The sequence below is a fragment of the Ailuropoda melanoleuca genome, chromosome 7 (assembly GCF_002007445.2).
Source record: "Ailuropoda melanoleuca isolate Jingjing chromosome 7, ASM200744v2, whole genome shotgun sequence".
NCBI classification, from domain to species: domain Eukaryota; kingdom Metazoa; phylum Chordata; class Mammalia; order Carnivora; family Ursidae; genus Ailuropoda; species Ailuropoda melanoleuca.
The window spans coordinates 61,086,308-61,155,297 of NC_048224.1; the positions used below are offsets into that span (position 1 = coordinate 61,086,308).

The 68,990-nt window shown below is 42.1% G+C and overlaps 1 protein-coding gene across 1 annotated transcript; it reads left to right on the forward strand.

Moving 5' to 3' along the window:
- The first annotated feature begins 27,099 nt into the window (after positions 1-27,099).
- Positions 27,100-53,933, forward strand: ATP12A (ATPase H+/K+ transporting non-gastric alpha2 subunit). Its single transcript, XM_034664929.1, has 23 exons — positions 27,100-27,244; positions 27,934-28,089; positions 31,320-31,379; positions 34,217-34,420; positions 35,197-35,310; positions 36,484-36,618; positions 36,750-36,867; positions 37,122-37,390; positions 38,038-38,236; positions 38,395-38,504; positions 40,065-40,199; positions 43,321-43,513; positions 45,437-45,612; positions 46,290-46,426; positions 48,937-49,087; positions 49,645-49,813; positions 49,901-50,055; positions 51,592-51,715; positions 51,906-52,051; positions 52,533-52,666; positions 52,822-52,923; positions 53,350-53,441; positions 53,527-53,933. The coding sequence occupies exons 1-23, from the start codon at positions 27,236-27,238 to the stop codon at positions 53,553-53,555; spliced, it is 3,117 nt and encodes a 1,038-aa protein (XP_034520820.1). The 5' UTR covers positions 27,100-27,235; the 3' UTR covers positions 53,556-53,933.
- The last annotated feature ends 15,057 nt before the right edge of the window (positions 53,934-68,990 follow it).

Consider the following 68,990-nt stretch of genomic DNA (forward strand, 5'->3'; position numbering starts at 1 on the left):
CACCATTATGTTTATTGCAGCCTTATTTACAATAGTAAAGATATGGAAGCACCCCAAGTGCCCATATATCCGTTCCATAGCTCCCCTGAAACTGGCTTAGCCAAGTTGGAGGCAGGCCAAACTTCACAGTATATAGCACCAAATAAGCCAGTAGCGCAACCTTGTACTCCCCAGATACCTCCCCACTAAGCCCCTAATGCCTAACATTTCATAGTTAGGGTTTCCTGTCTCCCACATCAAACCAATAGCAGTTTTGTCCCTCTAGGAGACAGAAAACTCCAGGGACAGAAGGGTCTCTCCCCAAACACCTTGAACTACATAAGCCCTCTGTCCCACACAGACTCAACACTTGGGACAGCTGGGGTGACCTCCATTATAGCAATACTGACTACATACCAGCTGGCAAATGGATTTTGAAATAGAAATTAAACTCAGTTATAGAAAAGCAAAGTTCTATTTCTCGCACTCCCAAATTTGTGATCTGAGTCTCATTCCCTCTACATGAACATTATTGATGCTCAAAAATTTTTAGGTGTCGTGATTCAACCTAAGTCACATGCGTTGCAGTTTGGGTGATCTCAGTAAGTGACAGAAACTCTTCCCCAGCAAGCTGCTAAGGTAATGATTCCTGAGAGCAAAGATGGAGGGAAGGCAGCGCAGAGGCTTTCATGTTTGCATTATACAGTGCTACATTACTTTTGTAATCAAAAAATAATTTTAAGCAGAACTTCTTATCAATTATATCTCAATTTTAAGAAAGGAAAAAATGAAATATGTTTATAGTGTACCTCGCACATAGTAAGCTCTCAATAAATGATAGCTACCAATGAGATCAAGGTAAAACAATTCTTGGGAGACAACTGTCCACAAGTCATGAGACTATGTCCTTTCACATGAGGCTTTGTCCTTATCACTGTTGATTCTGTTCAGTCTTTATTTTTTTTTTAAGATTTTTATTTATTTGAGAGCGAGCATGATCACAAGCAGGAAGAGGGTCAGAGGCAGAGGGAGAAACAAACTCACTGCTGAGCGGGGAGCCGGCTGGAGGCTCGATCCCAGGACCCTGGAATCATGACTTGAGCTGAAGGCAGACACTTAACAGCTGAGCCACCCAGGAGCCCCACTGCCCAATCTTTAAATAGGATATTTTGACTCACTGATCAAGCATTTAACCAATTGAATTACTGTAAATATAAAAAAATTCGAAACAACAGAACATACCACATAAATTCAAGTAAAATTTGATATTTAAACAGGTATTGCCAAAAATTACACATGTGTGTCTTACTTTATGGAAAAATTAATTTTTAATAATGTGATCTCTAAAATTATTCCCTTACTTACTCCCCACTGTTTTCTATTTTAAAGGGGGAGGAGTAGGTGAAATAATATTTCAGTCTGAAATTTTTTGTCTAAGGCCATCAGAATGCTGATAGTCATTGAAATCAAACAATTGAATGCTAACTGATGATTCTGGTCACCTGTTAGTTCACAGTTCCCGTACAGCAGCAACCTGAGCCTTTTTTGTCTGCTGTCGGCTACCCATTTCCTTCTGAGCCACAGAATTTCCCATAATCCCCAGTTTTATACCCACTGCTTCTATTGTCATGATTTTGCCTTCCTTTGTTGACTTATAAGGCTGGACAGTACTTTCACTTCTCCAGTCTAACACATGGCGTTTTAGTTTTGAGGATGGAGAAGACATAAAATGAGTTATTTCCCTGTTTTATTATGCTTGGCACATTGTATGCTGTGTTTACTTAAAAAGAGGATTACTCACACTATGTATAACATCTGAAGATGTCATATAAAGGCCTTTATTAGATTCATAAAGCTTTCCTTATATAGCCAGGATCATCATAAGGTGTATTTGTGAAGTGTAAATGGAAGAACATTTCCCATATCTAGTCAGTGCTGTTCTCAATCTCTGTCAGGCTTTAAAAAAAAATCTGCATTAAATACACATCGATATTCCTGCTTAGCAAATAATTGTTTGTTCATCAGTGATTGATACTACCAAAATGACTAGTTAGGAGCCATGGAGTTTTTTCAGCTTTTACATTTTAGTGAATGCATGAGATAGCTTAACTCAAAAGGTTATCTCACTAGCTACCTGAGTCCCCAAAAGTTATGAAAATAGGCCAGATTCAATCACCTTCATATACTTGCCAAGATAAAGAGCAATGCTCACCCGAAAACTAAATTCTTCCTTTTAAAGAGAGAATGATGATGCTCGTCACCAAATTACAAAACTAACTGAAGTAGTTTGAAATTATCTAAATAGGTCCTCCAAGACCATTTAGAAAAGGAACACTACTTAAACAGTTGTTCAGTTGTGTTATACTTAAAAGTTACATCATAGGCTTTATATATTGGCTTACACAGGATTCCTTTCTATTCTCAATAAAACAAAAGCAACTCAGCTTCTGCTGCTGCTATAATTGGTACTTCAAAAAATAAAGAAAAGAAAAGAATATCTACACTTCCATCCTTCCTGGTTCCTTGCTCCCCACATGAGGGAAAACTTGAGGAAACTGAATCCTTTGCACCACTCACACATCTGGCCTTGAAGATGTAATTTCCAACCTACATTAGGATCTATATTTACACAGACTTTATGAGAACATGAATGAGAATTCTATTTTTAGAAACAATGAACTCATAAGGAAACTACAAAGTTTATTCCAAGTAAATACATTTGGGGAGTGTTCTCTCTCTATTTAAGCACAGAAGATTTTTCTAGTTTGGGAGGAGCTATCCTCTGCCCTGAAGGATGAATTTTGTAACTCATTACATGCAAACTCATTTTTCCTAGAAGGAATTTTTTAAAGACTTCCTTGTGTATCTCCCTGTCTCCTGAGTAAATGAATTTTTCAGGTTTCTAAGGGAAAAAAATGCTATGTATTGTCTGTGAGAAAGTATTCCACACTCCTCCCTGCCCTTGTCCTTGGGTCTGCTGGTTGCCATCTTCAATCCAATGAAGTACTTAGACTGTGGGTACCAAAATTCCTGTGTGCGCATGAGATGGGAAGTGAGTTCACTCAGCCATAAAGTTTGGGTCACCTTAGAATCCCTTTTTGCCACCCCTTCTTGAAACACTGCCTGCCAAGTCCCCATAACCCCTCAGGGAGGCTACATGTGCCTGCTTTCAGCACTTTGAAGGTAAGCAGCAGAAAAATGGATCCATGTCTCAGGAAGTTCTAGAAGAGCCTGTGCTATTCTTAGAGTGTGAAGAAGGGAGGGCTGGCCAAATAGTTCCTCGCATTTCAAAGGAAGGCTTCCTGCTTCTATCAATTCTCATAAAACTTTCTGTGGAACTTTACAGAGAATGTTCAATAAATTCTCCCTTCCCTTTTGCCCAGAGTCAGAAAATGAAGAGGCTACATAGCAGAAATAACTCCAGGTTGCAGTGCTGGATCTGGTCCTTGTGTTGTTCCTCACTTGCTCTGTGATATTGCTAAAGCCACTTACCCCAAGGAATTTCTAACTGCCTACCTACAAAGTACTTGTAGCAACTGTATCAGTCTGAGTTCCACCAGAGAAACAAAACATGTAGGAGATATTGTGAGAAACTGATAACAAAGAATTGGCTTACACAATTCTCGGGGCTAGTGAGGCAGGTGTGAAGGCTATCGGGAAGTGGGGCCAGACCTCTGGATGAAAGCTGAGGCTTCTGGAATTTCATGTTCAGGGAAACCTCAGCTCTGCTCTTAAGGCCTTCACCTTTTCGGATCGTGCCTGTGCAGATTCTAGCACAATCTCCCTTGCTTAAAGTCAACTGATAAGAAACTTGAGTCCATCTTCAAAACATTCCACAATACCTAGATGAGAATTTGATTGAGTAACTGGGGACTGTAGCCTCACCAAGTGGACACATCAAAATGATCTTCACATGAATGTTTGTTCTTGCCAAGCCCCAGGCCTGTGAAACAATGACCCACACTTCACATACCTGGGAGATTTTAACTTGCTTTCTCTCTTTTTAAATTTAATTTAATTTTATTTAAATTCAATTAACAGATAGTGTATTATTAGTTACATTAGTGTATTATTATTATTAGAGGTGGAGTTCAGGGATTCATCAGTTGCATATAACACCCAGGGCTCATCACATAACATGCCATCCTTAATGCCCAAACCCCCTACCTATCTCCCCTCCAGCAACCTTCAGTTTGTTTCCTATAATTAAGAGTCTCTTATGGTTTGTCTCCCTCTCTGATTTCATCTTATTTTTCCCTCCCTTCCCCTATGATCCTCTGTTTTGTTTCTTAAATTCTACATTTGAGTGAGATCATATGATAATTCTTTCTCTGATTGACTTATTTCATTTAGCATGTACCTTCTAGTTCTATCTATGTCATTGCAAATGTCAAGATTTCATTTTTTGATGGCTGACTAATATTCCATTATATATATATACCACATCTTCTTTATCCATTCATCTGTTGATAGACATCTGGGTTCTTTTCATAGTTTGGCTATTGTGGACGTTGCTATAAACATCTGAAGAGGTGCAGGTACCCCTTCAGATTGCTACATTTGTATCTTTTGGGTAAATACCTAGTACTGCAATTGCTGGGTCATAGGATAGTTCTATTTTTAACTTTTTCAGGAACCTCCATACTGTTTTCCAGAGTGACTGTACCAGCTTGCATTCCCTCGGCAGTGTACAAGGATTCCCCTTTCTCTATATCCTCCCCAACATTTGTTGTTTCCTGACTTGTTAATTTTAGCCATTCTGACTAGTGTGAGGTGGTATCTCATTGTGGTTTTGATTTGTATTTCCCTGATGCCAAGTGATGTTGAGCACTTTTTCATGTGTCTGTTGGCCATTTGGATGTCTTCTTTGCAGAAATGTCTGTTCATGTCTTCTGCCCATTTCTTGACTGTATTATTTGACCTTTGGGTGTTGAGTTTGATAAGTTCTTTTAGATTTTGGATACTAGCCCTTTATCTGATAAGACATCTGCAAATATCTTCTTCCATTCTGTCAGTTGTCTTTTGGTTTTGTCAACCGTTTCCTTTGCTCTGCAAAAGCTTTTTATCTTGTTGACGTCCCAATAGTTCATTTTTGCTTTTGTTCTCTTGCCTTTGGAGACCTGTCCAGCAAGAAATTGCTGTGGCTGAGGTCAAGGAGGTTGCTGCCTGTGTTCTCCTTAAGGATTTTGATGGATTCCTGTCTCACATTTAGGTCTTTCATCCATTTTGAATTTATTTTTGTGTGTGATGTAAGAAAATGGTCTAGTTTCATTCTTCTGGAAGGGGGTATCCAATTTTTTCAACACCATTTGTTGAAGAGACTGTCTTTTTTCCGTTGGATAGTCTTTCTTGTGTTGTTGAAAATTAGTTGACCATAGAGTCGAGGGTTATTTCTGGATTCTCTATTCCGTTCCATTGATGTATGGAACAATCTGTTTTTGTGCCAGTACCATAGTGTCTTGATGATTACACCTTTGTAATATAGCTTGAAGTCTGGCATTGTGATGCCTCCAGCTTTGCTTTTCTTTTTTAACATTCTTCTGGCTATTTGGAGTCTTTTCTGGTTCCATACAAATTTTAAGATTATTTGTTTTAGCTCTGTGAAAAATATTGATGGTATTTTGATAAGGATTGCATTGAATGTGTAGATTGCTCCGGGTAGCATAGACACTGTAACAATATTTGTTCTTCCAGTCCATGAGCATGGAATGTTTTTCCATTTCTTTGTGTCTTCCTTATTTTCTTTAATAAGTATTCTGTCATTTTTAGAGTACAGATCCTTTACCTCTTTGGTTAGGTTTATTCCTAGGTATCTTATGGTTTTTTGGTGCAATAGTAAATTTGTCAATTCCTTGATTTCTCTTTCTTCAGTCACAGTGTTTGTGTATAGAAATGCAACTGATTTCTGTGCACTGATTTTATATGCTGCCATTTTGCTGAATTCCTGCATGAGAGCTAGCAATTTCAGGGTAGAGTCTTTTGGGGTTTCCATTTACAGTATCATGTCATCTGCAAAGAGTGAGGGTTTGACTTCTTCTTTGCCAGTTGGACGCTTTTTTTGTTGTTGTTGTCTGATTACTGAGGCTAGAACTTCTACTACTATGTTGAACAGTGGTGGTGAGTGTGGACATCCCTGTCATGTTCGTGACCTTAAGGGAAAAGCTCTGTTTTTCCTCATTGGGAATGATATTCACTGTGGGCTTTTCATAGATGGTTTTTATGATTTTGAGGTATGTTCACTCTATCCCTACACTGTGGAGGGTCTTCATCAAGAAAGGATGCTGTATTTTGTCAAATGCTTTTCTGCATCTACTCACAGGATCCTATGGTACTTGTCCTTTCTTTTATTAATGTAGTGTATCACATTGATTGATTTGTGGATGTTTGACCACCCTTGCAGCCGAGGAATAAATCCCACTTGGTCATGGTGAATAACTCTTTTAATGTACTGTTGGATCCTATTGGCTAGTATCTTGGTGAGAATTTTGGCATCCATGTTCATCAGGGCTATTGGTCTGTAATTCTCCTTTTTGGTGGGGTCTTTGTCTGGTATTGGGATCAAGGTAATGCTGGCCTCATAGAATAATTTTGGAAGTTTTCCTTCCATTTCTATTTTTTGAAACAGCTTCAGAAGAATAGGTACTAGTTTTTCTTTAAATGTTTGGTAGAATTCCCCTGGGAAGCCATCCAGACCTGGACTCTTATTTGTTGGGCCATTTTTTATTACTGCTTCCATTTCCTTGTTGGTTATGGGTCTGTTCAGGTTTTCTATTTCTTCCTGTTTCACTTTTTGTAGTTTTTATGTTTCTAGGAATGTATCCATTTCTTCCAGATTGCCTAATTTGTTGGCATATAGTTGCTCATAATATGTTCTTAAAATTGTTTGTATTTCCTTGGTTTTGGTTGTGATCTGTCCTCTTGTGTTCATGATTTTATTTATTTGGGTCCTTTCTGTTTCCTTTTTGATAATTTTTCCTAGGGGTTTATTGATCTTATTAATTCTTTCAAGGAACCAGCTCCTAGTTTTGTTGATTGGTTCTACGATTCTTTTGGTTGCTGTTTCATTAATTTCTGCTCTCATCTTTATTATTTCTCTTCTCCTGTTGGATTTAGGCTTTATTTGCTGTTCTTTCTCCAGGTTGTGTATTTGAGACTTTTCTTGTTTCTTGAGAAAGGACTTTATTGTTGTATGCTTACCTCTTAGGACTACCTTTGCTGCATCCCAAAGGTTTTGAACAGTTGTGTTTCATTTTCAATTGTTTCTATGTATTTTTTTAATTCTTCTTTAATTTCCTCATTAACCCATTCATTCTTTAGCAGGATGTTCTTTAGCCTCCATATATTTGTGTTCCTTCCAAATTTTCTCTTGTGATTGAGTTCAAGTTTTAAAGCATTGTGGTCTGAGAATATGCAGGGAATAATCCCAATCTTTTGGTACCACTTGAGATTTGATTTGTGACCCAGTATGTGATCTATTCTGGAGAATGTACCATGTGCACTCGAGAAGAATATGTATTCTGTTGCTTTAGGATGAAATGCACTGAATATACCTGTGAAGTCTATCTAGTCCAGTGTGTCATTCAAAGCCCTGTTTCCTTGTTGATCTTCTGCTTAGATGATTTGTCCATTGCAGTGAGTGGGGTGTTAAAGTCCCCTACTATTATTGTATTGTTATTCATGTGTTTCTTTAATTTTGTTATTAATTGGCTTATATAATTGGCTGCTCCCAAGTTAGGAGCATAAATATTTACAATTGTTAGATCTTCTTGTTGGATAGACCCTTTAAACGTGATACAGTATCCTTCATCTCTTATTACAGTCTTTGGTTTAAAATCTAATTTGTCTGTTATAAGGATTGCTACACCAGCTTTCTTTTGATGTCCATTAGCATGATAAATGGTTCTCCACCCCCTCACTTTCAATCTGCAGGTGTCTTTGGTCTAAAATGAGTCTGTTGTAGACAGCATATCAATGGGTCTTGTTTTTTTATTTTTTAAAATTTTTTATAATAGTTTTTTATTATGTTATGTTAGTCACCATACATTAATCCAATCTGATACCTTATGTCTTTTGATTGGAGCATTTAGCCCATTTACATTCAGAGTAACTATTGAAAGATATGAATTTAGTGCCATTGTATTACCTGCAAAGTCAGTGTTTCTGTATATTGACTCCATTCCTTTCTGGTCTATGTTACTTTTGGTCTCTCTCTTAGCTTAAAGGATCCCCTTTAATATTTCTTGCAGGGCTGGTTTAGTGATCACATATTCTTTTAATTTCTGTTTCTCTTGGAAGCTTTTTATCTCCCCTACTATTCTGAATGCCAGCTTTGCTGGTTAAAGTATTCTGGGCTGCATATTTTTCTCATTTAGCACCCTGAATATATCATACCAGTCCTTTCTAGCCTGCCACGTCTCTGTGGATAGGTCTGCTGCCAGTCTTATGTTTCTACCCTTGTAGGGTAAGGACCTCTTGTCCCAAGCTGCTTTCAGGATTTTCTCTTTGTCTCTGAAATTTGCAAGCCTCACTATTCTATGTCGAGGTGTTGTCCTATTTTTATATATTCTGAGGGGGTTGTCTGTGCCTCCCTGACTTGAATGCCTGTTTCCTTCCCCAGATTAGGGAAGTTCTCAGCTATAATTTGCTCAAATAAACTTTTTGCCCCCCCTCTCTCTTTCTTCTTCCTCTGGGACCCCAATTATTCTAATATTGTTTTTGCTTTATGGTATCACTGATCTCTCAAATCCTCCCCTCATAATCCAGTAGTTGTTTATCTCTCTTTTTCTCAGTTTCTTTATTCTCCACCATTTTGTCTTCTGTATCACTGCCTCTCTCTTCTGTGTTGTTTATCCTATCAGTTAGAGCCTCCGTATTTTATTACATCTCAGTAATAGCCTTTTTGATTTTGACCTGATTAGATTTTAGTTCTTTCATTTCTCCAGTAAGGGATTCTCTAGTGTCTTCTATGTTTCTTTCAAGCCCAGCTACTATGTTTATTTCACTTAATGCAATACATTTTAGGTCCATCCATCTTGTCACAAATGGCAAGATCTCATTCTTTTTTTTATGCCACATAACATTCCATTGTGTATATATACTACATCTTTCTTACCCATTCATCAGTCAATGGACATTTGGCTTGCTTCCATATCTTGGCTCTTGTAAATAATGCTGCAATAAACATAGGGGTGCATATATCTTTTTAAATTAGAGTTGTCATTTTCTTTGGGGAAATACCCAGTAATGGAATTACTGGATCCTGGATAGTTCTATTTTTAATTTTTTGAGTACTCTCCACACCATTTTCACAGTGGCTGTACCAGTTTGCCTTCCCACCAACAGTGCAAAAGGTTTCCTTTTTCTCCACATCCTAGGCAGTACTTGTTATTTCTTGCCTTTTTTTTTTCCATTCTAACAGGTATGAGGTGATATCTCATTGTGGCTTTGATTTTCATTTCCCTTAAGATGAGTAATGTTGAGACTCTTTTCATGTGTCTATTAACCATCTGTATGTCTTCTTTGGAAATATGTCTATATTAAGTAAACTTGCTCTTTTAGAAATGTGAGCAGTTGTATGAAAAAGAACCCAATGAATATTAAATTCTAAATTACTAACCTCATTCAAATTCTCCCATATTTGCTAATGTACCTACATATAATTCCACTTAGTTATAACCAGTGTATATGTAACTTATTTTCTGGTATTTTCACCTAACTTTATTTCATTTAGGCATGTCCTGGTATTGACATTTTCTACATATTTGTCATTTTTTCCAATTAAGTTTTAGCATTCATTCATGTTACTATGCTATCGTTTTAAGTCATAGCCCCTTTTTGGCCATGTGCATAGTTCCAAGTGTTTGCCATTTAAAAAGCACTACTAGAACATATTTATACAAATAATTTTTTTAAATTTTTGAATAAAAAAACATTCTTACTATTTCTTTTGTAGATGCTGCAATTACACAATTCCTGCTTATCACCTGGCACAGGTGAAAGGAAGAATCTCGCCTCTACTTCCATGCATGTATGTAGTACCAGGTCTCCCAAAGAACTCCTCTGGCAGACTGGATCTAAGAAGGGGCTGGCAGGCTTGGAAATTGGAAGAAAGGAAGCATTTTCATTATGAAAGTTTAGATTCTGCATATGGTAATGGTGTACTTACTACTGCTAGCTGTACTTAGACTAATTATGCTTTCCTTCTGACTTAGCAGGGATTTATAAAATCAGTGATCTTTTAGAGCAAGTTTTCTGTTCCAGCAAATGCCCCTCTGTTGTCTCACCAACCTCTCAGGGGCTTCCCCAGGTGTATTCTGAAACTGGCCCCTTGTATATGGAGGGCAGAGAGAGACCAAAGAAAGAGGAGGCAACTCCAGGTTGGTAGGTGGTAGTTTTAACAAGCAAAGGGAACTTACATACAAGGCTTGTCTTGGGTGGAAGCAAGATGAGTGGATTCCCGTCTCTGCCTGCCAAATCTTATAAAGTTTATAAAGAGGCCCTAACTAGGTTTAGTCATGTATACCATGCAGGTGTTCTCAATATCACACCACAATCTCAAGACTAGGTCCTTGGAGTGGCCTCTGGGAATGGGAAAGGAAAGTGAAACCCACATTCCAAGGAGGGGGTTGGTGAGGAGCCTCTGAGTATCCAGTTCGAGCTCACAGGTCAATTGGTAGTTATGTCTTTTTGATGACCTTCCCCAACATTCCACTCCTCATGACTGGCTCTTTACAATCTCACACACACACACCTCTTTCACAATGGGCCCTGAGCAGTCAGCAAGGGGTTTCACTAGCATGGGAGTGGCCCCTTTGGTGGCTCTCTGGCTGCTTTGGAGGCAGATGCCACACCAACACAGGCACATGTAAGAGAAAATACAGATTAAGATAATAATTCCAAAATCACTGATAATTTTCCATAAGAGCCCATGATCCAAACCACTGATTCATCAAGTCCACCAAGCTAGGAGTCAAATCACTCAGGAAGTTCACTGTGTCCTCATGTGATTTAATAAACATGATACATTAGTATATTCATCAAAGTGTAAACACACAACATTCTGTTTGGATAATGACACAGGTGCCTCCTTGTAAGGCAGTAATAAGGTCTAAAGCCATTCTATTTTGGAGGATAGCTTTTCTCATCAGAGACATTTCAGTGATCAGTAAAGACAGGATTTGTTGACTATCACTTAAGAGTTGCTGGGTGAATTTAGTAAGGACTTCTTTGTGTGCTATAACATCCTCCAGGCCAATGGAGGGAACAAGGATGGTGGCCAAATGATCAAACCAGTGGGAAACAGAATGCACCTATCTGGCCTAGAGCAGAGGGAGGTTGGGAGGTTTAGAAACGTGGCCTGGTCATATATACCAAGCATGTTGGCGAGAGGAAGCAGCATTGTTAGACATGAGGAAATGGACTAAGAGAAGGATATGCCAGACCAGGACCCCCATCTCCTCCCCTTTTGGTGGTACACATTCCATTCCAGGTATAGTGCCTTTTAACAGGTCCAGCTTGGAGCAGGATTATAGGATCCTGGTGGAAATTAAGTAGCTCTCCCTCACCAAGGAATACAAAGGAACTATCCCAGCAGGAGGTCCCATTGAAATTTCTGGTATATAATTCCTTTCTCAGGTGTGATGGGGCTTGGCGTTCTCAACAGGATAGCACTGATCCACAGTGAGAGCTGTGACAATGGCTGGTTCCCACAACTTCTTCATGGTATTGGGTGTTTCAGCAGGGGTCCCCATAGGCCCTACTGGATGATCATTAAAATTTATTAAAGCCTGGGACAATACTTTAGTCCATCAGGCAAGGTGGTTTTACTTGTTAACAATTTAATTTGCTGCTTTGATATTCCATTTTTTCTTTCTACCAACCCTGCTGCCTATAAGTTATAGGGAAAATGGAACCTCCATTCAATGTTGTGTTCCTTTGCCCACCCTTGCATGTCATGACTTTTGAAATGTGACCCCCAATGACCATCTAGTCAAGGAGGGTATCCATTGGTACTTAGCTTCTCTAATCCCTAATGGTGGCAGCCTGATTTGCATAGCAATAGCGGAAAACTTTGGGTCAGGCCAGAGGTAGTATCCACACAAACTAAGACATATTTAGAACCTCACTCAGAGGGAGGGAGCCAACATAATCAATTTGCCAATCCATCATTGGTAGGGAACTTCAGTGAATGGCCCCAGATTCTTTTGACATCTTCCTTCGGCATTGTTTAAAATACACAGGACGTGCTGTTATTGCATTAACCAAGTCACTGTACCTACCTCAAAGGCAATCCAGCATCCTTGGCAATATGCCATCCTACTCAGGCATTGTGATGGCCACTCTTTCTATGCACCCAACCTACTATATCTACTAAAGAGTTGGTAATAGGGCTTGTACCTGAGCTAGGACATCGGCTTCCTGATTGCCAAGGGATACAAGTGCCTTATGAGCTGGAGCATGAAAAACAGTGAGGGCTACCTTAGGCTCTTGCAGGTGTACCCAAATATTTTTCCACATATTCTGCTCCCACAAGAGGTATTTGTGATCATCTATTCCTTAGGTTTCCATTGTCCTAGCCATAAGGGTTAATCCTTTTAGAACAAACTAACTGTCGGTGCAAAGGGTTAATGGCCAGAGTTCATGACTCATCACCAGCCAGACCACTCCGCATCCTTCCCACTGGCTGTTGCACCGGCTGCTATGTGGGAGGTTTACCTGGAGGAACACTGTGTACACTGCCAGGAGCTGGTGCTCTGTGAGGGTATATTGGGTTTCTGCCCGCTAGGGGCATTCTCCCATTTTGTTGTCACTGCTACAGTATTTGACACATACCTTCCAGGGTAGTATTTTTGCCTTCTCAAAGGCAACTTGCAGCTTTGATCACCAGTCCACACATGCCCTTTCCTTACCAGGTGGCATAAGGGATGGAGGCACTGCACCGGGTAAGGAATTAAAGTCCTCCAAACTCCCAAAATCCCTACAAGGGCTTGTACCTTATTAATCACAGCTTACCAGGCCAAATAACTCCCAAAACAACCTTACAGCAGTGTCTGGGCGTTGAACTTTCTGTGGGTTCATTGCCCATCCTCCCCCCTCATAGGTGTTCCAGAAAAGGCTGTAGGGTCTCCTGCAGCAAAGACAAATCTTTACAGGTTAACATGATATCATCAATGCAATGGGCCCATTATACTGATGTGGGGAAGAATAGGGACAGGTCTCAGGAAACCATCCAATGATATACTGCGGGGTTATGATGGTAGCCTTGGGGAGGCACTTGAAAGGTTTATTATCATCTCTCCCACATGAAGGCAAATCAATGTTAGTTATCAGAAACCTGTACTTGTCAAAAATCTTTTCCGTGAATTTCCTTGAAGTGAAGCACTTTTGTAGGGACACTTTTTGCCAAAGCATCAGAGCAAAATAACTATCTGTGAATGACAAAAAGACTTAAAAATGGCCATGGTTAAAGATCTGATGAGAAGTTATTATTTATGACAGTTGATAAGGGAACTACTACAGCAGTCCATATTTTAAAAAGCCTCCCTTCTCTCCTTTTTTTCCTGCAGTGTACCCGGGCAATGTTTCGGTTGTCCTCTAGAGTGTTTACATTTCAAAGACATGGTAAGATTTCCAACTTTCACAGGACAGAGAAAGAATCCCTCCTACATTGTTGGTGGGAATGCAAGTTGGTACAGCTACTCTGGAAAACAGCGTGGAGGTCCCTTAAAAAGTTAAAAATTGAGCTACCTTATGACCCAGCCATTGCACTACAGGGTGTTTACCCCAAAGATGCAGACGTAGTGAAGAGAAGGGCCATTTGCACCCCAATGTTCATAGCAGCATTGTCCACAATAGCTAAATCGTGAAAGGAGCCGAGATGCCCTTCAACAGATGACTGGATTAAGAAGCTGTGGTCCATATATACAATGGAATATTACTCAGCCATCAAAAAGAATGATTTCTCAACATTGCTGCAACATGGATGGAACTGGAGGAGAAAATGCTAAGTGAAATAAGTCAAGCAGAGATAGACAATTATCATATGATTTCTCTCATCTATGGAACATAAGAACTAGGAATCGGTAGGGGAAGAAAGGGATAAAGAAAGGGGGGTAATCAGAAGGGGGAATGAAGCATGAGAGACTATGGACTATAAGAAACAAACTGAGGGCTTCGGGGGGGGGTGGGGGAATGGGATAGACCGGTGATGGGTAGTAAGGAGGGCACATATTGCATGGTGCACTGGGTGTTATACGCAACTAATGAATCATCGAACTTTACATCGGAAACCGGGGATGTACTGTATGGTGACTAACATAATATAATAAAAAAACATTAAAAAAAAAGAATGCAAGTTTTCTCCTAGGAGTTTTGAGGTAATTGCCATTTAAAATTTTCTTTGTAATAGGGGCCAGAAGACATGGGACATTTTATCTGTTTTCTCATCAATTACTATAACATCTTCCTCTTCATTTTCATCACTTTGTCAGATTCTACCTCATAGCATCCCAACTTTGTCAAAGATACCCAGATCTTCATCTGAGGAATCCTAGGCCCTCCTAATTTTGGAGAACACATGCCAAGGCCTCTAGCTTCTTATCCTGCTCTCCCACCTGTCTGCCAGCCATGAAGCTAGCAGAGTATTAGACACTTACATATCCGTCGCTAATCTCAGCTGTTCTAATTTTCTTTCTTTCTTTATTTTTATCTTTATTTATTTAGAGAGATAAAGTGCACGCAAGCAGGGGTAAGGGGAGGGGCAGAGGGAGAGAGAGAATCTTAAAGCAGGCTCCACACTCAGCATGGAGCCCACCCCGGGCTTGATCTCACAACTCTGAGATCATGACCTGAGCCAAAATCAAGAGTCGGGTGCTTAACCAACTGAGCCACCCAGGCACCCCTCAGTTGTTCTAATTTTCTACTTCAAGCTCCAGCCTCTAGCTGGACATCAGTGGCCACCAAAGTGCCCACAGTAGAAACAAGCCCACCATAACATCTATGTGCTTCTTATCTCTTCTGGATTTTCCAGGTGTCCCCATACTTACACAGCGGTCCACAAGCATCTGACATATAGGCCACCCATCTCCACATAGAGACCTATATCCAACTTGGGATTTTCCCAAAGATGCCTCACTGCCAAGGCTCATTTCTTCCATCTTCTGGCTGGTTAACCACTTGTTGGGTCACAACCAACTCAGAGCTATCTCTGTATAATATGAAATTCAACCCCATATGGAGAGGGCAAGGAGAGACCAAAGAAAGAGAAGGCCACTCCAGATTGGTAGGTGGCAGTTTTAATAAGCAAAGGGAACTTACATATGAGGCTTATCTTGGGCGACATCAAGATGAATGGATCCCTACCTCTGCATGCCAAATTTTAAAAGTTTACTAAGAGGCCCTAACTAATGAACCTAGATGTCCATTGACAGATGAACGGATAAAGAAGATGTCACACACACACACACATACACACACGCACGCACACACACAATGGAATATTACTCAGCCATCAAAAAGAATGAAATCTTGCCACTTGCAATGACATGGCTGGAACTCTATAGAGGGTATTATGCTAAACAAAATAAGTCAGTCAGAAAAAGACAAATAACATATGATGTCAGTCATATGTAGAGTTTAAGAAACAAAACAGATGAACATAGGGGAAGGGAAGGAAAAATAAGATAAAAACCAAGAGGGAGGCAAACCATAAGAGACTCAACTCTAAGAAACAAACTGAGGGTTGCTGGAGGGGTGGTGAGTAGGGGAATGAGGTAACTGGGTGATGGGCATTAAGGAGGGCATGTGATGGAATGAGCATTGGGGGCTATATGCAACTGATGAATCATGAAATTTTACCCCTGAAACTAATAGTACAGTATATTTTAACTAAATTGAATTTAAATTAAAAAATTAAAAAAAAAGAGGCCCTAACTGGGTTCAGTCATGTATACAAGGTAGGTATTCTCAGCACCACATCACATCTCAGTGCTTTGTCCTTGGAGAAGCCTCTGGGATCAAGAAAGGCAGGTGGAACCCACATTCCAAGGACAGAGGAGGGGATTAGGAGTCTCTGAGTGCCCAGATTCAGCTCACAGGTGAACCAGCAGCCACTTCTTTTGAATGACTTTCTCTACCACCCTCTGAGGGAGGTTAGTGGGGTCTTAGTACCTTCTGAATGCTAATAGCATGGCGACTCTCCAAAGATGAGAAGATCTTAGTATAAAACATTTTTGAATGTATTTGTCCTTATGATCATGTTGCACAACTAAGACTCCATGGCACATGTTTGGGGAACTACAAATAAGATAAATAGAATCCTCAAGAAATCACCTTTTTGTGTTCCCCCTTCTCGTACATTAATAATCACAGCTAAATAATCTGATTCTGTGTGGCTAACACCAAAGAAGCCAAGAAAACAAGGGTATTTAGGCAACTGTTTGGATCTTTCCAGTTCCCAAACCCCCAAATCTCCAACCTGCAGACTTGATGTCTAATGCTGTTCAAATCCACCAGAAAGTTACTGGATGTCCTATTTCCTTTTATTCTGTAGAAATAGTTTACATACTGCATTTTAAAACAGAGCTAATAACCAGCATGAGATTTAGCAGAAATAGCTTTATTTCTCTGAGTTCCTAGGAAAACTAAGAATTCAAATCACTTCATTGCAACCTCTCAAATATTTCACAGCCAGAGCCTCTGGTCCATGCTTCTCTTACCTGAAGGTGATTGTTCACTGTCTGCCTCCCACTGCTACTCAGATACCCCAACATTAGCAAAATGGCTTTAGAACAAATCACAAGGAAATCTGGTTCTAAATAATGCTTATGAAAATGGAGCAGTTGATAGTAATATCCAGTTATGAGAACATCAATAGATTTTTTTTTTCATATAAATCCCATCCTAAAAGGTGGTTGATCATACAGGTCACCTTTAGGTTTTAGACAAATGACAGAAAACTGCCGTTGGCATCTGATTTCTTTTCTATATGCTAGAAGTTCTCTGTGTGGTTTGCTAGGCTGATGAGCTTAAAGAGCTTGCACTAGCTTGTATTAGCTCAGGATTCTCCAGAGACACAGAACCCACAGGATGTTTAAATATAGAGAGATTTATTTTAAAGAATTAGCTGACAAAGTTGTCAGGACTGGCAAGTCCAAACTCTACAAAGCAGGCCAGCAGGCTGGAGACCCAGGGAAGACTTGATATTACAGCTTGAGTCCAAAGAGGTCTGGAGGCATAATTCCCTCTTCCTTGGGGACCTCAGTCTGTTTTCTCTTAAGTCTTTCAACTGATTGGATGAGGCTCATTTGCATTATGGAAAGTAATCTACTTTACTCAAAGTCTATTGATTTAACTGTTAATCACGTTGAAAAAAAATGCTTTCACAGCAACATCTAGACTGGTGTTTGACCAAAAACTGGGTAGCATGGCCTAGCAAGGTTGACACATAGAATCAACCATCACAGACCTTCAATCAGAATTTTCTAAGTGCTGAAAGGTTGCGTCAGAAGTAAGATGGAGTGATTGACCTGAGACCAGCTTTTTTTCTTCTGTGTCGCATGTCTTTCATTGCTCGCTGAGGTGGGGCTGAGGTAGAAGATCTGGTTCACAATCTGTGTCAGACCCAGCCCCTTGGGAAAGCGTAGACTCCAGGACACAGGACAGGGTCTGGCTACTCTATTCTAAACCCAACCCCAGCTCATCTTTCCTGGCCACATAGGGAGGGAAAGAAGTAGAAGAAAGGTGCCTCCAATTTGCCACCTAGGGGCTGATAAGCTTCCATAGGCATTCTGAGAAGAGGTGGTCAGTAGTAGAGATTCAAACAGCCTATAATCACCTAAACTAGTAGGATTTCCAGTCCCTTACTCACCACAGAAGCAATGCTGTTCTTACTGCACATGAGCCATCTCTTACACAGTCTTGATGATCGCTTCAAAACCGAGTAACTCATCACAGAGGAATGGAGAACAATTGACAGAGCCTGGCATTTGCTGAACTGAACTAGAAAATCTCCCAAAGAGATCACAGGTGCTTGGGTCCTAGATTTGGTCTCTGGGACCCAATTAGAAACTGGCATTGTGATATAAATTGTGTTCTGTCGGTCCTCACTCCACTCTGCTAATTCAGAACCCCGGCATCTTCGAAGGCCTGGGATGCTAGGGAGAGGTCTAGTCTCCCTTCTTCCCTCACTCTGCTCTAGCCCTGTCATACTCCACTTCTAACTCCCTGTCTACCAGGCACCAAGGATCATCACCACTTCCTGCAAGTTTCTGCTGAACCTTAGTTTTTATGAAGTATGGCCACTATGAATGCACGAAACTTACAGGTGCCAAACCCCAGAGTTCAGAGTTGTGGGGAACAGACTTCTGAGCTTTTATTCTAGTGCTCTCTCTTCCTTGGACCAGAGGTGCACTGATGAGCTGGGTCAAGAGACAAATTAGAATGACAACACTTTGTACTGTCTTTCCAATGACTTAAGGTTTTTGTATTGGACCAACCTTTGCACACCTTGCTCTTTCTTCCCTGCAAAGAGATGCCTCCACCCAACCTCCTTCCTCTTGGCCTGCCCCACCAGTTAACCAGACATGCCCAGGCAGGTCCAACTGTTGGACACAATTTAGGCTCAAGCTGGCAGTCCTGTCATGCTCTCAATGTGTTCATCAGTTACATTTAAAAATATAGAAATAATTAAAAATGTAGTTACCTTAAGGTCATCACAATTCAATCCATTGTTTGTAGAATGAGTCTACATCCCTATTCATGAAAAGCTCTACTCAGATGTCAATACTCACACATTACTTACTGGAAGCCAGCACATGGCTGGGACACTCAGCTTGCTGTTGGTGAATGTGCACTTCAAGTGGTCTGCCTGATAGTATAACTGGCCTGCACTTACTCACCCACACTCCCACATCTCCTTCTTCCTGGAAACAAGAGTAACCCTTTGTAAAGGGGTGGCTATGAGACATTTGCCCTTTAGTCTACAGATCTGAGCCACAATAGCAAGGCACCCATTTTAATTAAATGCAATAAAACTACCACATAAGTACTTACAAAGGCAAGGTAAAGGTTCTCAGACCATAAAGTGTTAGAGTCAGAAGGGATCTTAATGAACATCTGGTCCAGGGCCCTTGACCTTGATTGCACATTAGACCCACCTGGGGACACAGCTCACACTAGACCACTGAAGTCACTTTCTGGAGGTCCAGGCATTGACATGTACAAGAGGGCCAGTGATCTGGTCCAATGGTTTTCAAGGCCACTTGTCCATAAGAATCACTTAGGGAACTTTATAAAAATAAACTTCTGGGACTTACCCCAGACTTACTTGGGTGTGGGGTTTTTTAAGCTTCCAGGATATTCGGTGGTCAGTCAGGTTTGGGAACCATTGATATACCCCGCTCTAACACTGTCCTGAGGCCACAGATATGTTAAATGTTTTGCCCCAGCAAATGCAGTCAACAGACAAGAAAGCCAGGACTAGAATTCAGTTGTACAGGTTCTCGATTCAACATTATTTATGAAGAAATTATAAAGTCTTTCTTTCAAGCTGGAAAGAAATTACTTTCATATTTTAGTCTCACAAAAATTTTAAACCATGTTTTGTCGTTTTTTCATCAAAAGCTCCTTACATCTAGAAAAATCTAGTTTCAACATGAGTTTTTTTCAGTAGTTATAAGGAAGATGCTTTCCTAATTCCAAGAGTCAATCACAAAATCAAGGGCGATGAAATTAGATCTCTCCTTTTAAAATGATATTTTAAAAATATTCTTTTGGGGCACCTGGGTGGCTCAGTCAGTTAAGTGCCGACTCTTGATCTCAGCACAGGTCTTGATCTCTGGGTCATGAGTTCAAGACCCACATTGGGCTCCACACTGGGTGTGGAGTTTTCTTTAAAAAATTTTTTTAATATTCTTTCATTTTCCAAGAAAATTGAGATTTGGAGGCACCTATTATGTGCCAATCACCATGGCCATGTTTTTGAGAGACTTAAAGTATAATACATGCCACAAAGAACATATTTCTTTGACCGGGAGACAAACAAATGAAAGGAAGCAATCAGGGCTATAGGGGCGAGGACTATGATAATTCATTAGTCCTTTGGAGCAGGTAGAGTGTGAAATGGGCTGTTACTCAGGGAATGCCTCACAGAAGAAGCAAGTCTTTTTTTTTTTTAATTATATTATGTTAGTCACCATACAGTACATCCCTGGATTCCGATGTAAAGTTTGATGCTTCATTAGTTGCGTATAACACCCAGTGCACCATGCAATACGTGCCCTCCTTACTACCCATCACCAGTCTATCCCATTCCCCCACCCCCTCCCCTCTGAAGTCTTCAGTTTGTTTCTCATAGTCCATAGTCTCTCATGTTTCATTCCCCCTTCTGATTACCCCCCTTTTCTTTATCCCTTTCTTCCCCTACCGATCATCCTAGTTCTTATGTTCCATAGATGAGAGAAATCATATGATAATTGTCTTTCTCTGCTTGACTTATTTCACTTAGCATTATCTCCTCCAGTGCTGTCCATGTTGCAGCAAATGTTGAGAATTCGTTCTTTCTGATAGCTGAGTAATATTCCATTGTATAAATGGACCACAGCTTCCAGGAGAAGCAAGTCTTAAGAAGTTGAACATGATGTTTCCAAATCCCATCCAGCCCTAGGAGTAGGGAAACATTCACCATTTTTTTTTTTCATATAAGCTTTTTTCTTTTTTTTCTTTTCTTTTTTTTTTTTTTTTGAGGTTTTATTTATTTATTTGACAAAGAGAGCACAAGCAGTGGTGGGGCGGGGAACAGCAAGCAGATGGAGAGGGAAAAGCAGGCTTCCTGCTGGTCATGACCTGAGCCAAAGGCAGATGCTTAACCGACTGAGCCACCCAAGCGCCCCTGTTTTTTCATATAATCTTGTAGTTTGCTGTTTCTTTGCACTAATTGCCATTAGAGTTTTTGTTGTTATTGTTACTTCCTTTCTTTTACTGGTTTTTTTTCCTGCTTTGTTTGGGGTTTGTCTTTCACCCAAGTTATCCTTTGCTCAGTCAGAAATGAAATATTTGGCACACAGTTGCAAAGCCTGCAGGGGTTCTATAAATTCTTGGTGCCTGTGTGATGCCAGGTGGCCCCGACAGTGATGATCTCATCCAGGTGTCCTGAGCCTAGTGTGTCGTTTTGGAATGTGCTCCCCCTGCTGGTCACCTCTAAAAGTGAACATTAATTTTGAGGAGTCACTGAACTCCTATAGTGCTCTTCTCAGACCCAAGACTGTGACCTCTGCAGAGTGGTAAGAATTTTCTGGCTGAAAAGGTATCTGACTTACAAAGAAAAAAGACTTACTCCCACACTCATTCAAACTGACTGCCTTAAAGCAAATCTGGTTCAGATGGGCTCTTGAGAGGGCCTGGCAAAAAGAGAAAATCTGAATCTGCTTTTATTTTCATGTTTGCCCTCCCAATAAGAAGACCGGTAGAGCTTAGGCCAATGTCCCAAAATGTGCCTGCTGACAAGCAATAAAGGATTGACCCCCAAGGCATCTACAGGGAATAGGATTCCCAGAGTTAGCAAATAACAATATCCAGTTAAATTGGCATTTCAACTAAACAACGAATAGCGAGTGTACCCTTTTTTTTTTTTTAGCAAGTATGCCCTATGTGATATTTAAGACATACAAAAAAATTATTCGTTGCTTACCTGAAATGCAACACTAACGGGAGCCCTGTGTTTTCTCTGGCAACTCTTAGCAAGAGGAAAAGTGAGATGGGGAGAAATGTCAGTCCAGAGTCAAAGAACGTCTTAGATGAATACTGCCGAAACGTAACAGTAGCTGAAGCTGGGGACAGCTGAACTAGACCTACCAAGACCCTTGTTAATTTAATCTTCTCTCCCTAGAGCTGGAGATAGGCCCTGCATTATTGCATCTGTCAATTAACTAAATGCAGTTTGTCCTGTTTTTCTGACTCTGCCTGTTTCCCAGGCTATCATCATGCTGGTCTCATGTTAATTAACACATATAGCACTTCAGCAGCCAGCGGCTTTATCTCCTAAGGGGATACTTTGGCAGCCACAGTAAGATGGCCTATAAATGTACTAAGTGTTTCTCTTGCCTTTCTCATTTCTGGCTTCCCCCAGCACCCAGATGCACTTTACAGAGCAGATCTGACCCTTAGCTGTCTCCCCTGAGTGATGGCAGACAAAACTTCAGAACTGCCACTACCAACTCACCTCTTAGGGGAACTTCCCAGTAGAATTTGCAAGCAAGCATCTGCCAGTTTTCTCTTAATTGTCCATTGGAAGCAGTTTCTCATTCCTTTACTCATTTTTTATTTCCCTTCAAAATGCAAAATGCCCAAAGTCTCAAGCCATGTTTTGGACTCTTCACTGGGCTGTGGCATGGTCCACTCTTGTGTACTTTTGTGGGTTAGCAAGAGCTAAGTTGGCCCCGCTGTGAATGAGACCAGGAATTCAGGTTGTGTTCCTTTTCTTTTTTTCCCTTTGTTTTTATTTGGGTCATCATAAAGAATGAAGCACCTCATCATTATTACTAAATTGAAGCTGAGGAAGCCGTGGATGAGACAGACTATGTCTCCTATGATGTCCTTTAATTCCATAGCTCCTCTTCCCCAGGTCTTAGAACAGCTCAGTTCATCCTGGAAACACAGGATAAATATAAATTTATTGGGGTGTGGAGAGGGAAGCGTCCTATAAGCTTCCTAACATAGATTGTATGACGACCATTTGCTCTCACCCTGGTTTCATTCCAAAGACTCTTGAAAGAACAAATAAATCCTGCCTAAAATAACAGTTGCTTAGAGACCAGGCGTGCTTAGGATGTCAGGGTGCCAAAGTACATTTGACAAAAGCAGCAAGACACCTTGTTTAGAACCTGCTCACTGACAGGAACCTGGAATAAAGAGAACAAGGTTCAAGACTTATGTTGGGACAGCTGCAAACCCAGTAAGCTCAGAGTCAGGAGGGCTTTCAGTTTTTGCTCTAGAATTGCTCCTCTTTCCCAAGATGTTGTTTCCATTAGACTACTCTCATCCTCAAGCGCTCCCTAAGGCATATTGATGAAGTCCAGCCCCTGCACAGTCCCACTGGGAGAGCTGGACCACCTGCTACTCCCTGAGAGACCCTGCCTGCTCTGGCTACCAGGCACCTTTCTCTCCCTTCCCATCCCTTCAGTCATCGCAGGAGCCATTACCTTCCTCCTCTTTCCTCCTCTCCTCTAGCATGCTTCGCCCTACTCCTCCCTAATTGTCTCAGGTTACGTGGCCTTCAAAATTCACTTGCACTTGCCCCCCTTCAAGAAGCATCCATCATTCCACTGTCTAGAGCTCACTTCTTCCTTGGCTCCTCTCTAATTCTGGTGTCTGCCCACTGACTCAGTGCTGGACCAGGTGTAGCCATTTTTTTTTAAAGATCTTATTTATTTATTTGTCAGGGAAAGAGAGAGAGAGAGGGCACAAGCAGGGGGAGTGGCAGGCAGAGGACGAAGCAGACTCCCCGCTGAGCAAGGAGCCCCATGTGGGACTCCATTCCAGGACCCTGGGATCATGACCTGAGCCGAAAGCAGACACTTAACTGAGCCACCCAGGTGTCCCTCAGGTATAGCCATTGACATGTCTTTATGTTATTTTCTAACCCAGGGTGATGTATCTTAACTCCTCAACCAGGTTGAAAGCTCTTTCAGAGGAAGGACCTAATATGGCCCTACACATTTATCACAGGCCTCCAGTAAATATTTCAGAATAAATAAATATTGGGGCATCTGCTTTTGTCTCCCTAACTCTGAAGAATGTGGAGAGGCAAATTTCTGTGAAGTTAACCAAGCATAATTATGTGAATAATATCCTTCAGGTCATATGTGTTATTTATCATATAACTTCCATGATAAAGGTGAAGATGATTCAAAGGGGAAAAATCTGTTTCACCCTAAAATCCAAAACCAAATTTAAGAACTTCAGAATACAGTCAATTTTTTTCAATCATCTATTAAAAGGAAAATGCTAATTTTTTGAAAAAGGATCTTAGTACCCAAAATAAGTCACAGAGAATAAACATTGTAGTAACCTACCATTTTGGGAAGAAAAATTCACAAGGGGAGAAAACATGCCCTGTGGCATGGCCCCACCTAAGCCCCATGCAAGCCTTTTATCTACTTCTGGAATCACCCTTATCCACTCTGGTCAAGGTCTTTAACAGCCTCAGACAGGGCCATTATTGTGGTGCTGGTGCTTATGTTTGAAAGCAGGTTTCCTTTCTGCAGGTTGTTCATATGCCAATCTCAGGGTTTCTTATACACGAAGAAATGAGGAAACAGCATAGCGGTGTGCTTGGTTGAAGTTTTGTTTTGTTTTTGTTTTTTCATCTTGACTCCAATCCAGGCACCCTTGTTGGTAGAGAAATGCAGCCTAGTCATAGCCTGGCACGATGAGTGAACACAGGTGTGTGGGGACTGACTGTGTGCGTGGGTCAGGAATCCAGGGAGAGGAAGAAGACAGTGGGAAGCAGTGGCACTGGCTTATCCAGATGTGAGGCAGGAAGTGAACCTTCCTCTTCCCATTAGCACCTAGATCCCCTTCTCTGGAGTATTGAATCTTCACACTCGCACCTCTTGAGCCAGCTGGTGGATGTCCCTTTACCCAGGACTCTGCAGCAGGAGGGGGGGCCTTCAAGGCAGCAAGAGTGATCCCTAAACGTAAGGCCCTAACTCTGCCACCACTTCTGCCTCTCTCCCACCTTTCACAGAGAGTGAAAAGGGATAGGAAAAAAATCTGAATAATTAATTCTAAGAAATAAAAATCTTGCCATCTCCCTCATCTTTCCCTTAAACTTTTAAAGCACTTAGAGCCTATGCCATTTAGTACTAAATTCTTTTCTGGCTTGGGTCATTTACTATTGTCTACTCATTAATTTTGCCTCTCCAACTCAAGTGTAGCTTTCTTGAGGGCAGAGAATGACACAATTTTAGTACCATTTCTCCCCACCACCCCCTATGTCTAGTACAGTTTCACATACATTGTGTACATTAACTGATTAAAATGAGCTAGGAGTAGTTACATATATTATGACAGCCTATCCATATATGTAATATTTACCAATGAGAACAGTCCTAGAATAGGACTGGATAGGCTTTTCTTGAAAGACAGGAAAACCCAGCTTTAAGCAGAAGCTGCTACTAGAATATTTGGGCTGAGAAGGTGTCCCAAGTTGTATCCTGGCCTTTATGGCCAGTTTAAGAGAGGTCATAGAATTGGGTGGAATTCAGAGTATATTGCCCAGAACAGGATGGGTGATAGTTCCTGGGGCCAAAAAGAGGTGAGTCTGTGTTTCTGAAGGGAAATTCAGCCCATAGTTCTATCAGGTGAGGATTACTCCAGGTACCTGCCTCACAGATTCCTGGAGGACATTCTCCTCAAGAAATGTTGGGACGTCTGGACTCTGGGGCAAGATGACCAGCAACAGCAAAGCAGTAACTGGAGTTAGGGTGGGTGTGTGAGGAGTGGCCCCATTTGTCTTCTTTGGTAGAAGTCACAGTCCAGGATACCTGATGGCGTCAGATGCTGCCAAGTGGGCCACAGCAGTAATGGCCAAGACTGGCCCCTGGCAGGAACCAGGAACTCTGCAGAACCAGAGAGGTGCTAGAGTGTCTGACAATGTTCTCTTTCGTCCAATTTGATAGTAACTAACACCTTCCCAAACTTGACACCAAGAAGATTAAGTAGCAATCTTCTCTAAGAGCAGTTGTTACAATTTGCTGATTTTAAAATCTGCTATCACCTCTCACTAGACCATTCCTCTCCCTACATCACTCTCTCCTATTCCCCTAATTAAGTAAGTGTGAATATGAGTTTGCTTTTGAAGCATGAACTAGACTTGAATTCAGGGGCATTTCTCTAGCCACCCTGCTTCTCTATTCTCTCTCTGTCCAAAACGGTAGAGCAGGAGCTGGAAGAAGGGAAGGTGAGCAAGCAGCCACTTGTACCTGCAAAATCCCTTCTCTGGGATTCCCAGCGAACAGTGGGAACATCAGTTGCCTGCAAATTTTCTTTCTCCTTAGCCCTGTCTTCAACTTTTTCTTTGAAGAGCATTCTCCAGGGGAGAAGGAGGGGGGAAGAACACAACACAGACTTAGCCAGGGGTCCGCTGTTGCTTAAGTTTGGACTAGAATTTCATGTCCCCTTCAACTCCAAAGAACCTGTGACCTGCATCTGCAAACCAGATGTCACCCAGCATTTTCCTGTCCCTTATTGTTTAGTTAAGGAGTTGATGTGGTGGAGTGCCACAGTGCACGAGGGGTGGGGTGGGGGATTGGGAGGGATCTGACTTCAAATTCTGCCATTTTGGAAAGAAAAGAAGAAAAGAAGTGGGGAGGAAGGAAGGCAAGAAGAAAGGAAGGAAGGGATTTACAGCATTGGCAGGAGAAGGAGATGTCCGTCCCAGTTAGGGGATGGGGGTGTTTATCCGACCCCAATTTACAGCCTCAGTTCGGCCCACGAGGCAGCGTCATTCCTGAGTCTCTGACTGCAGAGCTTCCTCCCATCTTTCCTTTCCACTCTTTCCCTCCACAATTGTTTCAGAACTCCAGTTTTTATCCGGATTCCTCAAGGTAATTCAGCTACTCCTCAGAGCTGTCCCGGTAATTCCCAAATTCACTCTGACAGCCACATTGGCCTGTGGAAGACTATCCTCCGATAATAAGGTTGCCTTTTATGGCCAGGACACCTTAGAGAGCAGCAGCTGGTAGGAGCGGCAATTCTCCCGCTCCGCTTGGGTATTTTCACGAATTCCTTTATCAGCAAGCACATTTTAAAAGCAAAGCGGGTGAGCATCCCACCAAAGCTGGGATGAGGGCGTGCGGTCGTCGGGGGGCTCTCCCAGAGGCGGGCTGCGGTGGTTCGACGGCGCTGGCCTTGGGGACCCCAAGTTCCCGGCCGGGGCCCGCGCCGCGCCCTCCTCCCTGGATGGAGGCCCTCCGCGGACTTCCGCTCCCGGGTCCGCGCCTACGGGATTCCCGCCTCCCGGGGCGTCCCGAGGCCGGGTAACCTGCTCGCAGGTAGGTACGTGGGCGGGGCAGGCGGCATTTAAGGCGGGCACCGCCTCCCCGGGTCAGCGGCTGGCGCACGGCCGCTGGAGGTGCGCTTGGGGTTCGCGCCGCCGCCTCTCGCCACCGCCGTCCGACGGGACCCCCGCCTTGCGCCCGCGGCCACCGCCACAGCCCGGACCCCGAGCCCGCCTGCCGGCGGCGCCACCATCCACGCCATGACCAAGGTGCGTGCAGGCGTCCGGCGCCGGCCCTGGACCAGTGCAGAGCGGGTGGAAGGCGAGGGGAAAGAGGAAGGACTGGCCGTCTTTATTCTACGCTCCTGACCTCTGCACGGCTCCTTTCCCTCCCCGCAGCTAGCTGGGGTGTAGACCCGAATCCAAAAGCTGTAGGAAGGGGCCCTAGGGGTCCTAGGCCGACTCCGATGTGGCGGGGGGCGCCGGGCTGGGGGGTATAGGGGGGCGCTGTGGTCTGTAAAGCCCGCTCTGTCTGGGACTGAGATTCAATGGGCAAGCCCCACCCAAGAAGCGGGACACACGCCTGTGTGTCCTGTGGGGAGTAAGGTACTAGGGAGACCCTGGGGCTTGGAGGGGTCTTGTCTCGAATTGGAGGAAGTAACTTCCCACCTTCCCCAACCCCAGGGTGGGGTCACCCCGAGGAGATGCCAGCAGGGCTGTGCCATCCATCCTTCCCTCTACACTGGAGGAGAAGAAAGGAGAGAAAGGGCCTGGGAGTTGCTCTTTGAAGATGGGCGAGAGAGAACCTCTCCACATTGTGCGCCTTACTCTCTCTAGAGGAGACAATGAGGGGGCAGGAGCTCCCTTCCCTGTAGGTCCCTGACCCACAGAGAGCAGCGCTCCACACCTCTTCAGAAAACGCATCTTGGACCAATATTGTACCTGTGCTTTCCTTTCAGAAAACACTGCAAATTTACTCTGTGGAGCTCAGTGGCACAAAAGACATCCAACAAACAGACAAGGGGAGTGGCAAGGAGAAGTACAGAGGCCTGAAGAACTGCTTCGAACCCAGAAAGAATCACCATAAGGAGGAGCTTACCAAAGAACTGGATCTGGTCAGTTGATTTGGTCCTTAAGCCGAATGGGTCCACTGAGTGCTGCCCCTCCCCCTTGAGAACTTGCCCCTGTAACCTACCTCTTAACAAAAGAAAGATCAGTCCCAAGGATTTGAAAATCCCCCTGTGATTTGTTTCCTTGTTTAAAATAAGTGGTGTGATAATATCTGCCCAGGGGTCAGGACTTCTGCAGGATTCCTGCATTCTGCTTGTAGGCACTCCCAGATAGAACACTGAGGGAAGAGCCTCTGATTGCAGTCCCCACAGGCACAGTCCAGACCTCTCTCCTTCCTAGCTTCTTCATTAAGGGTAACCAACTGCCAGTTTTTAGCTGGTAAGGTAAAACTATTGGAGCTGGAACCATGCAGGAGGAAAACAAAACCACTAAACCTTACTAGGTTTCTGGCTAGGTATGCCTCATGAGAAAGAATAATTTCACTGGTAAGAATATCAGGCTTGGATTCAGAGGACCTTAGGCTCAATTAAGTTGCCCTTCAGTGATTGGTAACTGGGAGCAAACTACCTAGCTTCAGTGAACCTCCATTTTCTTTCTGTAAAGTGAAAAATAAACAATTTGCATGGGTGAGGGGGGAAAGTGAGAAAAGAGTAAGAATATTTTGTGATTTATGCAATTTATAATTAAATTATAGTAATTTTGTAATTTATGGAAGCATAATATTATTCCTGTTAGAGAAGAACTTTGGAGTTACTAAAGCTGGCCACCATGGGCAAGATCCACCTCAGAACTGAAATGTGACAGGTTATGTTTCAGGAATATCAGGGGGGAAACTTCTACACCAAGCTTGAAGTTTTACGGGATTGTCCCTGTAGTTCATTGCAGACTTTAAAACTGTTATTGTTGGAGTAGACTGTAAGTGGTGTGAGTTCTTGTGGGCTAGAGAGCCCATTCTTAAATATTCAGGGATTTGGCCAGTTGACTGATATTGGGTTAGCAGCTTGGAATTTGGCTATAGTGAGAAATCGGTAAATGCTACAAATCAGAGTTTATTTATTTTTCCTGGAGACTTGTTAAACATTTAGCAGCACACCACTAGGCATTTCCCCGTGTTATGTTCTGACAGACATTTTAGAACACAGCCCTGAAATTGGACTGACCTGAATTCAGATCCCAGTTTGATTGGCATTCAGTTCCTATTTCGAAAAATAGGAATTAAAAACAGTGCCTACCTGTTGGAGTTGTTAAGGTTAAATGAAATAAAGCAGGAGAAAGACTTATCACAGCACCAGATAATAGTCATTCTTATTTCCTATGTCTCTCCTACATTTAGGATTGAAGACATATCTAGTCTTCCTTGAAATTGCTACTTATAACATGAATTTATATCCATTCTATCATATGCCTGTATTATGAACAATGCTTCTTTGAGCATTTTATGAAGACGTATAATACAGAAAGATAATTTTCATAGTGTTACCTAGGGTTCCCCTGCTTCCTGGCTGAGAGAGGAACACCTTTTCTTTTTCTTTCCCAACATTCTCATGAGAATCCTATAATTTAATTTGTGACTGCATACTGGGATGCCCTCTGGCACATTAGAACCTTGACAAGAAGGTATCCTTGGAAGTATCCCTGGCCGCTGAGTAAACAGGCTGATAATGACCAAAGCCTGAGCCACAGGGTGGGGCCCTGAGCTATTCTAGTGCTGGCCAGCAGAGCGCGCCACAAGCGCCAACCATGCCTCCTGCCCTTCCTCCATGCTCTCGTCGCCAAAGCCAGGGCTAGAGAAGGAAAAATATTCTGCCTCATTCTGCCTCACCGTCCAGGTGCCTTCAAGTCTGAGGTCCATCCATGCAAACAGTGGCTCTAATCACCTGTTATTTGTATCTGCCCAGAATTTAGCCACTGTGCACAGAACTGTGTCTTAATCCTTTGAATCCCTAGCAATATCTTTCAATCAATATTGGTAGAGTGACTAAATGAATAAAGCAGAATCTGGCTGAGGAGAGGACAAAATAACTTTTAATTGGAAAATCTAATTTCTTAACACAACAGGTAACTTTTTTTTTGCATATACTTAAGAAGAGATGATTCTAATACCCATCACAGTATAAATCTTCATTTCAGATGATCAGAGCTTGAAGAATCCTGGGTGTTAGGTTTTTTTTTTTTTTTTAAGATTTTTTATTTATTAATTTGACAGAGATAGAGACAGCCAGCGAGAGAGGGAACACAAGCAGGGGGAGTGGGAGAGGAAGAAGCAGGCTCATAGTGGAAGAGCCTGATGTGGGGCTCGATCCCATAACGCCAGGATCACGCCCTGAGCCGAAGGCAGACGCTTAACCGCTGTGCCACCCAGGCACCCCTGGTGTTAGGTTTTCTAGGTGGGATAAAGAAGACTTACTTACCCCTGGGTTTTCCGAGACAGAAAGAGTCTTCTAATCCTGTAGTCCAATAGCTCTCAAGGGTCAGGATAGAAGTAATTTGCCTCCCATGCGACATTTAGTGAGGTCTGGAGACATTTCTGGTTATCACAACTTCAGGGAGGGTACTAGTGGGTAGGAGCCCCCCCCCAACAAAGAGTTATTGGCCCAAATGTCAATAATGCCAACGTTGAGAAACTCTGCTTTAGTCTAATGATTCTATAACAAAATTGGCAAGTGTGGATCATATTGGTATTTATTTGGCAGTTTTAGATTTGCAGGGCTTCTCTAACAAGTGAGCTCCCCAAGTCTCAAGTACTTGATTAAGCAAAGGCTTGCTTCTCTCTGCCAGAGACTACCTTCCCAATGAGGGCTCCATGGGTAAAGAATTGTCAGATGGGTCTGGTCTGGTTTGGTATTGCTCATCACCCTCAACTAATCCCAGAACTCAGGTCTGAATTAAGTATCTAGATCACTAGTACCCAGAAAGCAGACAGATATGCTAGAACTTGCATGTGCTGGAGATCAGATTGAGATGAAGTGCATTGCTTTGTTCATAAAAACCAAAGACAGCTAATATGTGGTAAATGACAAATTAAGTCTGAACTCAAGGGATGGCCAGAAAATCCCCTGGCTGGTGAATCAGAAGAGCAAGCCTCTCCTGTAGCAAGACCCTCTCTTCCTTAGATGCAATAACCACCTGGCACAGAGGGTTTTCTTGTTCTCTCCCTCATGCCCTGGCCCCTCCTATCATCAGTGCTTCTCTGTTTTCGTGGACTGGTCAAAGCTTAGGGTTTGAGTATTTTGGAATTATTAATGCACTCTCTTCTTCCTTTCATGGACTTCAGGATGACCACAAACTCAGCATTAAGGAACTGGAAAAGAAATATGGTACAAACATCATTACAGTAAGTCATCAAGGGATTGGGGATTGGGAAGAGAAACCCTGGGACTATGTAAAGGACTGTACAAAGTTCTGTTCTTATGGTGTATGGAAAAGTAGATGGCCTCTTTAGGATGAAGCAGCATCTTTGAGAATGCCAGTCACCCACATGCCCAGCATGTGAAAGAGGGCTGGTTAACCTCAAAAGCTGGTGTGTCTGAACCAAGGCCCAGAGTCAAGCCCTTCTGCTGAGTTGGATGCCTGGCTGTAAACATTTCTTTTGATTGTAACTGCAGGAAAGCTGTAGTATCCCCAGAAAGGTTCGGACACTTCCTTATGGTCATGGTCAGAGTTTGCTTTTAATTGCTATGTCCAGGAAGTATAATGGTCTTATCAAAGAATGGGGAAAACCAGTGTTAAAAAGCAACCATCCAGAGTGATAGCCTTAACAACCCTCCTCATCCGCCTCTTCCTCTGAGAAGGAACAATGACTCCAGGACACACTGGTGTGCTCTCAGGCATGTGGCAAATTCCCCCACCATAGAAGGACTGTTTCCTTGTATGAATTCAAACTCAAATTAAATTTCAAAAGTTTTGGTGTCTTGACATCAGAAGATTTGGATACATCTGTTCAGGTTAACAAAAAGACCTACTATGTGCAACACGCAAGACTAGCAGTGAGAGGGCCAAAGAGGGACAGGTGATCCCTGCTCTTAAGGAGTAAGCAGTTCAGCAGGAGAGGTAGGTATATAAGAGAGTATCATAACATCCAGTTTGTTCAACTTAGATGGCAAAGAGAGGTCTAAATGGTATGCTGAGTGAGCGACAGGTTCTGACCAGAGGAACCAGAATGGGCTCCCTGGATGGTGCACTGTCTGATTCAGGACATAGGAGAATTTGGGTTTAAGTTAGCAGAGTACCCAGGAGGCTGGAGAGGACAGAGTATGTTTGGAAAGTGGTCTGGGGATTCTGGGAGTTAATGTGTGTGGAAAGGGGAGAGAAGGGATAGAAAATGAGACTGAGGAGAGGTAATTTGGGTGAAACCATCAAGCACTTCCATATTAAACTAAGGAATAAGGACTATATTAGTTATACACAATTTCTAAACAGGGAAATGATTTAAATAAGATTGACTTTCAAAAGGTAATTCTGGTGGAAGATATATACGGATACAGGTAGGTAGGTAGATGGACTTTTTTTTTTAAGTGGGAGATGGAAGGGTCTAGAACAATGTGACAATAACCCAGGAATATAAAACGAGGAACTGAAACAAAGCAGTAGCAGTAGAATGGTAAGGGAATGGGGACAAATTCCAGAGATGTTTCAGAGACATAATTGGTTGGATTTTGTTTCACTGGAGTATTTGAACAATTCCCTGATGCCAGTTACCAAGGTAGAGAAGCAGGAGGAGGAGGAGATTTGGTCAGGGGGTCAGTAGGGCCATGGCAGGACATGGGGCTGAGAGATTAGAGAAAACAGTAGGAAGGAGACGGTGATAAATTTTATTGTGACTACAAGTCAATGACTTCAAATCCAGTTATTCAGCAAATATTTGAGCCTCTATTACAGAACAAGCAGGACACCCTGTAAAGGACACAAACATCAACAAGGATAGAGTCTTTTTTTTTAAAAAAGGTTTTATTTATTTATTTTTCAGAGAGAGAGCACAAGCAAGGGGAGTGGCAGGCAGAGGGAGAAACAGGCTCCCCACTGAGTAAGGAGCCCATTGCAGGACTTGATCCCAGGACCCTGGGATCATGACCTGAGCCAAGCACAGGTGCTTAACCGACTAAGCCACCCAGGCACCCCAGAGTCTTTTTTTTTTTAATTAAAGATTTATTTTACTTATTTTAGAGAAAAAGCACGCATGAGTGGGGGGAGGGGCAGAGGGAAAGGATCTTAAGCTGACTTGGCACTGAGCATGGAGCCCAACATGGGGTCAATCTCAAAACCCTGAGATCATGACCTGAGCTGAAAACAAGAGTAGGAAGTTTAACCAAGTAAGCCACCCAGGTGCCCCAAGGATAGAGTTTAAGCTGTCCCTTTAAGTAGCTTACAACATGACTAGGAAGAAAAAGTGATGACAAGACTTTCTCCATAAAGGATAGTTCATGAGGAAAAAAACCTTATGAGTCACAATACAGGATTTCAAGGGGACTGGAGGGGCCTTTGTACAACATGTGGAAGGAATGCTTACCAAGGAGGGCTTCTGGCAAGAAGTGACCACACATGTGGGCTTCAGGGTTTGGCAGAATTTATAACTCTTAAGATGAGCAAGAACTTAGAACCTGGGGTGGATATAGAGAAAAGCAGAAAGACACCAGACTTAAGGATGAAAAATTAGCCAGTGCAATATGTAGAAGTTCCAGGATAGAGAATATTTTCTGGATAGTTACCCCATTGCCCTTAACCTTGGTGATTAGTTTTTGTATTCCAAATCCTCGTCAGTCAGGTTACTCCTATCTCTGAATAAATCTCGAAGAAACTAAAATGATTTAGCAGAATGTAATGTAGTGGCTCTGGAGCCAGGTTGCCTGGTCCCGTTTACTAGCTGGATGATTTAACCTCCATGTGCCTCAAATTCCACATCTGTAAAATGAGGATAATAATTGCACCTTCTTCAGAGGGTTATTTTGAAGAGTAAATAAGCAAATGAACAGGGCATATTGCTGGCTTATATTAAGCATTAATATTAAATATTCTTTTTTAAAAAATGAGAGTTGGGGAGGGTGAGGCATCATCCACTTTTCCCAGGCCCTTCTTGGGCATGGTAACTTCTACCCACAACCTGCAGAAAAATGACATCCAATCTGAAGGAAGAAAAATGTCTAATTCCTATTTGTTTTTGTCTGGCTTTTTCAGGGTCTCTCCAGCACCCAAGCTGCTGAGCTCCTGGCTCATAATGGGCCCAATGCCCTTACTCCTCCCAAGGAAACACCGGAGATCATCAAGTTCCTCAAGCAGATGGTGGGGGGGTTCTCCCTTCTTCTGTGGATAGGAGCTGTCCTGTGCTGTATTGCATATGGGATCCAGTACTCCATGAATACATCCTCATCCCTAGACAATGTAAGGACTCTCCTTCCAGGGTTTGCTAAACTAGTAATGGGAAAACAACCATAAAGTAAGGCCATTAGTGGGCAGAGCAGTGGGCTGCAATCAGGAGTCTACACTGATCAATCACTGTGCAGGTTTGGGAAAATCAGTAATTTTGCCATCTGTAAAATACAAATTATAGCTGACTTCCTGATGTCTCAAAGGCACGATGAGCATGAATTTTAAAGAGAGAGAGAGAGAGACACACTATAAGTTCCTAAGGTGGGGGGGGAGATCTATGTACATGTGAAATACTTTAAGGTTCTCTGTCCTCAAAGCTAATTGTGTCCCTCTAACATGGGGAGCATCTATGCCTGCTGATAACAGTACCAAAACCAGAAAACTGAACTGGCCAGCATGATGCTAAGAGAAAGAAACTAGATGCAAAAACCCACCGACTGTATGATTCCATCGATATGAAATGTCCAGAACAGGCACACCCTAGAGACAGAAAGCAGATCAGAGGTGGCCAGGGCTGGGGACGGGAGTGGGAAATGACTGCCACTGGGCAGTAGTGGTCTTATTGGGATGATGGAAATGTCCTAAAACTGGATTGTGGTGTTGCAAAATTGTATAAATTCATCAAAAATCATTGAATTATACACTTTAAATGGGTAAATTTTGTGACCTGTAAATGACACCAGAATACCACTGCCATGTCTCTCACCTTCCCATGGAGAGCTCTAGTCCTAGGACCTGGCTCATTCCTGATGCCTTTCTTCTGATTGATGCTTCTTCTTCTTACCCAGGTATACTTGAGCTGTGTGCTTGCTTTGGTCGTTATTTTAACAGGGATCTTTGCTTACTACCAAGAGGCAAAAAGCACCAATATCATGGCCACCTTCAATAAGATGATCCCACAGGTGAGTGGCAGCCATCCCTCTCTGGTCTCCATATGACTTCAGATGAGGAAGCATCAGATAAGGAGGAGAGTGGGGCCTGTGAGGCAGAGGGTCTGTGCTCCACTGTTTACTGTCTGAGAAGTCTTAGGCAATCCTTCTGAAGCCCCATTTCCACACACAGTTTTGAGATAATCAGGGAAGTAAGATACAGGAAAATGCTTAGTCAAGAGCGAAATAGGACAGAAACATCAGTCATCGCATACCTTCTATTACTGCTCTTGAGCTTTGGAGAACTGTTCAAACACAAGTAATTCAGGTGCTTCCAAGAGTGAGTTGTAGAAGTTCGGGAATGTTCCCTGATAGCCAAGGAGGTCACCCTGCAATTCTTTATCTGTGACCATTTTTGCTCCCATTTTGGAGTCTTTTTGCCAGTGGCCCCAAACTGCTCTCAGTGAGGGAGGCCCACTGCTCCTGTCTTCCCACAGGACCCCATGTTAGGAGTACTCTAGGGAGACCACATCACACTGCTCCTGGCCCACAGAGCTGCCAGCTGGGGAAGGTTCTGGATGAAATAGTCCATGCTAAGAAGTGGGAGATCTGCCTCCCACTCCATTAAACTCTTCCTGATCTGAGCAAGAGTATTAAACCCTTTGGCTCAGCCATCAGGGTTCTTCTGGACATCCTAGCCAAGATCATTCATCCTTTTTTTTTTTAAAAGATTTTTATTTATTTATTTGACAGAGACAGACAGCCAGCGAGAGAGGGAAAACACACAGGGGGGAGTGGGAGAGGAAGAAGCGGGCTCCCAGCAGAGGAGCCTGACGCGGGGCTCGATCCCAGAATGCCAGGATCACGCCCTGAGCCGAAGGCAGACGCTTAAGGACTGAGCCACCCAGGCGCCCCAAGATCATTCATCCTTAATCGTCCCTTTCTCTGTCATGCTTGGGGCTGTCAGTTGCTGTATCTTTCCACAGTAGTGTTTCCTGGTTCCAAAAATATCTCTAAGAGTTCCTTCTCAAGAAAAGATAGCTGTTAGTGTCTTCAGAACCCAAGTAAAAGTATTTTGTTGCATTTTTGCCATTCCGACAGCTATGCCCTCCAGTGCCTCCGTTTCAGAGATGTGGGGAGATGCAGATGGAGGAGAGTTGGCATCATTCCAGGATCTGAGGCACCTGTCACTGTTTTCTTTTGTAGCAAGCTCTTGTTATTCGAGATTCAGAGAAGAAGACAATCCCTGCAGAGCAGCTGGTGGTGGGGGACATAGTGGAGATTAGAGGAGGAGACCGGATCCCTGCAGATGTCAGGTTGTTGTCTGTTCAGGGCTGTAAGGTAAGCGTCATGGGGCACTCCAAAGATCACGCTGACTACTAGCTGCCATTCTGTTGTCTTTATAGATCTCAGTGTGACTGGGGCAGGGAACAAGACGCCTAGTTTTAAACTTCTTTCAAAATTTCTTCTAGGTGGATAACTCATCTCTCACTGGAGAATCTGAACCCCAGCCCCGTTCCTCTGAGTTTACCCATGACAGTCCCCTGGAAACAAAGAACATTGGCTTCTATTCTACAACCTGTCTGGAAGGTAAGTCCAGCTGGTTCCCACAACTGCATGCCCCACCCATATCACCTCTCCCCCTCAGGTTTTATGCTGTTGTCTCTTTACCATCCCTTGCTACAAAGTTTTTCAAGGATAAAACATGGAACTGAAAAGCCCAGAGAACTTTGTAATGTTGTGTGCTGATTGATCATGTAAACCAGCAAAGAAAGGACTATAAGCAGGCTGTGGTCGCATCATAGCTAAGGATCCCCAGAATAAAATGTCTACTTCACCTGTAGGCACAGCGACTGGCATGGTCATCAACACGGGTGACCGCACCATCATTGGTCAGATCGCCTCACTGGCTTCAGGAGTCGGAAATGAGAAGACACCCATTGCCATTGAGATCCAGCACTTTGTTCATATAGTGGCAGGAGTGGCCGTCTCCATCGGCATCCTTTTCTTCATCATCGCAGTGTCCCTGAAGTATGAGGTCCTGGACTCCATCATCTTCCTCATTGGCATCATTGTGGCCAATGTGCCTGAGGGTCTCCTGGCCACTGTCACTGTGAGTCCTTACTGCTCGGTGGGCTGTCCCCTGACCCTGTTAACGCATGACATTCTGCTGTGCTCAGTGTGGTCCCACTATATACTGCGAGTCTCCTCCATCTTCAGAGCGACACTCCCTCCCTGTCAGGAGATACCATGTGACATCCTGAATAGATTGTTTCTTAGAGAGACAAATGTAATTGTGGTATTGTTAACATTTTTAACACTGTCCTAGAAAACTTTATATTTTCATTTTTAGGAGCCCTATCTGCAAATTGCATATTATCCTTCTCCTTAAGAGCTAGATAAGACAAAAAAAAAAAAAGATCTGGATAAGAAAGACGCAAACCACCACTTACAGGTTTTTAGGAAGGCTGATGCATTCTCTACATTTTCACATTTCTTAAAAAGAAAAAATACTTGGCAACTTCTACAACTGAGGAATTTAGGCACATTGTTTACCTCCTACGTTTAATAAAAGGATTATGGCATATACATAGGGCTTTATGTGGTTTATCAGCCGCTGGGTCAGCTTTGCGGCGTCTTTAACTATACCTCTGTCCTGAAACCGCTCAGCTCCAACTGCTTCTATGTTATGGAGCCTGAGTTCAAAGTAATGGTTTTTCTCAGAGCTTCTTCCTCTCTTTCTCTCTTTCTCCTGTCTAGGTGACTCTATCACTAACAGCTAAACGGATGGCCAAAAAGAACTGCCTGGTGAAGAACCTAGAAGCAGTGGAGACCCTCGGCTCCACCTCTATCATTTGCTCAGACAAGACTGGGACTCTGACCCAGAACAGGATGACTGTGGCCCATCTGTGGTTCGACAATCAGATCTTCATAGCTGACACCAGTGAAGACCATTCAAGTAGGTTTTCTGGAACATTCAGTGTGGCCCAAAGCTGTGAACTCGAGCAGAGGGAGCTGAGCAGAACATGGCAGCATTGGTGTGCAGTCTCAGAGAATTGGTTGAATAGTATTGATATTAGGTCCAGCACCCACAGCATCTACTGTTCTGTTTTCCAGACCAAGTCTTTGATCAAAGCTCTGGAACCTGGGCCTCCTTATCAAAGATAATAACACTGTGTAACAGAGCTGAGTTCAGACCAGGACAAGAAAGTGTCCCCATCATGAAGGTAAAGCTTCAGTACCACTCGGTCTTAAATCACAGCCAGTTTGAAGTCACTTTCTCTGTTCTGACTTGGTGTTTGATTTAAATCTCTCCCACTGAGTAAAGTTTGTTCTAGTAAGGGCAAGTCTGACTCGCAAGACCTGCAGAAAATTTTCTTCACCCTAACTTGCTTTGAGAAATCACAGAGATGTCTTAAAGTCCTCAGAACATTGATTTAGGTCTATTGAAAATTCTGTCTCATTCCTGAAAATGAATGTACCTTTAAGTTACTTTCCTTTACAAGCTAAGTAAATATAATCAAAGTTTCTTTATTACAGAAATGCCATTCACTGAAGTTTAAAATATATTTGGAAGGAAATAGAAGGATTGACCTTAGAACATATTCCTCTTGGCAGCCGATGCAGTGCTAAGGGGCCCTGGAAGGTTGAAATATACAAAAACAAACCTCTTCTTTCTCCCCCTTCCTCCACCCCTTCCTCTCTCCTCTTCCCCCTCCTCTCCTTCTGAGTGAGTCACCAAATCTATCTTCTCCTGGCTTTTCTATTTGCCCTCTATTTCCTTCATTGACTCTTTCTCTTTCTAATACTTTTTTTTGGTTGGTTTTCTTTCTTTGTCAGACAGCTCATCGATTCTCTTCTTGGCCCATCACTTTTCTGTCCATCTTTCAAATTCTTATTTCCAATTCTGATTTTTTCACCCAAACTCCATGTTTATCTCCAATTACCTGTGTGTTCCCACATGTTAGACTCTCAACAAATTATGCTTACCACCTTCCACCTGTACCCAACCTGGCTCTGAATCATTATCTTGTCCCTTTTCTATTTTTCTATGACATAACCATTTTAACTTACCATCCAGTCCAAAACTTTCGGAAGTCATCTTTAACTTTCTTCGTTCCTCATATCTAGTGAATCACCAAGTCCTATTATTCTTGCTTCAAAAATATATAATTTTACTATTCTGTTATTGCCAATATCTTACATCTAATTATACCAACCTCTTGATTGGCCTTCATGATTCCAGTTTTTCCCTCCCCCCAGTCTTTCTTGCATACCGGTAGTTTTCCTTAAATACTTCATTAGATGAACTGCTTCACCTAACTTTGCTCAAAAACTTTCCATGCATCTGTTTTCTGCTGCTCGAGTTTTGGATCTTGCCTGCCTTTCAGGGCCCTCTGTATCTCTCTGTATCCTGTATATCCACCTGTACATCCAGCACTTACAATGGAACTCTTCCACTTCATGCCGTCATTCATGGCATTCTGATTTCCAGAAGGCTTTCTTCTGTTCCTTTGTTGGTTACCCACCCATCTTTCAAGACTAGCTCTTAGCTGGTTTTTTCATGCAACCCCCCAGATCTCATAGAGCTCTGTTTTGAATTTCCCTAATGCCAGTAAGCAGCACCATTCAGTTTAACACCTCCACCATGGTTTGGTCAATGGCTTGTTGTAGCGCAGTCGTTTGCTAGATACTGAGCTTAGTCAGGCCGTCTGCTGGCTCATTGAAAATAATCACAAAAAAAACAGATTATGTGCTACAAATATTTGTTATCTCTTGATTCTCAGAGAGTTGTGGTTGGAGATGCCTCAGAAACTGCTCTTTTGAAGTTCTCAGAGGTCATTTTGGGTGATGTGATGGAAATTAGAAAAAGAAACCACAAAGTAGCTGAAATCCCTTTTAACTCGACCAACAAATTTCAGGTGAGTTTTCCCTCACAACTGAATCTTTGTTATCACAAGAATGGCATTTCTACCTGTAAGTGTCCTTTGGTTAGTATGTATTTTGAATGATATTTGACTTCAAAAATAGCCATCAGGGATGCAGGGCCTGGGCATCTGCTAAGCCGAGAACAGGTTTCCCTTGCCGACCTCTTTCTTTTGCCAGGTAGGTAGAGAAAAAAACAACAGTGATGATCTTGTCAGTGCCTGCTGTTCCCATGAATGACCGATCTACATTACACCCCCCTCCCCACCCCCACACATGCCACCTCCATCCCCACCAGGTAACTTTTGCATGAGTGAGGGGCAAAAGCCACATCCTAAAGGATAAATGAAAAGTGGGTGAATGAGGAGAATTAATATTTACTATTCCCTAATCTGTATCTGGCACTTTACATACATTCTCTCATTTAATCCTTACTATAAGCCTGAGGTAGGACTAATTATTCTCAATTTCTAGGTGAGGAAACAGGCCCTTAGGAAATGTTGATGTGACCAGAGTTTCCAAGCATCTAAGTGCACAACCAATTTTCACATATATTTTCAACTCCCAAAGCCATGCTTCGTCTACCACAATACAGAAGCAGAACAGTTTAGCTTGAGCTTGTGAGTAAACCTTGCCCTTTGTGAAGACCAATGAATAGCCTCTCAGATGACTGTTACCAGCCACGTTGCTTTCCAGTTCTGCCCCATATGCAGTTGACAGGGACCTCTTTTCTACGCATTGCTCAGGAAGAAAATGGCCATCATTGCCTATCTATCTTCCCCCATTCCAGGCTGGCCAATGGTCAGCTAGCTCCATCCTCCTCAGGGTGGGAAAAATGATAGTTTGTAGCCCAGTTGACTGCTGCAGGTGAGACTTCCTATAGACTCCAGAGCTGAGAGCAGGGCCTTGTGACTTGCTCTTTGCATAACAGGAAAGTATATAAATAAGATAACCATGTTTGTGTAAAAGTTTCTGGTGTTTACCCACACGTTTTGTTTGAATGGCATTTAGGATTGGGAAATAACTGTGTTGCAAACATCTTTGTGGATAACAAGCCAATGAAGAATTGCAGTTAACCAAATAGACAACTAAAAAATGTATGAAGTAAAATATTAAAGCCAGTTAATCAGATCTCTTATTCAAAACAGAAGTGAAAATAGAATGAGTAACGATCCTAAAATAACAATAGTAATGATAGTTATTATATGCTAATTTCTACATGTATTGAATAACTCAATTCTCTCAACTCTACAAGGGAGGGAATGAGGAAACTGAGGTACAGAGCATTATTGCACAGCTAATAAGGACCAGAGCCAGGATTCAAACAGACCCAGGGAGTCTGTGCTCTTGAGGAGTAGATCAAATGGTCTTCTAATCAGGAACAAGACTCAAAATTATGCTGGGGCCCCATCTACTCTATTTTCCTCATCATGTGAGAAATGAGAAAAAGCAGGTTCCATGAGGCCTCATGTACTAAATGTTGAAAGGGAAAGTAGGCTATCCAGAGTTGGGACTAAATAGGAGGACCTGTGTGGGTTCCTGCAGAAGAGGTCAGAGAGCCTCTTTGGAGGCTCTTAGTGCCATTTTCTATCTACACATGAACAACACTCAAAAAAGAGTCTTCGATGTTACGACCTTGGAAGGTCTCTGGGGTATCGTTCAACCAAAGGAAACAAAGTGGAAAGTCTGTATGTTATTGATTTTAGAATAGCAAATCCCCAAATTGAGACTGGCCCATAAAAATATTTCCAGTAGGTTGTGGCAAACTGGAAAATTAGGACAGTATTTTATAAAGTTTTATGTAAGGATGAATGTATTTAATTTAAAAGATTATCCTTTATATGCTTCCTGATTAAGGCAGGGACTCTGGAGCTTACTAGCCTGAATTCCAATCCTAGCTCAGCCACCTATTAGGGCGTGACCTTGCTCATGCCAGTCAACCTCTCTGTGCCTCAGTTTCCTTCCTTGTAAAAGGTGAAATAGTACCCACAGCCTTAGGGTAGTTTCGAGAATTAAATGAGTCAATATGTGAAGCACTTAGAAGTGTTTATTTTTTCTACTTTTTAAATGTTAAAATATCCTATCTTTGAGAAAATGATAGTGATAATAGATGGGAGGTTTAGGTTTGGTTTTGGTTAGTTAGTTGGGGTTTTTTTAAAATGTGTTTACTTGGCCATTAAAAAAAAAAGAAAACACTATGTTTGCCCTCTACTTTTTTATTTTTTATTGTGCTCCTCTCTGCTATCCAGAAGGCTAAGAACTACTGATTTAGAATCAACTGATAGACCCAAAATGGTAGATTTAGTTTGTTTGTTTATTTAACGTCTTACTCATTCTCTTTCAAACACTCCAGCTTCCTGAAATTCCTTTCAAAGACTTAGAAGAGTACCTGGTATATAACAACGGCTTCCATAAGACTTAGCCATTTTATATAAGTTTCTTTTTTTTCAGATTTTTTCTGATTACCTTTTTAGAATGAATCTGGAAGTAGAACCAGTAGGTGAGAGGATGTCAATATTAAAACTGTGTTACTTAACTGTCCTGAAAGCCTGTACGTGAGAGTGTCCACTTCCTCCATCCCTACCATTTTCTTTCACCTCCAGGCAGTAAAACCGGATTGATTTGGAGTTCCCTCATGCCTGCCTGAGCTCAGAATAACTTGGGACCCAAAGGCTGCTCCCCCTGATAGGGAGGTAGAGACAAAAAGCAAGAAGAGGTGGCTCATGGTCTCCTAACCCCCATGGGAACCCCAGGAAATTCAATACACGAGACTTCACAGAGCAACAACCACATCTGGCCTCCCTAAAGCAACTAGTTTCTGTTTGAAAGATAAGATCTACTCACTTTGGATACAAATTCAGGGTGCCACTCTGAGCTGGACATGGTCTAGATCTCTGCATATTGTTTGACGACAAAATAAAAAGGATAGAACATGCCTTTAGTGAACACTCCTTTTTATGTCAAGGATAAGTAGCCCAATGAGAGAAACGGATGTCTTTAATCTTCTTGCCGTGTTGCTAACTAAGAGATCCGTCCAGTTCAGGCCCTTATGAGTAAAGATGGTGTCATTATCCAATGGCAGGGAATACGTAACATGCTCAATTTCTTCCTTCCCAGCTCTCCATACACAAAATGGATGACCCCAATGACAAGCGCTTCCTCATGGTGATGAAAGGGGCCCCTGAGAGGATCTTAGAGAAGTGCAGCACCATCATGGTCAACGGCCAGGAGCAGCCTCTGGACAAGAACACAGCTGAGGCCTTCCACACAGCATACATGGAGTTGGGAGGCCTGGGGGAACGCGTACTGGGTGAGCTCTTGGGGGCAGAACCCTTACCTGTCACCTGTTGGGTGTGAGGCTCTGTGCCAGGTCAGGGCACAAGAGAAGATGGGCTTATTATCAAGCTGAGTAGCTATGGCAGCCACATGAATCATAGAAAGAAGCATAAGATAAACAAACATACAAGAATATTATATGGTAGTACTCAGTAGGGTGGGGTGGCTTCCAGATAAAGAAAATCTGGGAAGATTTTATGGAAGGAATTACATTTTAAACTGGGTCTTGCACAACAATTCCTGAAGGGAGGTGAGGAAAAATATTTGAAGTAGAGGTAAGAGCATAGGCCAAAGCACAGAGTTAGAAATGGATGGGGTGTGTGCACACTTATGAGTGAGCCAGTCTGTGTGGAGTGTTGCAGGTAGATGAGATGCAGTAGTCCTAGGAAATGGGCAGGAAAGATAGATTGGAGGGCATGATATGGAGTGCCTTATGTGGATGAGGAACTGGGGTTTCATCCCACAGTCAGAGGGAGCCACAAAAGGCTTTGTGGTGAGTGAACCAATCAGAATTACAGAGTTTAATTCTTGGCAGCAGCAGGGAGAGGAAAGGCATGGGTCTCAGGAGGAGGTGACTGCCCTCATTCAGGTAAAAGAGGGTGGGAATTTGATCCAAGGCACTAGGAATATGATGGAGGGGTCAGACACAAGAGACTTTATGGAGGCAGAACTGGTAAGACTTAGCAACTAGCTAGAAGAAAAAAATAAGTTTAAAATAATGTCAAATTTCTCACTTGCTTATTAGGGAGAAAATATTGCCAGGAATAGAGACAGGGGTTGTCAGTGGTGGAAGGAACCATAGAAATACAGCCACTGATAGGAGCTTAATTGTGGTAACTTAAGTGGTATCACAGGTTATGTTCTCTCACGAGAATCTGGGTTGACAGAAAGGCACCTGTGAACTACAGAATATGAATTCAAGGTAACAGAAGTTCACAGTTGATGATAAGGCTCATTAAACGTCATAAAAGTTCTTGCCAATAGAGATGGAATCTGTGGAATGTGTGTTTCTAAAAGATATTCGAGCTTGTAAAGCAAATGAAATAATTAAATGAGGTGATAATGCTTTAAGCATGCCTAAATAGCCCACAGCACCAGGTAGTGTTTTCAATGCAGGATTGATACCCATCTGACAAGAATCGTTCTAGGAACCTTGTGTTTGACCTCTCAGACTCTCTCAGTGGTTTACTGAAATGTGTAAGGCAGTGGGGCATGCTGAGAATAAATTTGATATAAAAGCTGATGAAAAGTCACATGATCTTAGGAGTCCAACCAGACCCAGGAATCCCTTCTACCTCAACCTGTGAGGAAGAGATACTTTCTGAGTAACAAAAGGTTCTCCATTCCTAGTGGCCTTCCTCTCACACTTACCTTGATTAAAGACCAGGCTTCATACCGTTCCCCTGGTGCCCCAAATTCTTTAACCAGTTTATGCAGTAGCACATGCTGTTTTATCTGCCTCACATGGCCTTCCCATCCCTAACCCTCCCTCATCCCTGGAAAACTTCTAACTCCTCTCTCAAGAGTCAACTCACATGTGACTCCTTGGGGAAGTCTTTCCTGATTCCCCAGGTGGCTCTATTCTATAACACTCACTATGCTTTTTTATGCTTTACCTCTTTATGTCTCTGTCTCCACACGAAACTGAGACATCTTCAGAAGCAAAGGCCACCCCCTCTTGGTTTCTGTATCCCTAGAACATACCAGAAAATCTAGCGGGGACACAGTAAATTACTTCTGGATGAAATGTGTCCTTCCTAATTACAGCATGCATTTTGGAATTAAAAGAACGAAACGATTCTGGTATAGTCTCAAGTATTAGTAAAGGAGTATGTGAAAATGTTCCTCCTTTTCTTTTGTTATTTCTCATTGACTCCCAAATTCATGTACATTCCAGGTTTCTGCCATCTCTACCTGCCAGCAGACAAGTTTCCAGAAACTTATACATTTGATGTAGACACCATGAACTTTCCCACATCTAACCTCTGTTTTGTGGGGCTCTTATCAATGATTGATCCCCCTCGCTCCACTGTACCTGATGCCGTCACTAAATGTCGGAGTGCAGGGATCAAGGTGGGAGTTATTTTCCTGACTTAAGAAGTCCTCCATTTATGTTGTCTAAGAATGTTTGTCATAGGAGATAGTATTTAAGTCTCAAATAAATATCATAATCCCTCAGCCCCTTTTTATCTCTACCTTCACTATACTAAGATTCTAGTAACTGTCCCAGTAAACGCAAAATGTTGTGTCTACATGGAACAAACCACAATAGTAACTGCATGAGAATACCATGAACTGGCTTTATCTTGCCCTAGACTATGACAGACAATAAAAGGTTTTATTACTTAATCTTAAGCTTCAGCCTCCAAAATCCATTTGCCTTCATATTATCAAAGCCAAAATATTACTTCCATTACCATGTTAATATCAAGACTGTTGAAGCAACATGAGGCTGTCTCAAGTACACATCCACTAGCCCTTTCACAAATAAGGTAACATCCAAGGGAAAGGGCCTCTTTTAATATCAGAGAAGGAAATATAAGAAGCTGAGAAGCAAGGATAGATCCAATGAGATCAGTGTGTTTTTCAGAGACAGTTTTGTCTTTGATCTAAAGATCAAGAACTGCCCAAAAGGGCAAACCACCATAATCACTAATCGCATTCTACCAGGTCATGGTAGAGTAGGTGATACTGTCTGGCCAGCCGAGTTTCTCATTGTCCACATGCCTTTCTCATTGTTTGTGTTCTAGGTTATTATGGTTACAGGTGATCATCCAATCACAGCCAAAGCTATTGCCAAGAGTGTGGGTATCATTTCAGCCAACAGTGAGACAGTGGAAGACATTGCAAAACGCCTCCACATTGCTGTGGAGCAAGTTAACAAGCGGTAAGCATAGAACCAATGTAGCACAAACTAAAGTTCTTATCCAAGTCCTTATCCTTATTGGCTCTAAAGAGCTATTTGTGCTATTTGGAGCAAATCCCCTTTTTGCCAAACACTCCCTCAGGGTAATGCTAGGCTGTGTTGGTACATGAAAATTACCTGTGATATATTCCTTATATGAAATTTAAAAACCCAATGGAGTAGATCTGAAAACTTCAGTTTTCAGAGTGAGAAAAACTGAAACAAAATTTATATGAAATGACTTGCCATTGATCCAGTTGTATAATCAGGAAAATTAAGAACTCTTTGTGTTTGGTGCACTCCTTTAGTGCTTATTTTGAGTATTTATTCAGTTGCTTCATAATGTGTAGCTATGTGAACATACACTTTTCTTTTTTATTTGGTAGTAAATAGAATGAAGGCTTCCTGAGGAAAGACTCAGTTTTTCCTTCTCTCTCCTAATTCTTATAATCATGTCTGTCCTTTAGTCCATTCACCCATTCATTCACTCATGCATTAATTTTTTCAACAGTTGTTTTTTTCTTGTTGGCTGTTATTTTTAAGATTTTATTTATTTATTTATTTATTTGAGAGAATGAAAGTGAGCACAAGCAGAGGGACAGAAAGAAGGAGGCTCCCTGCTGAGCAGGAAGCCCAAGGTGGGCTTTCCAGGGCTCTGGGATCATGACCTGAGCTGAAGGCAGATGCTTAACCAGCTAAGCCACCTCAGTGCCCCTTAACAATTAATTGTTGAGTGCCAACAATATACCAGGCACTGTCCTGGACACTAGAACTGTAGTAGCAAACAGATCAGACGCTATCCCTGCCCTTGGGGAGCTTTCCAACCAGGCAGAGGGACAGAAAAATAAAAGCTAATTGTGATGAGACAAGTACAGTGAAGGACACACAGAGGACAAGAGTTCAAGCAGTGGGAGGAGTCCAGAGTCACCTGGACTGTTGACAATTTAAATGATCAAAGACCCAAAGTCTTAGTGTAAAAATAAATGTTATTGGCTTTATTATAATTTCATGAATATGGAGGGAAAAGGGAGAGACCAATGAACCTCTTCTAGTTTACCCAAGCATTTATACCTATGAGAATACAGAGCTGTCAGTTAATAAATTATCACCAGGGCAACAAATTACCGGTTAAGACTACCACACAGAATTATAGCCTCTGGGCACAACAACAATATCTGAAGTCTAAGAGTAATCCAACACTCCTTTGTGTAAACAACATACATGACAAAAACTTTTTGGAGCTTTTCTTAATTTGTTTTATTTGTTTATTTATTTAAATTCAATTAGCCAACATATTAGTTTTTGAAATAATGTTCAGTGATTCATTAGTTGTATATAACACTCAGTGCTCATCACATCATGTGCCCTCCTTAATGCCAAAAATAATAGGATTACACATATCCATGCAACTCACCTCAACTGAATAGGAGATGAGATAGATAAATTTGTTAATGTTTTCAGCAGTCTACAATAACTGAACTTTTGCAGCTGTGGGGAGAAAGGACAAACCCTTTTCTTCTTATCTTATGTTTATATTTTTTTACCAGAACATAGGAACAGCTATAGTTTGAGTCAAGTGCTAGGATTCCAGTATTTAGCACCAGCAGGAAAACACAAACCTAAAAAAGCTCAAAACAAACATGTGAAGAAAAAGGCGTGCAACGTTTTATGAGTAGAATGTATAAGCTAAGATTTGAAAGCTAAAATGTGAAGTGTTAGCCAAGGGAAAGTGAGGTGAGAGATGCCCATTCCTGGCAATGGCGAAAGACCTGTGAATGCCTGAGTGTGATGAGGGTGTGGAGGGCTCAGGGCTGGGAGTCCCACGGACTGCAGGGGGGAGCCAAAGGGGAGGTGAAGCTCAACAGCAGCAGCTGCAGCGGGCCTTACAGACCAGGTTAGGCACGCTGGGGTCAGCTCTAAGCAGAGTGGAAAGCCTCTGAAATGTCTTAGCAGGGAACAACACAGTCAGATCTGCATAATTAATAGTTTTTAGAACCTTACTTTCATCAGCAGCAGATAACAGTTTCCCTCAAAGAGGGCCTCAGTATTTCTCCCTACATGGCTCATCGCACAGTAGACACTATAAATCTGAAATAAGCAACAACAAAGAATTGTTACCCATGTGTTTTGGCATAAGCTGAATTTTAGGACCCAAAACATATGAACAGAAAGTTTTTTTACCCTCCTTTTACCCCTTAAAACGTTGCCCCACAGGTGTTCCTACCCATTCCCACAAGCAAAAGGCTACTTGCCTTATTCCTATTGTATGATATCAGAAAATGCCTTACTATTTCACTTCAGTTTACTATCTTGAAATGGAGACCTAAGTGTCCCCAGAACTTAAAACCCCTATCATCCCACTAGAGTATTAGTGTCAAGGATATTGGGTTCCAGGTAAAGTCAAAGAGGTTTCAGCCCACTTCCTGCCCAGAACAGTGTTTCCGCCTAAGATCCAACCTTTGGCCTCACTCAGTTCCTTCTGGCCCTTCTAGGGATGCTAAAGCTGCAGTGGTGACTGGCATGGAGCTGAAGGACATGAGTCCAGAACAGCTGGATGAGCTCTTAACCAACTACTCAGAGATCGTCTTTGCCCGGACGTCCCCCCAGCAGAAGCTGATCATCGTGGAGGGCTGTCAAAGGCAGGTGGGTGGACAGCAGCTCCCAGAGAACCTTCCAGGTCTGTCATTGTCCTATGGGGAAATGCAGGGCTGAGATCTGGATCCCAGATCAGGGCTATGACACTTTTTAAACCTCTCAAGAGACAATTCTTTGCCCATCTTCATCACCTTACATTTCTACCGTCTCAGGGAGCTGACCTTCCACCCTCAAAGATCTCAAAGATCTCAAAGATCTTCCTGCATGCAGTGCTTTCTGACAATGAAACATTTGGTCCTGTGGTAGGCGTACGTATAGAAAGATTTGAAAATGTAAGATATAGAAGAAAAAGTGTAAAGACACAAGATATAAAAGATCCGCTTTAGCCTGCCACACACAATGGTTTTAATTATGGAACACATCTTGTTTGGAGTTTGTTGTCTTACTTCTGGGATTTCCCAGCTTTGTCTTTTTCCCCAAACAGGCCCTTCATTTCAGCTCCAGTTGGCCCTACATCCTCCAGAGAAAAGACAGACTATGTTGATCTTGCCCTACCTGTGACCCCTTAGATCTGATGACTCCCGTTTTCTAATGTGTCCCCATAGAATGCAGTTGTTGCCGTGACAGGGGATGGCGTTAACGACTCTCCAGCTCTAAAAAAGGCAGATATTGGGATTGCCATGGGGATAGCAGGTTCTGATGCAGCCAAAAATGCAGCTGACATGATCTTGCTGGATGACAACTTTGCATCCATAGTCACAGGGGTGGAGGAAGGTGAGTGAGGTCTCAAGTGGTCTTACCAAGACAGGGGTCACCTGGGGGATCAAAAGCAAGTCCTATAAGAGCAACATCTTTGCCTAGGTCGCCTGATCTTCGACAACCTAAAGAAGACTATCGCTTACACCCTGACCAAGAACATTGCTGAGCTGTGCCCCTTTCTGATCTACATCATTGCTGGGCTTCCCCTACCCATTGGGACCATTACTATCTTGTTCATCGACCTGGGCACAGACATAGTAAGTAGTACTAAAGGGAACAGGATCTGATAACTGCCCCAGATGATGTAAACTTAAGGGGCATTACCGTCAAGAGCAAGGAGAATGGACTAAATTAGTGCTCCTCAAAATTCAATGTGATGGGGCCAGAAGTTCTGCATTTCTAACATGCCAATTCTGCTGGTCCACCAGTCACACTTCAAAGCAAAGGACTAGAGAGATCTGTCAAATGTTTGGAAGTTAAAACCACTTCACTTCCTATAACTTTTCAAGATATGAGTTCTTTACCCTCTCCCCAAAATATGCCATTGGTCGGTTTCAGCTCACCTGCCTCCTTTCCCTTTTGAGAAGATAGAGCTATCACTAAATAGCCTCTGTAACACTGGGGGCCCAATGGCCAATGTGATAACCCACAACTGCCTCTTGTCAAGTCAAAGAATCTGTGATCTGGAAGCCCCTCACCTACATACAATTAGAAGTAGCAGGTATTAACTCCTGATCAGGCCTCACATTGACCTACAGTAATGTCACCTAAACCCTCCCCTCTTCTGGTATGTATCCATTTAAGAAAGTATCATGACAGTTACCCACATGGCTCCAGCTTACATAGGCAAAGGGGGAAAAGGCAACAGGGGGCAAGCTGAATTCACAATGAGAATGCTGCAAATGGCCACCTCCTATCCCCTTGTTTTATACAATACCCAGGCAATCAACACATTGCAAAGAGACTAAAGATATCTTTGCCTTAGAAGGGAGCTGGGGTCCTCGTGGTTTACAGTCAGATCATTTTCCAGGCTCTTTCAATTCACTTCTTTTTCTCCACTTGCAGTGCTTCTCCAGTGCAGTGTGGTCCAGGCGTCACCTGGGAACTTGTTAGCAATGCAGATTCTCTGGCCCCAGCTCAGACTTTGGGAGAGACTGGAGGTGGGAGGTGGTGCCCAGCAATCTCACCTTTAATAGGCCTTGCAGGTGGGAGGATCTGTGAGAGAACAGGTGTGATCCAGTAGCATGCCTAAGGAGGAGAGGATGGTAGGAAAAATCCGCCCCAGAGGGGGAAAGTATTTTATAGCTAGCATCTTTAGAACTGCCAGCACATGGTGGTAATAAAAAAGCAGATTGATTTTTAAAGCCAACTGTTTTTAAATTCTCTAGAAATAGGGGCGTCTGGGTGGCACAGTCATTGAGCATCTGCCTTCGGCTCAGGGCCTGATCCCGGCGTTCTGGGATCGAGCCCCACATCAGGCTCCTCCTCTGGGAGCCTGCTTCTTCCTCTCCTGCTCCCCCTGCTTGTGTTCTCTCTCTCGCTGGCTCTCTCTGTCAAATAAGTAAAATCTTTAAAACTAAATAACTAAATAAATAAATAAATAAATTCTCTAGAAATAATGAACCCCCATTGCCTGCACCCTGGATAGACCAGTTCCATAACCCTACCACCACTGCAGTCTACCAGCCCCACTGCCCACCCTGAGGCCCCCCAGCTATGCTACTGCCATTATCACTCTGTTGGTACAGCACAGTGTTTCAGGGCTAGACCTCACAGACTGTCTCTTCCTCTAGATCCCCTCCATTGCCTTGGCTTATGAGAAAGCTGAAAGTGACATTATGAACAGGAAGCCTCGCCACAAGAAGAAGGACAGACTGGTGAACCAGCAACTTGCCATATACTCTTACCTGCACATTGGTACGATGAAGGCATTGCTGACCTGTCAGACAAGGGACCACCCCGAGAATTCATTCCAGTCACAGTCAGAAACTATTTTTCCTTGTGGGGCAGGATTGGGATGGGAGGAGGAACCAAAAGGAAAGTGAGCACAGGCACAATTCTGAAGTCATTTATAGAACCTCTGCCCTTATCTCTTTTGTGCTTTTAGGCCTTATGCAAGCTGTGGGAGCTTTTGTTGTCTATTTCACTGTGTACGCACAGGAGGGCTTTAAACCCAGCATTCTCATTAACATCCGGGTGGAATGGGAAAATAGCAATGTGAATGACTTGGAAGACAGCTATGGACAGCAGTGGGTAAGGGAAGGAGGCTCTGCCTTCAAAGTCCTGCTTCTTCCTTCCTCTCACTGTCTTGCCCAGACTGATACAGAACTTGCATTTCCCTGGACAGCCTTATGAGTCAAAGAAGGTGAAAGCTTTCTCAATTAATATGGCTTGTGGGCCCCTTTGTTACATTGGTTTGGCCTTTGCCAGAACTCAGCCTCCTCTCTCGAATTAGATGCCTTAAGCTCAATTTCTTACATTGGCTTTGCAATTGGTATGGAAGAGTAACCAGTCCAACAATACCCACAGTGGGGCCAAATCAATTAAGTTAGCATCTTTCCCTACTCAACCAAGTAAAGAAAAAAAAGTTTCTTTCCAAACACAAGGAGGTGACCCTCTTGTGAGGGTCAATCTTGGTGAGGTGGGGAAAGAATAAAACTTTACAGAACTACATTAAAATCTTCCTGAAGATTTCCCTCTGGGGCTTCATGGTCTCCTTTTTGTCCGTTGACAGACACAGTACCAGAGGAAATACTTAGAATGGACAGGCTATACAGCTTTCTTTGTTGGCATCATGGTCCAGCAAATAGCAGATCTAATCATCAGGAAAACCAGGAGGAATTCCATCTTCCAGCAAGGTCTCTTCAGGTACTGCCCACATCCAACTTCATAGTTCAACCCTGGGCCTTCGATGCAGGAATGATGAGGGTTGGGCCTATAATACCTGAGGCCTTGACTCCACTGGGTGTGTGGTCCTGTGACCATGTGAATTCAGAATCTGTTTGCTTTTATGTTTCTTTTAGAAATAAAGTCATCTGGGTGGGGATTGCCTCACAGATTATCATTGCGTTAACCCTCTCCTATGGGCTTGGAAGCGTCACAGCCCTGAGTTTCACGATGCTCCGGTGAGTTCCCCTTCAACAGTGGGCAGGAAAAACCAGCCCTGTTCTGAGTGGTCGTAGCCTAAGTAAACATTAGGGTTCCAATGGGTTCATTCCCCTCCAGGCTTTCAAATGAGATAAAACCAAATTAGTTCTATATTAGTCAGAGATTTTGACCAGCTAGTTTTCCCAGAAGAGGAAATGGGTTTTCTAAACCTCACCATCCCATCTCTACCTTCATCCAATAGGCCACTTCAAAGGCAGATGTTGCTTCTACCAGTCACAGTCCAGTTTAAATAAGAAGCTTTCCGGTCTTATGTTGTATGGCCCAATAGATATGTTCTTTCCAGGAGAGCTGAGAAAATGAACAAGAAGCCCTCTGCCCATTGGCAGGAACTTGGCCCTTTCTTTGGATGCATTCAGACTTATTGTCCTCCCTTCTGCTTCCAGGCCTCAGTATTGGTTTGTGGCTGTGCCATTTGCCATTCTGATTTGGGTGTATGATGAGGTGCGAAAACTTTTCATCAGACTCTACCCTGGAAGTAAGTACTAATATGATTTTTGAGACTCTGTTTATTTACTTCAACAGACTCCTGATTTCTCATTAACTTTTTTCTGCCTCTACAGGCTGGTGGGATAAGAACATGTATTATTAAGACCACCTTGCTTCCCAAGCCTCCCAGTTGCACACTGGGATATTCTTCATCTTCTGGCTGCACCTGGGAGATGGCTGCAGCAGGGACTTATCAAAATGCAGAAAGAGAAGGCAGAAAACAATATGAAAGATACTCACTGAGGTTTGGTACTTTCAAGGAGAGTTTCAACTGTTTATATATGATTTGCATCTCTATATCCATCTTCTTATTCAAAAATATGTGAATTTCAAGGGAAGAACGACATGTTTATATGTCTATAAAGTTCACTCACGTTAAATAGTCTTGGGTAATCCAGCTACCTGCTCAGATCTTCCTGCTAGATAAGATTGCTCAAACCTCTATTCCATACCCTATTAAAAGTCCAATGACTTTCCTAGATTTCTGTGAATTCCCAGAGAGCTTATAATTTCATAGTCACCTTGCTTAAAAAAGGTTAATTCAGCTGAAGATTTGCAAGAGGTGGAAGTGATGGCTGGTTTACATCACAGCAACGTGGACAACCTCAATTTTGACTCTCAGACATCCTTCTTAACGGTCCCCAGTCACTCAGCTGCATCCCTGCTCATCCCACCCCTCACCACCTCACCAGTCCTTTGACGCCCTCCCTCCTACCAGCTGGACTCCTACCTCCCTCCCTCCCTCCCACGTTGCCCTCCACCCCTACCACCAACTGCAAAACTAAGCTTCACGTTCATTTTGCACATCCCAGCTCCAAATGTTCTCCCAACCCAAAGAGGTTTTCATTTACCAGGATTTAACCTCAATAGAGAAGCACTGGGGTTTAAAACAGTAATATTTATTTCACATAAAACAGTTGCAAAGCACTCTCCGACACTAATTTTATGACAGTTATGTTTCATGCTTTAACTTCGCTTTATTCACGTGTGACACATACATTCATGTTGACAGCCCCTACAAGGTCTCATTTTTAAGTAAAAGATGTTTTATAAAACCCAGTCTAATTGTTGTATTTTAATTAATTTGAGTTTTTCTAGAATGCAGAGCATTGGGCACAAAAAAAATGAGATGAAATCACTTTCAATTTTTTTTTCATCTTTCAGTTATTTTGCTTTTCTATGGAAGGTCTAAAAATATAGGATTTACTTTCTGAACTCCCCTCACCAACATTACTGCTCTGTATCCTGAGTCTGATGTGCCTACATTTTTAAGTCACGATTTCTGGGGGAGGATACACATTTCATCAGCAGCACTGGGGAAAGCAGTTTTCACAGCACCTGATTTGACAGAACCTGAAAATTGCATTTGGTTAAGCTTTCCCATTCCCTGGCCTACCCTATAACCTCTCCTCCATTACTCATTTAGAAAAGGACATTATGCTGCTAATGGCTCTAGGCTGATGTCTCTGGGACAGGAAGAGGGAGGCACAGAGCCACAGTTCTGTGGCATTTTCTCAGGGGTCACATTGAAAAGCATGAAAGAAGTCAGGGGCCACCATTGTAACTTTATGTGAATAGATTATAATGTACAATGTGTATTGTATGTGTGTATTTAAGTGAACCTTAGTGGTGTCCTCAAGGTCTTTCATCTCTATTTTCAACCACAGTTATCATTAGGCTAATCTCACATCAGTAGTAGCAGTGAACTGGAAACCCTTTCCAGGCAGCAACATCATGGCTTTCTCATTCCAGTCTTGACAAGGCAGCTAATGCTTTCTAAACTTCAACTAAGAATAATTTGTCCTCACTCTGTTTCCTGCCAGGCTGTCTGAGCACTCCTGGCTGTGACGGTTGGCAGCTCTTGGTCCTGCCAGAGCCAGCCAGGGAAGGCTATAAATATAACATAAAAACCTCTAAGGGATTTAACTTGAGGTTGAAAGGAGTAACATTTGAAATACAAGTCTCTTCACAGAAGGAGTCCTGTTTGGAATAACTTTCACATTGTACATACCCACTCTTGCAAAAAGTTGACAAATATTGTAAAATGAACACGTAACTAATTTAAGGAATCCTAGAAATGAGACTCGTATATCAAGTAGCTTTATTAAGTTGTAGCAGAGTAAGGCAATAGAGTCCCATATCAGAGAATCGTTTTGCCTTGTTTTGTGTTTTGGAGGGGCTACTTCATTGACCTACTAAGGAAGGTCTAGATACATTTTAGAAACAATAACGGAGTTAACTTTACTTGGTGTGGCACGGTAACTCAGGGATATGAGGATGAGGCTGGATTTATTTGAGTCTTTATTTTTGTATTTTTTTAAAAAGATTTTATTTATTTGAGAGAGAGAGAGCATGAGCAGGGGGAGCAGGAGAGGGAGAGGTAGGCTCCCCCTTGAGCAGGGAGCCCGATGCGGGGCTCGATCTCAGGACGCTGGGATCATGACCTGAGCCAAAGGCAGACACTTAACCAACTGAGCCACCCAGGTGCCCCAAGCCTTTATTTTTTTTTTTAAATAATCTGTGTTTTATTCTGATTCTAAAACTCCAGCTTGTCTTAGAAAATTTGGAATATCCAAGAGTAAAAAGAAAATTAAAATCACCCTGAATCTCACTACCCAGTAATATACCTAAATAAAAGAGTAGTTATTTCCTTGGGGCTTTTCTATACATATATTTATTTTTAGGCAAAATTGAAATAGTTTTCCATTCTACCTTTTTACTTAACACAGAAGATGTGATTTAATGATGATGTAGTATTCCGTATTAAGAGCGCTTTAATCATATCTCCACTGTTGGGTGGTTCGTTTATTTCTGACTGTTCATCTTTTTTTAAAAGACTGCATCTTGTCATTAAATCTTGTACTACATCTCTGATTATTTTATATCGATTCCTCAAAATGGAGTGGAGGGTTAAGAACATTTTTAAGGCTCTTGATACACATTACCAAGTTTATTTTCAGATAAGTTGTATCAATTTACATTCCTGCCAGCAATAATAAAGTGAATATTTATTTTGCCTGTCATAAATGATATGAGGGATTAGTCAACTATAAGAGACTTGTAGTCATTCAGCAAAGATATACAGAGTGCCTGCTGCACAGTCTGAGCATACAGAAGAGAACAAGACAGAATCATGGAGCTGATACTCCAATGGGAGGGGGCAGAAAAAAATATAAATGGCGAAAAGGCTTTAAAAGACATACTGAGGCTTAGGTAGTAAGGTATAAGATGGGGAGATGTGGTAAGCCTACTTTAAACAGTTGGTCAGGGAAGTCCTTTTTGAGGAGGTTGAGTGAAAAGGAGCAGTCATTGTCACGAGCAGAGAGAAGAGAATTCCAGAAGATGGGGCACAGAGAGCTGTGGCAGGGACAGCAATAGGAAGACTGGTTCATCAGGCAGTTGGAGAAATAGGAAAGAATCATATAGGGTCTCATAGTACCTGTGAAAGAGGTTGAATTTCATTACAAATACAGGGTCATACTATTGAAGATTATTAATAAAGGCAGTTACTTGCTCCAGTTTACATGTTACGATCACTTTGACTTCTGCATAGAGGACAGGAAGAGGGGAGCCAGGCATGAATGGATGCAAGGAGATGAGTTGGGCAAGGAGAGCTGTGATTTAGACTCGGCAGGTGGTGACAGGTATGAGAACACTTTAATGTGAAGCACCTGGCCCCTCTGAGTGTGTGTGTACCTTTAACTAGATAAACAGACTTCCGTGGAAGAATTTTGTAACGGACAATCATCTACAACCTGTATATGATTCAGATCAGGCCACTAGAAAGGCCTCCAACTCCTCTGACCGACTCCATGATCATCAAAATGGAGGAGAGGAGAGATATTGAGGCAAGGATCTTCCTGCCAGGAGACTTCTTAAATAGAACAAGATAAACATTTAAATGCACATATGCTAGTTGCTCCTGACTCTACATTTATAAAGAGTGTAAGGTCTCCACATTCATTCATTCTGCCATCATCACTCTACTTGTGGAGTTTAACGTCACTTAACAGGACAGTAACAACAGCTGATGTTTTTTAAATACCTATTACGTCTGGACACAGTGATATCCTTCTAAAAGCATTATCTTATTAATGCTCACAACCACCAGACCAGTGAATAGTGTCAACCTCACATTACAAATAAGGAAACAGAGACTCAGTTTAAGTGATTTGTCCAGCACTGTGGATTTCTTCTGCTCTACTAAGTAGCTCAATTTTAGAATCTGTGAGGTGATGTAGGGAGAATTTGTGCTTCCATGGAAAGCAGCCTTTGGGTGTTACCTAAAGTTATCAAGAACTAACAGCAATTCAAAGTATTCCTTGTCTATAGATATGTAAATGAATCCCATCCCATGAGGGACATCCTGCTTCCTCTGGAAAAGCCAGGTTTACTCCTTTTGTACAATCTTCGGACATTGCTTGACTACAAATAAGTATGTGTTTTTTGTCCTTTGAACCAGTTCTAAAAACTAGTTCCCTCATCTAAATAATGAGCCAATAAAATCTTCAGTACTTGTTCATTCTGTAGTTGTAGAAGAGCCATGATTTTACCTTTTCTTTGAAAAATATCCTTTCACAATGAAAAGAGAGGAAGAAAACCGCCATCCACTCCTTTCAGGGGCTCTTAGCCTTGGTGTAGTTTGACATCTACTAACTCCAGGTGGGCTAATCCAACCCAGCCTGCTGCCAAACAAGTTCCAGGGCCTGTCTTCTGTTTTCCACTTTTGCTTCATTGATGCTGTTTTTTCTGCTTCAGACCAGATCTCTGGGCAGGTTCCTTCCTCCCTTCCGACATACCAGAACTGACTCGGGATTTTATCTTCTTGGTCCAGAGGCTCTAAGATAAAGTTTAATGGAAATTTAAGACAAAAGCCTGATTCACTTTAAAGGGATAGAAGCTTCCCTCTACAGAGTCATTATAAAGATAAATTGAGATACTGTGGAGAAAAGCACTTGTAAGCCTAAAAGTACAAGAATTTATTAGAGGTTTTTTTTCCTTTTTTGCATTTTATAGTTATAACATGGAATTTCTCCCTCTTGCTTTCATTTTTGAGCAAAATCAAGCACCTGCTAGGTAGACAGCAGCAGGCTAAACAATGTGAGGAAACTAAGATTGATCAGTGTGGTGCTAGCCTCAGAGGAGCAAATAATACAACAGGAAGGGCATGTTTGTGTATAAGCTGTGGATTGAGGGCAGGGTTTGACGCAGGCAGCAGGGGCACAGTGTTGTAAGTATTTAGGAGGCCACCCTCAGCAGGCCCACTGAGACTTCAGGAGGTGGAATTTCAATGGTAGAGATGAGGGAAAGCATCACGGCTAGGGAAAGGAAGGGGCAGGGGCAAGAGATGTGTCCCAGTGTGTCCCAGAAGCCAGCTCCCTTGAAAGTAGGTTTTAAGCTACCTGGGTGTAGTAACTGGAGGGTGAAGAGACACATATCTCTTGGACCCTGTGCGCCTGGGTCTAGTATTCGGCCTGATTGTACCCTGGGGGTGGGGGGCGGCGCTGTAGTATCTGTGACCAAACCCCCAAAGACAGAAATAAGATTGCATGTGAGAGTAAAACTCAAATGAATACAACCAGGGCCAAAGCAGAGATGGCAGAATTACCTTATAAAAGAAGACCCATGCTAAAGACCATCAGAAAGCAGCTGTCCACAACAGAGACAAAGAAAAGGAACACTGAAGCCTGGTTGATATGTCCACTCATGCCTGTCAAGGGGAAGGAGCCTGGTTCCACTGAGCCATGGGATGGTATCCCTGGCATATCAGACCCACATCAGGTCACAAAGCCACATCTGCTTCCTCTAATTCTGTACTCACCTGTTGACTTTCTGGCTTCTGACACAACCAGAGGAGGAAGGCCTGGCTGGGGAATATGAAGACCTCATGCCCCAGGCAGTTATTTCATAATGTAAATTCATTAAACCAGCACTTGGTTTATATACTTGAGCCTCTAGTCATGGTGGAATGAGACTCTGAAGCCATCAACTCCCCAAAGAAGCCTAAAGGGCCATTGCCCCTGACAGGTCTCTGATCATTCCCTTTAATGTCTAGGGTGGGAAAGCATGGGCTGGTCCTAGGGGAGAGTGGAAGATAAGTCAGGTAGGCAGACTGTGGAGCCCTTGAGTGTCTAGCTCAGGAGTCAGGACTTCATTCAACAGGCAATGAAGGATGAAGAAGGCTGAGCTCTTGGGGGTCATAAGGATTAAACAAGCCCATACATGTAAAGCACCTAGAAGAGTTCTTAGCACCTACTAGCAGCTCAAATGGTATTGTTATCCTCATTAGAACTTCACAAGTCCTTATTGGTCTACAAGGCCCTAGGCAGTGTGCCTTTAATCTCTATGTTGTGAGCTGTTCATATAGGCCTTGATCTGGCCCCGTCAGGATGCCAAGTGGTCACCCAGCTCAGGGCCTTTGTGCTGGCTGCTCACTCTACTGGAAATGCCTTCTCCCAAACACCCCAAGGCTTCTTTCCTCCCAACCTTCTGAGATCTGCCTGATGACTATAAACACCCCAACACCCCTTCACCCCAACACTCCTCTCCCTTTTCATGCTTCATCTTTCTCCATAGCAATCCTCAGCATCTGACATGCTCCATGTTTCACATGCTGATCTGTTTGATTGCCTATCTCCCCATGGACAAGCCCTGGGATGTAAGGTCCTGGAGTGCTGGAACTTTGGTCTCCTTGGTTCACTGCTAAGGCCTAGAAGAGTGCCTGGCACATAGTACATGCTTAATAAATATTTGATGAATGGATGATTGAAGGAGCTTGGAACAGACTATCAACAAGGGAATAAGTCAAGAAAAGACCTATATGGTGACAACATAATATAATAAAAAAACATAAAAAAAAGATAGGAAAAAAGGAGAGGGATTCAGAAGATAGGGAGAAAGGGGATTGTTCACAGTGGAAAAGCATCCTGGGCTATGGAGTCAGATAGAGCTAGTGTAGATACTCCCTGCCATTTATTACATTACTGTGGCATTCTCTGAGTCTTCATTTGTCATCTCCAGAATAGGGATAATGATACCTGCCTCACGGGGCACAAAACCTATGAGGCCCTCAATACCTTTCAGTTGCTGTTCCTCCTTTTTTCACTTTACAGTCACCAAATGTAGATCTATTTCTCCCTTAACACTCACATACATATGGGGCACCTGGGTGGCTCAGTAGGTTAAGCATCTGCCTTCAGCTCAGGTCATGATCCCGGGTCCTGAGATCAAGACCCATATCAGCCTCCCTGCTCCTCGGGAGCCTGCTTCTCCTTCTCCCTCTGCCTGCTGCTCCCCCCTGCTTCTGCTCTCTTTCTCTCTCTGTCAAATAAATAAATAAAATCTTAAAAAAAAAAGCACTCACATACATACATAATTTTAATAAATGGGTCATATTACACTATGCATATTATACTTTTTATATGTAACCTTTTCTCTTTTTCTCATCTTAACCATTTTTTTAAGTTTGTTGAGACACAATGTTTCATAGTTTCAGGTGTATAACTTAGTGATTTGACAAGTTTATTCATTATGCTATGTTCACCACAAGTATAACTACCCTCTGCCCCATTACATGATCAATACATCATTGACCATATTCCTTATCTTCTGTTTTTTATTCCCATGACTTACTCATTCCATAACTGGAGGCCCGCATCTCCCACTCTCCCTCACTAATTTTGCCCAACCCCCTTCCCCCCTCCCTTCTGGCAACCATCAGTTTGTTCTCTGTATTTATAGTTCTGATTCTGCTTTTTGTTTATGCATTTTTTTAGATTCCATTTATGAGTGGATACATGATATTTGTCTTTCTCAGTCTAACTTATTTCACTTAGCATAATACCTTCTAGGTCCATCCATGTTGTCTCATATGGCAAGATCTCATCATTTTTATGGCTGTGTAATAGAGTGTAATATTCCATTGCATATATATATATATATATATATATATATATATATATATATACCACGTTTTCCTTATCCATTTGTCTATTGATAGACATTTAGGTTACTTCCATGTCTTGGCCATTGTAAATAATGCTGCAATAAACATAGGGGTGTGTTTATCTTTTTGAATTAGTGTTTTCATTTTCCCTGGGTACCCAGTAATGGAATTATTGGATCATATGGCATTTCTGTTTTTAATTATTTAAGTGCCTCCATACTGTTTTCCACAGTGGTTGCACCAATTCCCATTCCCTCCAACAGTGCACGAGGTTCCTTTTTTTCCACATCCTCACCAGTACTTGTTGTTTCATGTGGTTTTGGTTTTAACCATTAGAACAGGCATAAGGCTATATCTCATTGTGGTTTTGATTTCCATTTCCCTGATAATTAGTGATGTTGAGCATCTTTTCATGTGTCTGTTGGCCATCTGTAACTGTCTTCTTTGGAAAAATGTCTACTCGGGTCCTCTGCCCATTTTTTAATCAGATTGTTTGGGGGTTTTTGGTGTTGAATTGTATAGTTCTTTATATATTTTAGCTATTAACCCCTTATCAGATATATCATTGCAAATATCTTCTCCCATTCAGTAGGTTATCTTTCTGTTTTGTTGATGGTTTCCTTTGCTGTGTAAAAGTTTATTTTTGCTTTCATTCCCCTCGCCTTAGAAGGTATACCTAGAAAAACGTTGTTATGACTAACGTCAGAGAAATTACTGACTGTGTTTTCTTCTAGAATTTTTATGGTTTCAGGTCTTACACTTAGGTCTTTAATCCATTTGAAACTATTTTCGTATATGGTGTGCAATCTTTTTTCTTTTTTGCTTGCTTCTCCCTCCCCCCCCCCCAGGTAAGCTATATAACCAAACTGATATGTAGTCTTCCTTATCCATGCTTATATAACCATAAAGAAATAAAAGGTAGTAATAATACAACATTAACTTGAAGCACTAAGAGTGGAGTAAAAGTTAAAGTTGCAAATATGTAGAAAGCAGCGAATACAGGTAATGCCCTAATTTCTGCATTCACTCAAATTCTTGGCCTTTGAGAAAATCCTCCTGTAGGCTATCCCAGAGGTGGCAGTCTTCATATGCTTTCCTTCAAGAGAACAGAAAACAGGTTTATCCAACTACTCAACCAGTAGGGATGGTGTCCTCTAGTTCTTGGGGGGGTGGTGGTGAGGGGAGAGGTAGTATTTTAATTCCATTGTAATTAACATATATTGTTATATTAGTGTCAGGTGTACTGTCCTCTACTTCTTTTATATTCATCATGGAACTTATTCTACTTTTAGACAAATAATAGGCTCCCAATACTCATCAAATAGTGAAAATATCAGAAAAGGAGCCCAGGCTGAGGTGTGTTAATTGATTGATAGAGTAATAAGTAGTCATTAGTGGCCATTATAATTTGTAAGTTGAGCACACAGAGAAATAATCTCTTCCCTCTTCATTCTCAAACTTTATGTAAAAAGTAGTCTCCCTTAGAAGGATATAGACTCCAAGATTTTACTTCCATGTAAGACCCCCTTTTTTTTTTGAGATTTTATTTATTTATTGACAGAGAGAGAGACAGCCAGTGAGGGAGGGAACACAAGCAGGGGGAGTGGGAGAGGAAGAAAGAAAAACCTACAAAACTAATTACAAAAATAATACTTAAAATAAACACAATGTATATTATCCCATGTATAAAACCATGGCCTACATCCCTGATATGGTTATATAGGATTGACTGTAGGGCAGCTGGAGGAGCCTGACATGGGGCTCGATCCCAGGATCCCGGGATCACACCCTGAGCTGAAGGCAGATGCTTAACAACTGAGCCACCGAGGCGCCCTGTGTCAGACCCCATTTTTCCCCTTCAAAGAAAGTATTCATAATGTGTCCTTTCATTTATAATTTTATGAAAGTTTCCATTGAACAAGTAAAGAAAGTGGAAAAATTCTAAGTCGCCATGAATGTTTGGTATTTTTCCCACTCTGTTAAAATCTACTTTCTCTTCCAAGTGAAATGCTTTCAGAAATTCCAATAAAAGAGTGAGGAGGCAGTCTGGGACCAATCTTCATGCAATATCTGTGCATTTTAATTATTTGAGTATGATCTGCTTAGACTCTCACTCTATTTCAGTCAGCTTCCTTTGTTGAAAGGGAGCTCCCTTGCATTTCATTATGCTTACACCTTCTGGAAATGGAGTCTTGCGTGTTTTATCTTGTTTTACCAATGGATCTACAAAGGATCGCAGAATATGGCATCCCTTGTTTAGGTTGTTTGTGTGTGTGTGTGTGCGTGTGTGTGTGTTGTTTTTTCTTTTTCAGTTTTTTAAAAAGAAGAAAATACTCAAAAAAAAGAAAGTAAAAGAAAAGAAAAGAAATCAGCAGTGACTTAAAAAAAAAAAAAAGACAAAAAGTCCCTCACTGTTTCTGCTTGCCCTATCCTAAGTTCCTTGAGGTCTGATTTTTTTCTCCACCAGGACAGGGCTCACCAGATGTGGTGACTCCTTCTCAGTCCTCATTGTACTTGACCTCTTGCAGCATCTCATATCATATTCTAGGAATTCCTTTCTTTTTTATTTCCCTGGATCTGTGCCCACACTGAGTGGGATGGAAAGGGGACATGTTGATGTGGTATCACTGAACAACTGTGACATATGATTGGGAGTCAGAAAAGCATAAAGAAAGGCAGTTTGTAATAGTGCAAATAGATATAGGCCCTGGAGTCAGCCTACTTGGGCATCATCAAAGCCCACCAACCAAAGAGAATCAGGAACGCACCTGCAGTCAAAGAAGCAAGGCTGAGTTAACTTGCTGCTTCAAAGGAAAGAACACACCAAGAAAATCATGGGGCTCTCAGTGCAGTAGAATTTGGAGGGTCTCATTTTAGGATCTGGTTCATCCTGGGAGATTGTAAGGAGGGTCTGGGAGAGCAAGAGTGAGGTTTGATTGGGTGCTATCAAGAAGCAAGGGCAAATTGGTGTTTGGGTATCTTGGAAATTTTTACCTGGGAGAAGGGAGAATTAAAGGGGGCTAAAGCCATCATGGATAAAGAAACTCACGTTAGGTGGAAGAAAGAGATATTTAGTTATTTCTAGTTGCAGAGTATCCTTGTCTCTTTCTAGGATCAGACATGAACCAAGTAGTTGTATTTCCATCCTCTTCCACCCCAGCCACAGAGTGAATTTATCTGAGTCTTGGTTAAAGTCTGTGAAAATTGTTCATGCTCAGTTGGGAATATTGTGGCCTGTCAGCTGCCAGGACTGTTTCCTTACCTATTCAGTTTGAATTGATTTAGCTGTAAAGGCTTGTACAAATAACTTTCTCTCTCTGTACTTCGTTTCCTCCTCTGTAAAACTTATCTCACTAATATTATTGTTGTAAAGATTGGAAGAGTTAATACACACAAAGTGATAAGTATTATTCATTGTACATAGTAAGCACTCAAGAATTGGTAGTTAAACTATTATCAATGTCATTCTCATGATGATCATTACAACTTTCCATTAGCTTAGAGATTACTTTTCTGAAGGAAAATGTTTCCAAGCTGGCATGATCACTCGTGTAAGCATGCACATATACACACATGACCAGAGGCAGGATTTTTCCAATGCTGCTCTCTCAAGAAGCTGCTAAAAAGACAGTGTTGGTTTAAATCTGTTAAATAAGGAAGTCCTTCAGCAATCTTGACAAGAGTTACATTACACATAAAGTTCAACCCTGAAGCAAGGGGAAGAAGGCCAGGGAGACCTTTCTGGGCCCTGAAATCCTCTAATGATCTTTGCAAAGTACCAGTTTCCCCAAATTAACATGATCTGAATCTAATAAGAAAAATAATAAGCACTAATGCAAATCACTGCAGACTGTTAGTCACCTAAAAATATACCACGATCTTCTGTGTTAGGAGGGTAACCATATAATGTATCACTTAAACTGGGACACTTATGAAAATAAAATCAGGCACTATTAATAATTGTGCTGAGATAAGAGGCATAAACCAGGATGTCCTCAGCTAACTGGAATACATGGTCACCCTGTGCATTAGGTGGTGTGACCTGGCAGAAAAAGCACAGGTCTGGGGCCAGACCCTCCATCCAAACATATTCATGGACAACTCATTTTACCACTCTATACTGCAATTCCTTCAAATGTAAGGGAGAGATGATGATAATCTCTCTTCATCTCAAAAGGATGACTTGAGGAAAGAGTTATTAATACTTATTTAAAACATATCTCATCAAGTGTGTGATAACATGTTTCTAATGTTATGAAGCATTTTCTATAGGAGTTCTGAGAATCTAGCCTCTTAAATTCTTGAAAAAAGGACTTACGCTCGGAACCAGCAACCTTGTCTTCCTTAGTAGTTGGGGTCAAATAAGAATAGAATGTAGGGCTTTCTCAGGAGAATGGTACCTCCTCTAACCACCAACTGTTCAAACAGCTTCCATGGGGGCCAGTCCAGAAAGTTGCTCCAATCTTCAGATACTAAAACCAAATACTCAGACTATCTCCAGAATGGTTACATCCTCAATATATGTCCTATTTTTACCACCTAAAGATGACAGCTTTGGGACAACAGGGCAAATTTGTACTGTCTAGCCCTTTTTTTTTTTAAGATTTATTTATTTATTTGAGAGAGAGCGAGCACACACAAGCAGGGGGAGGAGTAGAGGGAGAAAGACAAGACTCTGAGCTGAATGCAAGCCTAATGCAGGGCTCAATCTCACAACCCTAAGATCAGGACCTGAGCTGAAATCAAGAGTTGGCTGCTCAACTGACTGAGTCACCTAGGTGCTCCGTCTTGCCCTTTTGATTCATCTGAATTCTCCAGAAGGTAGCAGCCATTCTATTTATATATTATTCAGTTACCTCTTTCATAAGCAGTAACTGACTATTTCACATACTGCATTATTAGAGAGAGGGTGTTGCAGCCACACAGATTAAACAGAATGGACCCCACCCAAAATTTGGTGATGTCAAAATTGTTGACTCTATACACACACCAAGAGGGTATGGAAAGGTTTATTACTCACGTAACGAGACTTTCTGCTCCCAAGAAGGTCCAAAAATGACTGTGAGAGCAGAGAAAGGATGGTGGCTTGGGCTTATACTGTGGTAGAGGTGGGGCTGTGTTGAGGATTCCAAAAGAGAGAACATTCAGGCTTTCTTACTACCTTTTCCAAATCTGGGACAGAAAGAAAAGAGATGAGTGTTGCTTAAAAGCTGTCAGCAAATGTCAAAAAGAAGGAGTCTGACTCCTTACTACAGGGGCATGTCTGAGTCAAGTCAGCACAGTGGGACAAGGAGGACAAGCATGAAGAAACAACAGGGACACATCTGATCAAAGACTCTTACCCAAGTAAACAAAGGACTCTGAAAACTCAACAATGAGAAAACAATGCAATTTAAAAAGAGGCCAAAGACCTTGACAGAGGGACCCCTGGTTGGCTCAGTCAGTTAAGCATCTGCCTTCAGCTCAGGTTATGATCCCAGGGTCCTGGGATCAAGTTCCATGTCGGTTGGGCTCCTTGCTCAGCAGGGACCCTGCTTCTCCCTCTGCCTGCCACTCTTCCTGCTTGTGCTGTCTCTTTCTCTCTCTCTCTCCTTCTCTCTGACAAATAAATAAATAAAATCTTTTAAAAAAAAAAAAGACCTTAACAGACACCTCACCAAAAAAATACACAGACGGCAAATAAACCCACGAAAAGATGCTCCATATAACATGTCATCAGGGAAATGTAAATTAAAACAACAATAAGATAACCACTACATACTATTAGAATGGCTAAATTCCAAAACACTGACAACACCAAATCCTAGTGAGGATGTGAGTAACAGGAATTCTCATTCATTGCTGGTGGGAATGCAAAATGTTATAGCCAGTTTGGAAGACAGTTTGGCAGTTTCTAAAAATTAAACATACCCTTACTATACAATTCAGCAATCGTGCTCTTTAGTATTTACTCAAAGGAGGTGAAAACTTATGTCCACACAAAAACCTGCATATGGCTGTTTATAACAGCTTTATTCATAATTGCCAAAACTTGGAAGCAACCAAGATGTCCTTCAGTAGATGAATGGATAAATAAACTGTGGTACCTTCAGACAATTAAATAGTATTCAGTGCTAATAAGAAATGAGCTATTAACCTCAGCCACAGCAACTTCTTGCTAGACACATCGCCAAAGGCAAGGAAAACAAAGGCAAAAATGAACTATTGGGACTTCCTCCAGATAAAAAGCTTTTGCACAGTGAAGGAAACAGTTGACAAAACCAAAAGACAACCTACAGAATGGGAGAAGATATTTGCAGATGTCTTATCAGACAAAGGGCTAGTATCCACAATCTATAAATAACTTATCAAACTCAACACCCAAAGAACAAATAATCCAATCAAGAAATGGGCAGAAGACATGAACAAACACTTCTCCAAAGAAGACATACAAATAGCCAACAGACACATGAAAAAGTGCTCCATCACTCTGCATCAGGGAAATACAAATCAAAACCACAATGAGATACCACCTCAACCAGTCAGAATGGCTAAAGTTAACAGGTCAGGAAACAACAGATGTTGGTAAGGATGTGTNACATACAAATAGCCAACAGACACATGAAAAAGTGCTCCATCACTCTGCATCAGGGAAATACAAATCAAAACCACAATGAGATACCACCTCAACCAGTCAGAATGGCTAAAGTTAACAGGTCAGGAAACAACAGATTTTGGTAAGGATGTGTAGAAAGGGGAACCCTCCTACACTGTTGGTGGGAATGCAAGCTGGTGCAGCCACTCTGGAAAACAGTATGGAGGTTCCTGAAAAAGTTAAAAATAGAGCTACCCTATGACCCAGCAATTGCAGTACTGGATACCCCAAAGATACAAATGTAGTGGTCCAAAGGGGCACCTGCACCCCAATGTCCACAATAGCCAAACANGGGAACCCTCCTACACTGTTGGTGGGAATGCAAGCTGGTGCAGCCACTCTGGAAAACAGTATGGAGGTTCCTGAAAAAGTTAAAAATAGAGCTACCCTACGACCCAGCAATTGCAGTACTGGATACCCCAAAGATACAAATGTAGTGGTCCAAAGGGGCACCTGCACCCCAATGTCCACAATAGCCAAACATTGGAAGGAGCCTGGATGTCCTTCAATAGATGNTTGGAAGGAGCCTGGATGTCCTTCAATAGATGAATGGATAAAGAAGATGTAGTGTATATATACAATGGAATACTATTCAGCCATCAAAAAAATAACATCTGGCCATTTGCAATGATGTGGATGGAACTAGAGAGTATTATCCTAAGTGAAATAAGTCAATCAGAGAAAGACAATTATCATATGATCTCACTCATATATGGAATTTAAGAAACAAAACGGATCATAGGGGAAGAGAGGAAAAAATTAAACAAGATGAAAGCAGAGAGGGAGAAAAACCATAAGAGACTATTAATCATAGGAAACAAACAGGATTGCTGGGGGGAAGGGGTGTGGGGGGATGGGGTAACTGGTTGATAGACATTAAGGAGGGCACATGGAGGGAGGTTAAGATGGCGGAGGAGTAGGGGACCCCTTTTTCAGCCGGTCCCCTGAGTTGAGCTGGA

What these genes read in the sequence shown, in the direction of transcription:
- ATP12A (XM_034664929.1), top strand. An exon ending in GTCTCCTGGCCACTGTCACT is followed by an intron (nt 37,391 to 38,037) that starts GTGAGTCCTTAC and finishes TCTCCTGTCTAG; the next exon opens with GTGACTCTATCACTAACAGC. An exon ending in CCTGGGGGAACGCGTACTGG is followed by an intron (nt 43,514 to 45,436) that starts GTGAGCTCTTGG and finishes TGTACATTCCAG; the next exon opens with GTTTCTGCCATCTCTACCTG.